The sequence below is a fragment of the Oryctolagus cuniculus genome, chromosome 5 (genome assembly GCF_051225735.1).
Source record: "Oryctolagus cuniculus isolate XC-2025 breed Fujian yellow rabbit chromosome 5, ASM5122573v1, whole genome shotgun sequence".
Classification (NCBI taxonomy): domain Eukaryota; kingdom Metazoa; phylum Chordata; class Mammalia; order Lagomorpha; family Leporidae; genus Oryctolagus; species Oryctolagus cuniculus.
In genome coordinates this window covers 34,220,276-34,292,364 of record NC_142871.1, presented here as the reverse complement: position 1 = coordinate 34,292,364, position 72,089 = coordinate 34,220,276, and the positions used below count along the sequence as shown (strand labels likewise).

The following is a 72,089-nucleotide window of genomic DNA, read 5'->3' as shown; positions in this document are numbered from 1 at the left end:
ATTGCTTGGGCCCCTGCACCTGCATGGGAGACCAGGAGAAGCACCTGGCTCCTGGCTTCAGATTGGCGTAGCTCCAGCTGTTGCGGCCATTTGGTGAGTGAACCAGTAGAAGAAGACCTTCCCCTCATTTCTCTCTCTCTCTCTTTCACTGTCTGTAACTCTACCTGTCAAATAAATAAATAAAATCTTTTAAAAAAAAAAGAAAAGAAAAAGAAATCTTGAGCTGAATCTTGGTACCTGAAGTACCATTGGTTGGATACTAAGTACCAAATGGAGCCGCACTTCACAAGCCTGCCAGGTTACTCAGCTTCCTCTTGGTCAGGAAATTACTAAGTAGCAGAGCTATCACTAGGCAGAGGTATCTGAAATCTTTAAGGCACATCAATGTTTAAATCTTCACGAAGCACATGTGCAAAGTTTGACCTTTGGTGCATGGCTGGAGTTTTTACATGCCATATTGATTTTTGCATGTGGCTTTCCCTAGCTAAGTCAGGATACAGCAAGACTAAAACCTGGAGTAAGCCCTGAAGAAGTAGTAGGTAAATGATAGGTGTACATTGAGAGTGGAGGGCAAAGCTTGGACTGATGTCAAGGTCAAGTAATAAATGCTCAGCTGTAAGGTCATACCGCTGAGGAACAAATGCAGAAAATCAGAGTTGTGAGATGGGACTCAGAATTAGGGCTAAGTAAAGATGTAGGTTAAGTGGAGTGATGAACTCAAGGAGGAAATGTGAACAGTCTCCATGAATTCTCATAGGAGTCCAGCTGGCTCACTGTCACTTTTATATCACCATAGCATGCCTTCCACATCCACATCTTTAAACATGCTACCTGAAGTCCAACTGATTCTAGAATGTTCATACTTAGCCTTGGTTTTTTCTCAAAGACTATGCCCATGCTTTAAGCAACTGCCACAGTTACGTTTAATTCAGTGTGCAGCAGTGGACCGTGAAAGTAATTCATTTGTTTTCTTGTACTTGACCTCACTCTATAACTTGCTTAGGGGTTCTGGAGGCAGCTGGCTGGTGAGCAGGAAGGGTAAGTTCAAGTGAGCCATGTTCCAGGGCATGTACATATTTTTAGGCTAAATGAGAAAAGTCTAGTAGAAGGCATTCAGGAAGCTCTGCTCTCAGTGCTGCTCCAGAGAGGCCAGTATTTTTAATTCCAAGGAGACAGGTGCAGCCTGAAATTTCTTAGACATCTGAACTATGCAACAATGACATTGGCTACCTGCACTGTTATTCAACTACTTCTGCTGTACCTTGTTCTGAATATTGGGCTCCTTAGATTTCAGTGTGGGCCTCTCTTCTCTTCCTATACACTTTTCTTCAGCACCACAGCAGGTCGTACTGTTTAAGTGCCAGTATAGAGTGGCCCACACATTATCTTTCAGTTCCATTTTCTTTCTCCAGCTAAGTTTCCTCTAGGGCCTTGTATCCTACTATTTCTATGGCTTTACATTTGTTTCATAAGCATCTAAGACATAGCAAAATAAAATAGAATTCTTCATTCCTCTTTTATTATATCCTGTCTCAAAGTCTTACTGTCTCTGGCCTCCCTTAGCACAATCAGTGCTAACGCCATGTACCTGTTACTTAGCCCCGAACTCCTGGTCTGTTTCTGCCTGTCACATTCAAACCACCTTATACCAACTGCCTTCAGACTTGGAACAAGCAACTTCAGTGTTCATTCATTTGATTCTCTCAAACCACTGGCACACAGTTAATAATGACTAAATATTTGATGAATGAATGAATAATGTAAAATGATCATCTGGAAAAAATAATAAAGACCACTATAATTTACTGAACATCCAGTATGCACTACGTTCATTAAATATTGTAGAACTATTTCTAATGACAACCCTCTAAAGTGGGTGGGTAAGCAAAAAGTCTCATAGAGCTAAGAGTTTTGTATGGTATTCTTGTGAGTTTTATTGAGCACTAACTATGGCTTTGCATGATTGGTTCATGTCACAGGTAGACATAATGTTACATACTTTTATGTATTATCTCAGTTAATGCTTACCAATAACCTTGGGATAGGTTTTATGCATCCTTTTAATGATAAGACTAGCAGAAATTAGCAAGGTAACCTGGGCCAAATAGCCTAGACATGGTGAGGCTGATCCCTTTGGCTCTTGCAGCTGAATATTTCCTTACTTTTTAGTGCAATCTAGCAGGAAGGCAATTGAAGAGATGCCAACATCTTATGCAATGCTAAAGCTTCTTCAGATTAGTGTCTTCATAATCACCTTATATAATCCACTTCTCTACTTCTTTAGATGGCACTCCATTAGCCATCTTATCACTCTAAAGATGATAACTTCCTAATTTTCATACAAAAGCTAGAAATGCTCTGAATTCACACACAAATTGCACCTGGTATGGTAAATCCCTCTCTTTTGTATATTTGGGCATATTTCAACATGGGATTCCTATCCTCCTACTACCTGGACCACATTAACCAGCCTGGAAACAATTCCCAAAGCCACCCTGGGAGACACGCAGTGCCGGATGCCCTCCCAGGTCTGACTCATCCCACAGGGCACCCTGTGACTCAAGGAGTCTTGTTCTCAAAGATCTAAATTCTACCGAGATATTCTAAGTACTGCTTGAATAAAATAGATTTAACTGACAATTAGCATATCTTTAGAAAGAGAAATGTTGGAGCTAATATTCTCTGCCAATCTGTGTATAGCTCCTTTGATTTCTTGGTTCCATGACTTATGTTCTACAATTATATGGAAATCATTCCATACCAACTATTCCTTTTCACCTTCATCTTTAAGAAGGAAGTTAATGAAGGTGCCCCACTTGACAAACTTCTGCTGAAGAGACTGCGATGTTCAGGTAAAATCACAGGGAGATTGAAGCAATGGACACGGTGTCAATTTTCGGAGCAATTCAGACTGTGAGTAATAAGCCTGCCTGTGAAGCCAGGAAATTGAGATTGAGGAAGAAGCAACAAAAAATCTTGACTCCTCTTCCTACCTAACACAAATGGCCTTGGAGCTCTTAAGCATAAATATCACTTTTCCCTCCAGTAAGCCTGTATGAAGCTCTAATCTGATCACTTCAGATTGCTCTGTAAATTCACAAGGCAGCGGCATTCTGAAACATTTTCAGAAATTATTTGCTCCCACATAATGAGAGCAGGTACTTATCTAGCGCCTACCTGATGCTGTTGTAAGTGGAGCTAGCATTTGAATTTCAGAAATCTTGCCCCATACTGTGCTCTTACTCATTACACTCGGCTGTCACTCTGACAGGCTATTTTCCCAAGTCCCCCCAGATAGAAGAACGCATCTGTTTTGCAGAAGGGGAGCAGAACATTAGATCAGGAAGTGCCATGTGCACTCCTGACGTGGGGTCCTGCTGTCACCAGCATCACTCCTGCCCGGCTGAACCCACAGCTGTACACACTTCACAGGCTTGGCTCAGAGCAAGGGCGCCAGAGGAGTGAAATCTTCCTCTGAGTGAGGGGGACCCCCTACTTCTATGTCCTGGGAAAAGCATGTAGTTGTAGAGAATGAATCTTGACTTGGGACTGAGTGATGAGAGTTTGAACATTCCCATTCCTATTTTAGGAAGTTCCTCTAAAATTGTCCCTGCAGAGTCTGGGACTGAGCTGGGCCAAAGCTGGAATCTGGGAACTCAAGCCAGGTCTCCTTTCTCTGGCTGCTTTAGGAGAAAGCTGGAATCAATCAGGGGCTGGAGCTGAGACTCGAACCCATATATTCCAATATGGGATGCAGGCATCCCAACCTGTGGTTTAACCTCTAGGCCAAATACCTGCTATTCACTTCCATCCCCTTTTGTGTTCCCTTTTGCTTGAACCTGCTCACAGGTGTTTTGGCTTTGTGCCAGCTAAGTAGACAAGATGACCAGGGGAGGGAGCTTTATTTACCCTACCCCTTTGCTTTGGTGGCTGCCATGGAGGGTCAAGTACCTACTGAGGAGATTAGAACTGCAAGCCAGGAGGTGTCTGAAGTACAAAAGAAGCAAGGCTAGAAGGGAGAGCGCTGGCAAGAGTGAGGTAACCGTCCGCCCACGTCTGCAGGTTCGAGCTGGCTTCTGGAACTTGAACGTGGGGATTGGGTGCAATGGCGTGGGAGCAGGGCCCGATGCTCTGCATTTCTCACAAGCTCCCTGGTGATGCTGAGGCTAATGGTTTAGAGACCACACTCTCAGTAGCAAGGAGCTGGAGGACATGCCTCTGGGAGGCAGAGGGACCGTTCGCACCTGAGTTACGTGTGTGTTTCCATTACCTTTCATTAAAGTCCTTTATGCTTCTGCTGCACCATGTGGGTCAAGGCAGGCAGCCCTTTTATCTGGCTCTAGGGGCACCTGGCTTAGCACTGGGACAGTTAGCTGTCCTTGTGGCCAACCCGGTGCCCTCCAGTGCTGTGAATAATAGATGATACAACCTAGGGAAGGCTCACACTGGGGTCAAACCTGAAGGACAATGCCACCACTAGTGATTTTCCCGTCTGATTGCCCCAGAAACGTCAGGATGCTGAGGCAAGCGGCCTGGTGAGCACGCTCACTGCTCCAACTTCCCAAGCTTTTCCCGGGGAAGCTTGTGGGGGTGTGCACCCTTAGCGAGCATAAACTCTGAAGAGAAGAATGGTTTAGAAATCTTTGCCTGCTCGAAACATCAGCAAAGATGATGACTCTTTGGATTGTTCAAACTAAAAGAAGTGGAATGGAATTAGGAAACCTAAATTTAGATTGGGTGCAATGGAACAGTATTCCTGAGAGAGGGTAATTATAGAAAGACTTTTCAAAGAAAAGTGGAGAAAACACTTGCTAATGTTTCCTTCAAAAGGAGACCTTCAAAGGGTCAGGTTACAGGGCTGGCCTGGGTAACCTATTAAAGTTTTTTTCCCCTAAGGCAATCCCTGACTTCAATAACTTCCATAGGGAGCCAAGACAATGAGTAGAGTCAGGCCTTGCTCAGGGCCAAGGTAAACTGGGCTAATGCCTGACTGCTGGATGGCTTGGTGCCTGGTCACCACCCCCAAGAGCATCGCTGAGAAGCACGTGTTCCCAAGACCCTGCTCACCTTCTCAGACAAGCAAGATGCCCTCACTTGCTCCCTGCACTCCACCCCATGGAACCACACCTAGCAGGACAAAAGCCTTGACTACTTTACTGAATAGCGTCTTGAACTTATTTTCCCATCACAAATATATTTTTTAACGTGATTCAAAAAATCACTACTATCTAAGGAGGTTCACTGACAAGTGTTTTTTCTTCTGTCCCATCATCCACCTTTCTCCTGAGTTTCTGTTTATCTTTACATTATTACATAATGCACATGGGAATAGATACCCTTATATCTCCTTTGTTATTTAGAAATGGGGTTTTCTGTTCTCACTTTTCCCCCTTAATATGTAAAGAGCTTTCACCAGATAAAGATGTAGACCCAAATTCCTTATTCTTTTTCATAGCTGCCAAGTACTTCAATACATGAATGTATCTTATTTCATTCTATCAGTTTTTGGACTCTTCAGTAGTCCCGTGTCTCTTCTATTATAAATGGTTCTTTGAGAAACATCTTTTCGCACACACTATTTTGTATGTGAATAGCTGTAACTGTGGTTTGACTTTGAGGCACGGTGTTATTGGTTGAAAGGAGCAACGCATCTGTAGTGTTGACGGATATTGTCAGTCTCCCTTCCTTAGGGGTTGTGACATTTTGTTCTCCTATAGTAATTGTAGGAGAGTACCTATTTCTCCACAGCCTTGGCAAGGTTGTGTGTGTCACACCTTCAGATTTTGCAAAATCTGATATGATGATAAATGTTATCATCCAGTAGTTTGAATATTTGATTTTTATCAGGAGTGTGACAAAATATTGTCATTTTTAAAAAAGAATTTATTTATTTGAAAGGCAGGTAACAGAGACAGAGGGAGAGACAGAGAGAGAAAAAGAGATCTTTCACCTGCTTGCTCACTCCCTAGATTGTCACCATTACCAGTGCTGGGCCAGGCTGAAGCCAGGTGCCTGGAACTCCATCAGGGTCTCTGACGGGGGCACACAGGCCCAAGCACCTGGGCCATCTGCTGCTGTTTTCCAGGGCATATTAACAGGGAGCTGGATTGGAGGTGGAGTTATGAAATATTTTTAACTAAATTAGAATAAAACTGCAAAAATTTGTGGAATGCAGCTAAAATATGAGGAGACATCAAAAAGTTCCTGGAAATATTCCCTCCAAAACGTGTGGGGAAATTTAATCCCCATTTTGAGGTACTAAGAAGTGGGACCAGGTGGAACCATTAAGAGGTGATTAGATCAAAAGGGCTCTAATGTCATGAATGAGTTAGTGGCTCTGACCCAGGAATGGATTAGTGGATTAATTGGTTATCACAGCTTTGTTATAAAAGCAAACTTTCTGGCTTGCTTGCTCTGTCTCAGCAGGTGACACATCTTGCCTCACTGGGATTCTTCAGAGCCCCCCCAGCAACAAGGCTCTCACCCGCTGTGGTCCCTCAACCTGGGACTTCTCAGACTCAGACTATAAGAAGTACATTTCTTCTCCATATAAATTACCCAGTGTCAAATATTCTGTTGTAACAGCAGAAAATGAACTGAGGCAGCTTTAAAATCTCTCTTGATCTAAAATCAATGATCTACATTTCAGTTTAATGAAATTAGAAAAAGAAGCAGAAATGTAAGCCTTAATAAGCAGAAGAAAGGAACTAAAAAAGATGCAAGCAGGAATCAATGAAATACAAATTGGAAAATAATAGAGGAAAAAAAGAGGCCATTCTTTGAAAACTTTAATGAAATTCATAAAACTTGGGCCAAAAGACATAATACACAAATTACTCACATCAAAAGGTCATTATTTTAAAATTTATAAACACTACAATGATTATAACAGAAAATTATGTGAAATACTTGCTATAAATTTGACAATTTGGATGAAATGGACACATTTCTTGAGTGTTGACAAAGATTACCAAATCGGACTCAAACAGAAACAGAAAACTTAAGTATCCCCGTTTTAATTACAGAAAATGAATTCATAAATAAAGCCTTTTGCACAGAGAAAATTCCAGTCCCAAAGATCTTCAGTGATGATTTTTGATCAACATTTATGGAGGAAATAAGACTGATCCTAAACAAACTTTCAGGAGACAGAGGGAGAGAGAACATTCAACTCATTTAAGGAGACTGTAATTATTCTAAAATAGCAAATATGGATATACTACATGAATTGATAAGCCACACAAATTGTACGTGATGCTTTTCCTAACAAAATTTTTGGTAAATTGAGTCTAGCAATATGTAAAAGGGGATTGACCAACTGGGGTTACAACATTTAAAAGTAAATCAATGTATTTTACCATGTTAACAAAGATGAAAAACTATGATTATTTCAATTGATTACAAAGAAGCATCTCATGAAAATTCTATATCTATTTATGATAGAAACTCTTGGCATACAATGAAGAATATGAAAAGGTAAGCTATAGACTGGGAGAAAATATTTGCAAAGCATATGTCTGTCAAAGATCTTGTGTCCAGAATCTATAAAGAATTTTTATAATCCTGTGGTAAGCAGAAAAACACAAGAAAAAATTTGGCAAAAGTATATAAGCAAAATCTTTGCACAAGGAAAAAGGGAGATGGCAAGCAAGCATATGAGTTTCCTCAACATCTCTAGTCATCAAAGGAATGCAGATGAAAACCATCAGATCCTAATGCACCCTCACTAGAATGCCTAAAACTAAAAATACTGCCAATACCAAGTGCTGGTGAGCAATGTGGATTAATTAGAATTCTTATAATGGAAATGCGAATTATTATACTTTCTTTGGAAAACGTATATTCATCACGTTGACCCAGCAATAACAGGAAATTAAACATATGCTTATATAGAGACTTATGTGAATGCTACTGCAGCATTCTTCTGAAGTCCATCCACTAGGGAGATCATACTGTGAAATGCTACTTGGCATTATAACGAAACACAATAGTAAAATGAATAACAAGAATGAATCTTAAAACATGCTAAGTGAAATAAGTCATACCAAAAAACTCTCTACTGTATTATCCTATTTACATGTATATGGAATTTTGAAAAAAACAAGATTTGTATTAGAACAGTGATTACTGGGACCAGAGGCAGGATGGGCTTTGTGGATTGATGGAAAAATATACATTTTGGACCCTGTGGCAGCTACAGGGTTCTATAGAATTGCCAAAACCTATCAAACTGTATAAGTGAATACATTTTATGTTATATAAATTTTATCTTAATAAAGATAGAGGAAAATGTTCAATGGACTAATAATGAAAATATAACATGTCAAAAATTTTGGTTGAAGAGGAGTCTGTACTTTAAAAGAAACCTATAGCTTTAAAGAATTTTATAATTAGGGGCCGGCACGGTGGTGTAGCAGTAAAGCTGTCGCCTGCAGTGCCAGCATCCCATATGGACACCAGTTCAAGACCTGGCTGCTCCACTTCTGATCCAGCTCTCTGGTATGGCCTGGGAAAGCAGTAGAAGATGGTCCAAGTCCTTGGGCGCCGGTACCTGCATGGGAGACCCAGAAGAAACTCTTGGCTCCTGGCTTCAGATCAGCACATTGTGGCCAACTGGGGAGTGAACCATCGGATGGAAGACCTCTCTCTCTCTCTCTCTCTCTCTGCCTCTCCTTCTCTGTGTAACTCTGACTTTCAAATAAATAATTTTTTATAAAAAATACTTTTATAACTAAAAAAAGCTTTAAAAGTCAATAATAAAAATTATTACTTGGAGGCCGGCGCCGCGGCTCACTAGGCTAATCCTCCGCCTAGCGGCGCCGGCACACCGGGTTCTAGTCCCAGTCGGGGCACTGGATTCTGTCCCGGTTGCCCCTCTTCCAGGCCAGCTCTCTGCTGTGGCCCGGGAGTGCAGTGGAGGATGGCCCAAGTGCTTGGGCCCTGCACCCCATGGGAGACCAGGATAAGTACCTGGCTCCTGCCTTCAGATCAGCACGGTGCGCCGGCCGCAGCAGCCACTGGAGGGTGAACCAACGGCAAAAGGAAGACCTTTCTCTCTGTCTCTCTCTCTCACTGTCCACTCTGCCTGTCCAAAAAAAAAAAAAAATTATTACTTGGAAATATTAGAAAAAATGAATGTAATCTAAAGTAAATGAAAGAAAGAAAATACTTAAAAAAAAAGAAAAAAAATAAAGAAAATTTACAAAGTCAAAAATTGATTCTTTGAGGGGCCAGCATTGTGGCACAGCTGGTAAAGCCACCACATGTGATGCCAGCATCCCATCTGCATGCCTGTTTATGTTCCAGTTGCTCCACTTCTGATACAGCTACGTACTAATGGCCTGGGAAAAGCAGTGGAAGATGGCCCAAGTGATTGGACCCCTGCACCTACCTATGTGGGAGACCTGGAAGAAGTTCCTGTCTCCTGGCTTCCAGTCTGAGCCTTTGTGGCCGTTTAGGGAGTGATTCAGCAAATGGAAGATCTCTCTCTCTCTCTAACTCTGCCTTTAAAATAAATAAATCTTTTTTTAAAAAATTGATTCTTTGAAAAGATTTTTAAAAATTAATAAAGCTCTAGCAAGACAGACCAAGAAAAACACTACTAACAAACCCTGCAAATGAAAGAGGAAAAATTGTAAGACAGTTAAAAGCTTTTAAAAGGATCTTAAGAATATTTTAAACAGCTTTATGTCAATATATTAGCAACTTGGATACAATGGGAAAATTCCTTGAAAAACATTTTTGTCAAGACAAAGAAATAGAAAGTCTGAACCATCCAAAGTCAGTCTGAAAATTGAGCGTAACTCAAACATGCACATGAAGAAAATACCAGACATAGATGCCCAAACAATTAGAAAACTGCACAGAAATAGAGAATGATGGAATAGTTCTCAATTCATTGCATGCTGATCATTTTGTAGCCTTGATATCAATACTTTTCAAGGTCATGAAAATAATAGATTGTTATTCCTGATGACCATAAGTATCAAATTGAATCAGCAGGGCCGGTGCTATGACATAGCAGGTAAAGCCACTACCTGCAGTGCCAGCATCCCATATGGGCACCAGCTCAAAACCTGGCTGCTCCACTTCTGATCCAGCTCTTTGCTATGGCCTGGGAAAACCGTAGAAGATGACCCAAGTCCTTGGGCCGCTGCACCCACGTGGGAGACCTGGAAGAAGCTCCTGGCTCCTGGCTTTGGATCGGCACAGCTTCAGCTGTTGCAGCCATTTGAGGAGTGAACCAGCAGATGGAAGACCTCTCTCTCTTTGCCTCTCCTTCTCTCTCTGTGTAACTTTGACTTTCAAATAAATAAATAAATCTTTAAAAAAATCAAATTGAATCAGCAATATATAAAAAGGAAAACATATTACAATCAAGCAGTGCTTATTCCAGAAATGTGGAGCTGATTTTACACTTAAATATCCACTATTAGAATCCTGACATATGCTACAATATGGGTGAACCTTTGGGATGTTATGTTCGATGCAACAAGGCAAAAGACAAATACTGTATGATTCCATTTGTATGAGGCACTGAGAGTACTCAAATTCATGGAAACACAGTAAAATGATGGTTCCCAGGGGCTAGGGGGAAGGGGAATAGGGAGTTATCCTTTAATGGTACAGTTTCAGCTTTGTAAGGTGAAAAATTCCGGAGCCAGATGGTGGTGATGGTTATACAATATGTAATTAATGTCATTGAATTGTACACTTAAAAATAGCTAAGATAATATATTTGATATATGTAACAGCACAAGAAAATGGAAAAAATAAGTACATTAACAGAATAAAGGAGAAAAAGAAAACCATAGTCAATACAAGGAAAGCATTTGACAAAATTCAGTTTCTTTCTGTGATTAAAAACTCACAGCAAACTAGAAATTTCCTCAATCTAAAAACAAGCATCATTGAAACACTTTTGGTTTATAGCCTGTTCAAGGCAAAATATTCAAGCTAAATGATAAAGCAGTCTTTTTGTACTGAAATTGAATTCATAATTAAAAATTTTCCTATAAAGAAATCCATAGACTCAGATGACTTAACTGGCAAACTCAATTAAATATTCAAGGGAGAAATAATAAACATCACAATGAGGCAGGGAAATGTGAGGATTTTTTTTCTTTTTTCTCATGATCCATAGAAAATGCTAAGAAATCTACCAAAAAAAACCCAAACCTATTAGAACTAACAAGTGAACTTAGCAAAATATACAAGCAGTATATTATCAATTCTATATACTAATAAAAATAATTGAAAAATTAAGGTTTAAAATCAATTCCATGTATAATAGTATCAAAGTACATAAAACACTGAGATTTGAGTTTTTCAAAATAAATGAAGATCTTTGTATTAAAAACTGTAAGAGTGCTGAGAAAAAGTACAAGCAGACTTAAATAAATTAAGACAGGGAGAGAAATACTACTTTTATAAGATATGAATTCTCCTCAAACCGATCTACAGAATCAGTACAATCCTAATCAAAATCCCAATAGACTATTTTTCCCTCCAGAAATTGATAGATTGATTCTAAAACATATACACAAATGCAAAGTACCTAGCTAGAATAGCCAAAAAAAATTTAAAAAGGAAGAAGAAAGAGGACATACATCTTATTTCATCCCTTGTTTTTGAACTATAGTAATTAGAACTGTGATGTTCTAGCGTAGGCTAGACAAATAAGACTCCAAAAAAACCATAGGATTTTAAAATTTATTCTCAACAAAAATACAATGCAATTAATGAAGAATAAATTTTCTTTTGAACAATGGTACTGGAACAATTAGATAAATATACAGAAAAAAAACCTGAATCTCAATCTCTATTCACATCATACAAAAATTAGTTTAAGGGGGGGCAGGTGCTTGCTACAGTGATTCTAATGATTCCTGTGACTCTATATTGCATATCAGAGTGCCTGTTCAAGTCCTGGGTCTTCCTCTTCCAATCCAGTTTCATGTTCATGCACACCCTGGGAGACAGCCCATGATGGCTCAAATGCTTGGATTCTGCCATGCATGTAAGAGACTTGGTCTGAGTTCTAGGCTCCTGGCTTTGGTTTAGCCCAGCCCTGGTTGCTGCAGGCATTTGGGGAATGAACCAGTGGATGGAATATCTGATTCCTTCTCTCTCTCTTCTCTCTCCCCTCTCCCCTCTTCCCTCCCCCCTCTCTCCTCTCCCCTCTCCCCTCTCCCCTCTCTCCTCTCCTCTCTCTCTGCCTTTCATGTGGAATGAAAAAAGACAAAAGATTTTTAAATTAATGTAAAATTAATTATAAGATTAAAATAATATTAATGTCAAGGCCAAAACCATTAATACTTCTAAGATTCAAGTTTGCTAACTTGGGATAGGTAAATTTTTTCAAAATTAAAAGCTCTTACTCATTAAAAAAAAACAACTTCTTAAAACAGTGGAAAAGCAAGTCTCTAACTTGCCTTGACAGAGTCATACATGACTTGCACGTGATTATCATCCATGGTAAATAAAAAACACCTACAAGGAACTTTTTTTTTTTTTTAAGAGTGGCAGGCAAATGACTTTAACAGACACTTAACAAAAGAAGACATACTAATCTACAACAATCATGAAAAGCTGTTGAACAACATTAGTCATCAGAGAAATACAAATTAAAACCACAATGAGATGCCACTTTACTCCTTCCAAAAGAGGAAAAATAAAGTCAACAACCCCAAATATTGGCAAGGATTTGTGGTAACTATAGCTCTCCTTAACTGCTGATGGGAGGGTATAATGCTACAATTACTTTGGAAGACTGTTAGTTTCTTATAAAATTACCTATGTCTCTATGCCAGGATCTAGCAGTTCTATTGTGTGTATTTAACAGGAAAAACAGAAGGTTAAGTTTGCAAAAACACAGATACAAGAATATTTATGGCAATTTTATTCATAATAGCCCCAAACTTGGAGGGGGGAGGGTCTGAATGTACATCAATAGAAGGGATAAACAACTTCTAACATATTTATTCAAAAGAACACTACTGAGCAATAGAAAACCAACGACTTCTACACACAATGGTATGGATGAATCTCACAGACTAGTAATATGGTGTGCCAAAGATACAGGATTCCATTTATGTGAAGTTCAAGAACAGGCAGAATGCATTTATTGTGACAAAAATCAGAGCAGTTGCTGCCAACAGAGGAACTCACTAAAAGGTACACAATAAAAAGTTCCTTAAAGCTATTGAACTATTCTATGTGATGATTGAACTGTTGGTTACATGGATATTTCAATTTGTCAAGACTCATCAAACTGTACACTTAAGATCTTAAAGAAAATTTAATCTCTATCAAATATAATAAAGTATTACAGGAAGAAAAGAAAAACCAAGACATAGGGCATGGGGGACATGTTCCCACTCATATGAATCTGATTTTTCCCTCCGCTTCAGAACTTGATCCTTTAGCCATGTCTTTTGTCTTTACTCCTTCCATCTTGTGCCAGGAAGTGTGCTTACTTAATTGGTAATCCCCTACGTTATTAGTCTAAAGTCCTTCTTTTAAAAAAATATTTATTTATTTCTTTGAAAGGCAGAGTTACACAGAGAGAGGAGAGATAGAGAGATAGAGGGGTCTTCCATCCGCTGGTTCACTCCCCAGATGGCTGCAGCGCCCGAAGCTGTGCCGATCCAAAGCCAGGAGCCAGGAGCTTCTTCCAGGTCTCCCACATGGGTGCAGGAACCCAAGTGTCTGGGCCATCTTCTACTGCTTTCCCAGGCCATAGCAAAGAGCTGGATTACAAGTGGAGCAGCCGAGACTCGAACTGGCGCCCCTAGGGGATGCTGGCACTGAAGGTGGTGGCTTTTCCCACTAAGCCACAGCGCTGGCTCCCTAAAATCCTTTGTTGATTTGAACTAGTTGCCTTCATTCAGGATCAAAGTAAAATTCAAGAGGCTGCAGTTCACGCTTATCAGATTCTTAATTATCAGGCTCTTAATTATTAGATTAATACACTTTAGAAAATACTGTAAGCACTCTGTGCAATATTTTAGTTAGCCTCACCAAAAAAATAAATAAAAATAAAATACCTGCATGATGTTCCTTTTATTTATAGAATAGACAACTGAGGAATGGAGAGGTTAAATGACTCACTCAAAGGCACTTCCTTGGTGTCAAAGTTAGACTAGCACTCAGTTCACTTGGATTCTTTCCATTTTGCCCAATTCAGCTAACACTACAAAGAAACAACTACACCACCATCATAAAAGCCCAACCAGATCTTCATGTTCTTGTCTATCCATCATCTCCTTTGGTTACCACATTGCTTGCTAGTTCAGTAATTCTTGAAATCATTTGACAAGGGTCAAAATCAACTCTCTGTTCTGTGCCAGGAATGTATTAGGTGCTTACTGGGAACAAATTCAAAAATCAGAGTGAGACAGGAAAATAAACTCTGACAAGATCCCACACTAAAGAAAAGTACACTGTAAGATGGGAGGAGCCTCCAGAGGTTTTTACAACAGCCAGGGGGACCGGTTGGGTTAGGTGAAAGAGGTGAACACCAAGCCAGCTGGGAAGGCTGTTTCTTGCAGAGACAACAGCCCGTGCACAAACACTACACTATGGGAGAATGCAGCGCACAAACACCGCATCATGGGAAAATGCGATCCTTTCTGGAGATGCAAGTCATTTTGTTCAACTTGCAGGTTGAGATTCAGTGGTGATGGAATGAAAAGTGCAGGCTGGAAAGTAAATAGGGGTTGACTCATTTTAAGGCTTGCAGGATTGTTTAAAGTGTTTTCATTTTATCCTGAAGCAAGGGCAGGGCATTCAAGGAATCTAAGCTCCTTAAGCAAAGGGAATTTAGCATATTTGTGATTTGGAAAGATCACGCTAGCAGGATTAGGCAGAAGGGAGGAGGTGAGCTGCTGTTGCTATAATACAGCAGCGGCAGAATATGTGAGTGCCTTAAGTAAGACCGCCACAGTGATGACAGTTGGGAAAGAGATGAGAAGGACAGGACTGTCATACCTGCCCTCCTTCTAATTACCAGAAGCAGGTTTCTTTCTCTTGCCTCCTTCTGTTGGTGTACAGAGAAGAAAGCATACAGCACTGATGGGGGCCAGGCTGGACCTAAGTAGCCGGTGCTGGTGCTAACTGAGAAGACAATGTTAGAGGAGCAGGTCTATGTAGGCCTTCCTCCTTACCTTAGATATGACTCAAAGTTTATGCACCCCAGTTACTCCTAACAACAGTATGATAACACATATCTTGGTCAAATTCTTCTCTCTCATCTGTTAATTTTGCTCTTCTCCAACATGAGTATATTACACTTTTGCTAATTCTTCAGACTGTTGTTTCCTTATTAATAACCTCTGATGCAAATGTGCAGAAATCAGGCCACTGGCCAGATGGAATTTCTAGCAAAAATGATTTTAACTGGCTGGATGAATTAAATTAGTGAAGCATTTGTCTGTAAGAGCAGGAAAGCATGCGCATACTGCCTTTCTTTTCGTTTTCCCTTTCCTTTCTGTCCCCTTTTCTCCACTTTTGCTCCTCCCCTTCCTTCCTCCTGCTTCCTTCCTTCCATCTTGCTAATCTGTGAGAACATTTTCTCCACACTCGAGCTGATTGCCATGACTGATTCTAGCACAGACATGATGAACTCTACAATCTGACAGTAGATAGACATCGGATAAAAACTTGACATTTCCATGGAGTGTTCCATCAAATTTCCCTTCTCACCACCTCCTGCTCTTCCTGTGACCATGGTTTTGCTTCTGTAGGATGGATTCCACTCTCTCACCAGCTGGTATGCAGATGCCACCTCATGGAAAGAAGTTTAAAAATAATTGTAAACTCATTAGATGTGACAGTAGCCAAGTGAGAAGGAGGATCCTGGATAAAGGGAGAGTGGGCAAAGAAGAGACAGAGCACATGTTTCCACTTAAGAGAGGGATTTCAAACCATGCCAAGCAAAGCTGCTGGTGGACCAGTGTAGAGCGACCACATGAGCCTGCATCCCCACATCTGATGCTGCTGAAATACTTTGGCTACAGCAATGGAACCATCTTAAGGTAACCTTTTGAGGACTTCAATCATTGCTCCATTGCAATCAACACTTAATATACAAAGCTGATGAAAAGAACAATATACTGGAAAGCCAGCCATGAACGTAATTATGGGTTTTCCACTGACTTGTTAAATGAGTTAAAGACTTACCAACTTCTTAGGCATCAATATTCTGATCCATCAATAAATAATACAGTAATTGCTACCACACAAGTATTTATGGGACTATGCTGAGATAGTGTTTGTGGAGAATTTCCCAATTTAAATTTAATTTATTATTTTCATTTTTATTTATTGTTTTTATAATTTTAATTATTATTTTTGAAAAACAGTCAGAAGATATTGAATTTTTTAAAAGTAACATAAACAAGAAAAGTTGACTCCTGAAAAAACTATTTTTGTATAAAATATTAATCTCTCCCCAAAGCTTTCAATAGAACAATGAACATTTTAATCCTTAGTGGAGACTATTACTGCAATGACATCTTTCTGCACAGACATATATTTGGTTTAGCTTTTGTGGAATAAACAACACTAGAATATCAGTTAATGAAAACTCCAGACTAAAAAAACAGTTAGAAATGTCACCAAAGTCACGTTTTGAAGTGGGATGAGTTTCATGGCAGATAAAGGAATTTTTATAGCATGAATTCAACTGCTGGAAGCAATGTCACTGAATTTCATTTCATTCACCTAATTTCATTTTGCTTATATCACTTAACAAGCAAAGATCATGATGTAGATGTAAATTTATGTAAAGCAAGGTCATGGAGAATCAAGACCTTTTCATACTTTTATCACCAGATTGGAGCTGCCACTATATTCTGACAGTAGATTTGGATAGTTTTCAAGTTTGGGACTTTGCTAATGAAAGTTATTAAAGCAAACCCAAAATCTCTGAATAAATTCTCTACATCCTAAACCATTGCTCCAGGCAGGCAAATCTGCTTGCTGGAAGAAGGTAACTGAGTAAGCAATAAGTGAGCCCACGCTCACAATCTAAAAACTAGACTGAGTCTAACAACATTCAAATATTAATAGAGCCAATAATGACATTTCCATTCCATGACGACTGGATCACAGAGGCATCATCAGTAATAACTAAGCAGTTTAATATTTTAAAAAACCAATATGCAGAGATTTTTTTTCCCCATAAGATATCACAACCTACTTAAGGGTTAATTCACTAGAGTCATCTACTTTGGCAATAATTTCGGACTTGACAAGCACGCAAACAGAGAAAGTCCTGCAGCTGTCACCCTCTATCATGAGCCATCTAGTGGAGCAGAAGACCGTTAGCACAGACCCCTTTACTGGGACTTAATCAGGCTTCCTCTAGGAGATCCTACACATGATCTTTACTTTGGAGAACTCAAAGGCAATTAGACCTCCAATTCAACCAGCAAGTCCCATGCACAAACAGCAGTACGTATTCTTACGTTAGAGACAAAGGAAGCAGTTTTACTCCCTCTGTTGTTATGGGTTAATATAATTTCATATCATAGAAAGAGACTGAAGTGAAAAATATGGGAAAATGAAAACAGAGATGGAATTGAGGGTGAGTTTTGTTTTTATATTTTGTTTTTAATTTTATTTGTATCTTCAAACTCCTGACAGAGTAACAAATCCTTAGGAATGGAGAATTTCTAGCTGGACCAGCCTAAACCAGCTTTGCTCATTTCTGTACCTTCTATGAAGGAGATGTGGAGTACTATTTTCACCCATTTCCATATATACCACACAGTAGGAATACACAATCTAAATGCATTGCAACCACAGACTTGTTAGAACTTAAAGTGACAGGCTGGCACCGCGGCTCACTAGGCTAATCCTGCACTTTGCGGCGCCGGCACACCGGGTTCTAGTCCCAGTCGGGGCGCCGGATTCTGTCCCAGTTGCCCCTCTTCCAGGCCAGCTCTCTGCTGTGGCCAGGGAGTGCAGTGGAGGATGGCCCAAGTCCTTGGGCCCTGCACCCCATGGGAGACCAGGAGAAGCACCTGGCTCCTGTCATCGGATCAGCGTGATGCGCTGGCCGCAGCACGCCGGCCGCGGCGGCCATTGGAGGGTGAACCAATGGCAAAGGAAGACCTTTCTCTCTGTTTCTCTCTCACTGTCCACTCTGCCTGTCAAAAAAAAAAAAAAAAAAAGAAGAAGAAGAACTTAAAGTGACAGTTTTTTTTTTAACTTTTATTTAATGAATAGAAATTTCCAAAGTACAGCCCATGGAATACAATGGCTTCCCCCCCATAACGTCCCTCCCACCCGCAACCCTCCCCTTTCCCACTCCCTCTCCCCTTCCATTCACATCAAGATTCATTTTCGTTTCTCTTTATATACAGAAGATCAGTTTAGCATACATTAAGCAAAGATTTCAACAGTTTGCTCCCACACAGAAACATAAAGTGAAAAATACTGTTTGAGTACTAGTTATAGCATTAAATCTCAATGTACAGCACACTAAGGACAAAGATCCTACTTTATTTTATTTGAAGCAGAGTTACAGAAAGAGAGAAATGTCTTCCATCTACTGGTTCACCCCCAAAATGGCCACAACAGCCAGAGCTGGGCCATTAAAGCCAGGAGCCAGGAGCTTCTTCTGGGTTTCTCACATCAGTGCAGGGGCTATGCTCTGCTACTTTTACCAAGGGCATTAGCAGAGAGCTGAATCAGAAGTAGAGCAGTTGGGAATCGAAACAGCACCACAGGGGTTGCCAATGTTGTAGGCGGTGGTTTAACCCACTATGCCACAGCACTGCCCCCCACACACCTTTTTTAGATTTACTTCATTTATTTGAAAGTCAGAGTGACAGAGGGAGAGAGAAAGAAATCTCCCACCCACTGGTTCACTCTCCAAATGACTACAAAGGCTGAGGCTGGTCTAGACCAAAGCCAAGAGCCGGGAACTCCCTCTGGGTCTCCCATATGGGTGGCAAGGTCCCAGGTACATGGGCCATCATTACTGCTTCCCAAGGTGCACACTAGTAGGAAACAGAATTGGAAGCAGAGCACCCATGACTTGAACTGGTGGTCATAAGGGATGCTGGCATCTCAGACAGCAGCTTAACCAACTGTACCACAATGCTGGTCCCTAAGTTATGTTTTCATCATGAGATCATAAATAGTTGAAAGTGATATACTTGATTTTCTTTAAGAATCTCCTATAACTGAAGATTACCTAGCATGCTAACGCTAAGCTTTCACTTTCTTTTCCCCATCCCCACACCTACCCCATCTCCCATTACTGGGTCAGGTTCCCAAGACCTGGCTTCCTCATGACACTTGCGCTAAACACTTCAGAGACTTTCCTGAACACTTGTGATTTGCTCCCACTCTCCACTCTCCAAGGCTCCCTGTACTTTGTTCCTGCACTACTAACACAGTCTTGTCTTCTCTTCTAAATCCCCAGTTTCTCTTACTTAAAGGTCCTCTCCTCTCTTCAACTTATTTAGATCCTCTCTTGCCTTCCCATTTAGGTACAGTTCAATAGTAAGAAGTCTTCCTTGAGAATTAGCCATATTTGAGAAGCCCTTATCAGAGACGCTTGGGACCAGAAGAATTTCAGATTTTGCATTTTGTCAGATGTTGGAATATTTGCAAATGCATAATGAGATATCTTGGGGATGGGACCCAGGTCTAAATACAAAATTCATTTGTTTCTTATACACCCTATATACATCATCTGAAGAGTGTTTTATATATTTCTAGTGCACCTGTGCTTTGAGGGGGACCTGTCACATTAGATCAGGTGTGGAATTTTTCACTTTGGCGTCATGTTGGTGATTAAACACTTTCAGTTTTCAGAGCATTTTGGATTTCAAATTTTTGGATTAGGGATGCTCAATCTATATGTCTTTGCTCCCATGGAAACTTATTACATAATACTTCTATTATCATGTAAGCAAAACATCCCTTGGATTATTTTAAAATACTTCTATTTGTGTGTACATAAATACATATATATTTACCAGTTTTTTCTTATAACATATTTTATTATATTCACTTCATATCTTTTCTTGCATCTACTCTATACCCAAGAACTGTTAAGTTGTTTTAACACGTTCCAGAATAGACAATGAATACTTGTTGCTTGAGTGAGGGTGGAGAATATTGTACCCAACCAGAAAGATTCTGGTTCTAATTTTGCTGCATTTTACCGAGTGCATTGGCTAGGTATGTTGATATCTTTGGTTCTCCATTTTCTTATTTCTGAAAGGAGCCAGTGAAAGAGATGATCTTCTAGTTTATGCTTGTCCAGGAAATACCTCTCTCCTACCACCAAGCTTCTATCATCCTATCACCAGGCCTTCCCATAAGAATCCTTGTCAGGGGTGATCTAAGAAAGTCAGCTCAGGGATGGGAATTCAGCATAGCAGTTAAAATGTCACGTCATTTGGTATAACCATATGCCATAGTAGAGTCCTGAGTTTATTTGAATGCTTGCTCCACTTCCAATTGACACTTCCTACTAATGTGCACCCTGGGAGACAAATGTGATCACTCAAGTAGTTGAGTCCCTGCCACCCACCTGGGAGACCAGTTTGAGTTCTGGTGTCCTGGCTTCAGCCTGGCCTGGCCTTGGCTATTGCAGACATTTGGGGAGTGAACCAGCAGATAGAAAATCTCTCTCTATGTGTATGTCTGTCTCCACTCCTCTGCCCTTCAAATAGAATGAAAATAAAAACCAAAATTGAAACTACCAGATGAATTAAATGGAGAGACACACATACATACACATAGAAATTTCTTTCTGTTGCCCCTCACAGGCTCACTCAGGGGGATTTTGTTGAGACAACTTGTTCCCTATTATTTTTCTCTTAGTTTCAACTTCTTTCCTCTATCTGGAGACTTCACGGAATCTCGAGTAGATAAATAACAGCAGCAGACTTTGGGAATAGGCATGTATAGACTGGCTCCAGGGAATCTGCCAGGCTGGCTGGGTGGCCAAGGTAACAGGCAGGCCAAGGCAGTGCTAGAGCTCAGAGCTGGAGGGTAAGTTAATAAAACAAATGTAAGAACATTAAACTTTAGAGGAAGACAAGGTTGAATTCTCAGATGCAGGCCAAAGCCCAGATTCAAGCTCGTTGGCTGCTCTGAGAGTGTCCAGAGGTCAAAGATCAGCAGGAGCGAAAGCGTAGCTATGCTCCTGGAAGTGGGATAGGGAGACACGTGTGGGAGGAGGTGCTTCAAGATCCAGAGAGCCCAGCTGCCCTGGCACACACCTGGATGAGTCAAAGTCAGGAACCTGGACAAATCAGACTGAAGTCTTAGGTGGTCCCAGCAGGGAAAGGGTGGGGCTCAGAGTGGCAGGTCGGGAAGCCAGGAGAGCAATGAAACAAGAGGTGGCCCCGACACTGCTGAGAGCTCTGTCAGACCAAGCCACGGTGCAGAGTGGAGCTGGGGGCGAAGGGGAGCATGGTTGTTCACAGCTTGCACTGAAAAGACGAGCACTGATAGGTGTTCCAAGGTAGGATTCTTCTAGGGCAGGGGCAGGCCCTGGCCTTTTAACAAAGCCCTCATGTGGCTGTTTGCTGACCGCAGTTAGTGCCAATGGAGGAATGGCAAGTGAGGTGCAGGGCATGCTGGATGCAGAGCTAATGACTGCCAGGGCTCCTCAGGGCAAGCTCTGGATCAGCTGTGTGTAGCTCTCAGCAAGGGTCTCTGGTGAAGATGGGGTCACCATCCACGCGCCGGGGGCAGCTCCCAGCTGTAGCACCAAGCACTGTTCTCAGACCACCAAGAAGGAGGCACTTGCTGTGGTCTGCTCCCTGCCCCCTGTGGGGGAGGAACTGGAGACTGTGAAGGGGTGGGGAATGCGGCAGGGCTCCTAACTTTCTTGCTTAAGGAAGTTCCTTACAAGTACCCATCTGCCTTCAGGGAATGAAGCATAATTCATTTTCTTCTTTCCCATGCAGTTCTCTTCACCAAATCCTGTCGTCAGCAATCTGTGCCCTGACGCTTTTCTCTCCTCAGCGACAGCATTTTCCCTGGGGACTGAGTTTCAACTGTTCTTTCCGAAATAATCCATTAAGATGAAAAAGAATCCAGATACCCCCCACATGTTATTTCTTACTAAGTAATTGTAACATTTCTTTGGCTATTTCTATGTGTTCTCTGAGTCAGGTGAAGGAGATCATAATAGTTAATCAACAACAAGTAATTCTTGGGTACTTAACAGTATTCTAAGTACTTAATCATACTTAAAATTGACTATTAATGAAGCTTATAAACCTTTTTGTGACTCCAACAGGGAATTTCTATGCAGGCTTAAAGAGTATTAAGCCATTTGGATTGTACCAAACAAATATTATTCAGACTTAAATTCCTGGGAAAAAAGATTTAGAAATTGAGGTTAAAGCTCCACTGTTCTTCCCTGAGCTTAACAATTCTATTTTCCATCTGGGACATGTGGCCTCAGGTTAAACATTCTTCAAGTTATCCCCAGCCTTAGAGAACATGAGTGACCTATTTCTTTATTATTATTTTTATTAGTACTAAAGAAAAGAATGAATGCAAATCAAAGACATTAAGGAATAGCTTTGCTTTCATGTAGATATTCAAGGTAAGTAGGTCACCTTTTCCTTTTTTTTTTTTTTCAAGAATTACTGACCCATAGGAAAATGAATCAAAAGCAGACTATTGCATTTCAGTGCCATTATTTTTTTTTTAGGAAAAAAAAAAGAGGATTAATGTAAATTGTTTTCTTGCTTGTTTTTAAAATAAGAGACTGATTAATAGAACTTTAACAAATCCAAGCAGTGTAACAAAAGCCTTTAATTTGATAGTTAGAAAAAGTCAACACAGCAGTTAAGAGAGGGAATCGGATAGATGAATGTAAATATTCTCCTCTCTCCTAAGACAGGACTAACTTGGTTTTTAAAAAGAACCCATTTTTTAAAAACATCTATTTTACTTATTTGATCAGGAGAGCTATAGAAAGAGGGAGAGACATAGAGAGGGAGAGTCAGAGAGAGAGAGAGAGAAGTCTTCTACCCACTGGTTCACTCCCCAAATGACCACAATGGCAGAGACTTGGCCAGGCCAAAGTCAGGAACCAGGAGCTTCTTCCAGGACTCCTACATGGGTACAGTGCCCAGGAACTTGCACCATCCTCCACTGCTTTCCCAGGCACACTAGCAGGGAGCTGGATCAGAAGTGGAGCAGCTGACTCCAACCAGCACCTATACTGGATGCTGGCTCTGCAGAGGGTGACTTAACCCACTGCCCCACAGCGCTGGCACCGAAACCCATTCTTTAGAACAGAGATCTGCAAATTTTTTCTAGAAAGGGCCAGATAGTAATTATTTTGTAATATGCAAACCACCTACATCCTCTGTTTCATTTGTTTTTGTTTTCTTCTCCTGGTTTTTTTTTTTTTTTTTTTTTTTTTTTTTTTTTTTTTTTTTTTTTTTTTTAAACAGCCCTTTAAAGATGTTGAAAACATTTACAAAAACAGGTAGTGAGCTGGTTTGACTCACAGGTGGAGCTGGCTGTTGTGTTAGGTTTTGGAATAGTGTAGATGTCGCCAATATATGCTCACTGGTAATTTCATGTAAAGTGTACAAGTAGAAATGTTCTTATTGGAATATCAGCATAGCACAGCAGGTTAGGGCACCGCCTGTGACACTGGCATCCCACGATGGAGCACCAGCTTGAACCCCAGCTTCTGTGCTTCCAACCCAGCTCCCTGCTAATACTCTCGGGATTGCAGAGGAAGATAATCTGAGTGCTTGGACCCCTGTAACCATGTGGGGGATCCAGAAGGAGTTCCTGGCTTTAGGCTGGCCTAGCCCATTTGGGGAATGAACCAGTGGATGGAAGATCCCCCTCCCCCACCCTTTCCCTCTCCCTCTCTCTCTCTCCTCCCTCCCTCTCTTTCTCTCTCTCTCTCCCTCTCTCCTTCCCCCCCCCCCTCTCTCTGTCAAATCAATCAATCTTTTCAAAAAACAGTGTTCTTATCATGGAAACTTTACTATCTTTGATGGAGATACACAGACCATTCCTTCTTGGAACATGGGAATTAACGTATGACAAGATAAAGGGCCTACTTTCAAGGAGTAGCCTGCCCATCTTGTGGCCATTTAATTTTGGGTAGCTCTGAGAGCTTTGAAAAGCTTGCACTTTCCCAACCTCAGAGATAACAGCACCTGTGAGACTCCCCCCTGCAGGCCAGAGATTTCCTGCAGCTTTCAGGTTTCTTAATCTGAAGCCTTGTTTGTTAAACTTGACACTGAGGGCGCACCTACACAGTCACTCAAGATCTTGGCACTTTTTTTTTTTTTTTAAGTTTTGTGTTTTCATTTCTAAAGTTGATAAAATTGGTCTGATCAAATTCAGGATCATTCGGGTGATCACTGTCAAAATGGATCACAACACAGGAACTTAGCACCCACTGAATTCAAGATCTCTGACCACTTGTCTTTGGGTTGCTGTAGCAAAATACCATGAACTAGATCGCTTATAAGCAGGATACACTTGTTTCTCACAAATCTAAAGGCTGGCAAACCCAAGATCAAGGCAGATCCAGTATCTGGTGATGACACACTGCCTGGTTTATAGATGGTGAATTCTCACTGGATGGGTGCAGCAGAGGGTCCCTCTCAGGACTGTTAGGCCCCTCCCCCTCATAGGACCAACTTGAAGGTGAGGGAGTCAGCATATGACTTTGGAGGAGAAAACATGCAGACAGCAGTACTGCCGACAGGTGCCTCAGTGAAGAACAATGGTTCCACAGTATCCTGTAGACAGGAAGGCTTGGGTGCAGTCTGATTAAAAGACAAAGCTGTGGGTGAACAGTCATCAGACAGTTCTCCTGGAGTGGGCACCGCAGGTTTCTACCAGTTTCTTAACTTCAAAGTCGCATTCAACTCTCCTAGTTAACTTGAATTTCAATGGACTTGCTGAAGGTAGTGAGCTTATGAATGTGTTCTATTTTTTTAACCTGTATAAACAGTCTTAATTGAAATGATAAAAATAGCAAGTCAGCACCACTGGTTGGTGAGAATCTGTGTTCTCGAGAAGACATCTGCTTCTTACTTGGTGAAAAAACATTCATCTGATTGCACCAAACAACGTAAGTCTACGGGTCAGATACCAACTAAAATGAACATACATAAATACACACAAAACCAATCTCAATAATGACGACATTTCAAGTCAGAGATGACAGCTTATTTCATATATTTTGAAAAAACAAATTCTGGGAACGTAATAATTAGAAAGATCTTATCGAAATTTAGTGTATTGTAACTAACAAAACTTGACTGAAACTTAAGCTACCAACTTCACCAAAATAAGATCTTTTTTACATGATGAAATGTTTTCAAGAAACGGTGAGCTCTTGATTGTTCTATAAATTTTAAAATTTATAGCTTCTTTTGTTGTCTGCATATTAACGAATATCAGCAGAAAAACCTGATCTATGTTAATTCTTGGTTCTTTTATAACTAAATACGGCAGCACTAAAGAGCACATACATTTTTCACAATATGAGGAGTCTCTGGATTCAGATTACATGAATTAGTTTGCATGTGGATTAATTAGGCTTATTGATGCACTGACTGTCTTAGTTTAAATATAACTTAATAGTTGACTCTGCAACTGTAGGTTCTGCTGGGTTCCTAACCAAAACGAAATCAGGATGGCAGAAAGTATTTGGCTATGTGCTCCGGTACTTTCCATGTGTGTAACTCAGAGCTGTGGTCTCAACCGTAAATCAAAATTCCCCTTGGATATTTCTGCATTTTGGGGGCTGAGAATCTGGTTGGGTTTTTTGTTTGTTTGTTATGCAATATTAACACAAATGCAGTCCCTCTTTAGAGCGATCTGTTTTAAGAAGGTCGGGGTCAGAGTGCCTGGATTCTAGTCCCGGCTCTGCTCCTGATTCCAGCAGATGAAAGTCTCAACTCTTTGGGTCCCTGCCTGCCAGGTGGGAAACCCAGACTGGATTCCCAGATCCTGACTTCAGCCTGGCCCAGCTATGGCTGTGGTGAGTAGTTAGGGAGTGAAACAGCAATTGGCAAATCTCTGGCTATGTTTATCTCTCTACCTTTCAAATCAATGGAAAACAATTTTTAATTAATAAACTAAATAAAAAGAAGGAAGAGGTTAAAGGCAGAAACTCATAGCTTGTGGTCTCAGGTTACCTTTATACTTTTAGAAATTGTTGGGACCTGTGCTGTGGTGCTCCCGCCAGCAGTGCCAGCATCTTATAAGGGCACCAATATGAGTCCCAGCTACTCCTCTTCGAATCCAGTTCCTTGCTAATGTGCCTAGGAAAGCAGTGGAGGATGGTCCAAGTCCATGGGCCCCTGCACCCAAATAGGAGACCTGGAAGAAGCTCCTGGCTCTTGGCTTCCGATTGGCTCAGCTCTAGCCGTTGCAGACATTTGGGGAGTGAACCAGTGGATGGAAGACCTCTCTCTCTATGTCTATACCTCTCTCTGTAACTCTGTCTTTCAAATAAAGAAAATAAATCTTTAAAAAAATTGTTGAGGAACTAAACAATCTTTTGTGTATGTGAATCATGTGTATTGCTATTTAATATATTTGAAACTAAAACCAAAAAATTTAAAAATATTAGTACATTTAAGGTAAAAATAATAATTATATGTTAACAAATTCTCCTAAATGTAACTATTTCCCAAAAAAAATAGAGAGAATTGTGATTTTATTTTACATTTTTTGATGTTCAGCTTAAAAGAAGATAGCTGGATTTTCATATTTGTCTCTGCATTGAATTTGTTGTATTATGTTGTTTGAGTTGAAGTCCATGAAGAAAAATGGGATTCACAAAGACATGCAGTTGGGAAAGGCTTTTCAGATAATTCTTCTCTGATACTAAACCAAAACTCAACAAGTGATAGTTTCTTAAAGGTTAGTGCAATATAAAATCTGAAAACATATCAATGAAATTTTCATACTGTGTTATGTTAAAATTCACTGCTTTAAACATTAATTTATTTATGTTGTATTTTACACTAATACATTACTCATGACTCTTGTAAAACTAGGTACTAGCCATCTAGAAAATTCGGTTCAATAAAATATGTAGATCTTTTTAACTGTTGACACATATCATTATACAGTATCAAAAAACCCACCTCTCATATTACCACCACTCTCTCAGAACAACAACAAAAATAGTGTTTCAGTTTCAGAATCAGTAAGATTTACGGTGGTAGCTACCGATTTTCTAAACTCCCATTTTTCACTTGAAAGCTCAGATTTGTATCATTCACAATAAATACTGCCACATCTTTTTTTCTAAATGACATGTTCACTTTGTTCACTTTCAGGAAAATGTTTAGCAAATACCAAAGTCTGAGGAGCCACAGTTTGTCTGTCAGTTATTCTTTCAAAGAAAAATAGCGTCCCATGAAAAGCGAGTGGCTACTTCATCGTGCAACTCAGTCATGTGAATGCTTTTCCTTGAGACAAGCAGCCACCACAATGCAGTAGGCAGCAGAAGCGCCGTCTGGTTAACTACCATGTGCCACACAGAGCATTATCCTCAAAAACTGAGATGCAGTAAAACCAGTAATATGTATTGCTTTATCTAGGACATTCTTCAGTGAAACTGGCACACACACTCACACACAACAATACATATATATGGATGGCCATGAGTAGATGGTCCAATGACCAGAACAGTCTAGTGCCATTGCTATGAGGCAGTCTAAGTCATCCCACTGACTTTTTACCAATGTCAGTTCAATTGTCAAACACTGAGAAAGGAAATCCTAAAATATGAAAAAACTTTTGACTTCACAAAACTTTTGAAAGGATCTTAGGAAGCTCTAGGGATCTGTAGACCACACTTTGAGAACTGCTATTTTTCACTAAAAGAAAATAAAATCTAAAACTTCAGAAGAAGAAATTCAAAGTTAAAATATTGAAATGTTGGGGCCGGTGCTGTGGCGCAGTGGGTTAACACCCTGGTCTGAAGCGCCAGCATCCCATATGGGTGCTGGTTCTAGCAGGAGGGGAGGTGTCAGCTGAGGAGGAAATGAAGTGAGACTGAAGTGGCAGGAACTGAAGATGGTGGGGTTCAGGAGCCATTTTCAGGAGTTGGTTTACTATTCTGTGGGTGTCCAGGAGCCACGGACACGCAGACATGCGTGGGAATAGCAAGACTACTTGGCAGTTTAGAAAGATGACTTGACATCTGGAGGATGGACAAGAGGGAGGATGCTGGAGATGATGGTCTCTTGGAGAACTATCACTGCCCTTGAGGTGGCTCAAGTACAGGCTGCCCCAAGACTGCTTTTCTTCAGCTCCTCCTCCTCAGAATTCTGTGGGCAGCAAACAGCACCTGTCTTTGTGTTAGCAGTGACCTCAGAGATAGAAGCTCCACATTGCACTCTTCCCTGTGTTGCCTCCTCCTCCTTTACAAGAGTGAGGAGAGCATCTGCAGCTCCACCAACATCAACCACATATGGAGATACTGGTCTCTGCCCAAATCTCTCTAGGCCACCACAGTTGTCAATTGCACATGTCAACTTGGAGGGTGCTTTTGGATGAAATTCCCATCTAAACTGTAGAGCTTTGAGTATATAGACTGCCTTCCATCATTTGGGTGGGTCTCACCTAATCAACTGAAAGAAAAAATTACAGCCAAACAAGCAAAAGATGATTTTCCTGGGGAGCCTTCAGACTTCGACTGCACCACTGGCTCTCCTGGATCTCAAGCTCACATTACAATTTTGGACTTGCCAGCACCTGTAATTATATGAGCTGAATCTTATAACAAATAGACATCCTATTACTTCTGTTTCTCAGGAGAACCCTGGCTAATATAGCAGTGATCTTGGTGTCCCCTGGGCTAGGGGACATAGAACCACTTGCTAAGCCAGCAACGTTACTGCATCATCAATCCATATGTGGCTGCCAGATTTGTTCATATGTCTTTTAGTATTTCTAATGTAAGTTTATCCCCTTAGAATGTGGGCTATTTATTTCCTAATTTTCTCATCACTAGAATGTAAGTCAAAATTCTAAGGCAACTAAATAGTCCCATTTAATAATATTTTATACAATAAAAAAACTTATATAGAGAAAAGCATACAGATATGATACTTTAGATAATTGTCTATGTGACCTATTCAGTTGCAAAGAAGAGAGTTGTTCATGTTATTTCAAAAGATGGGATTAGGGTGTTATGTCTTGTAGAACAACACTTGTTAAAATAAAGAAAACAGGAATTTTGACATTAGACTTAAAAAACAAAAACAAACAAAACACTTACAACCATGAATCACAAAACCTTTACTTTCTATGGAAACCAGAATACACTGTATGTTCTAGATAGCGATTCAGGAGTCCACACGGTTCTAATACTGAGTTACTCCCTCACCAATCTCTTGAATATTTGCTCTGGCTCTGGATCACTTCCACTGTAGCCTTCTGCTATCACTTAGCTGATTTTCACTAGGCAACGTGAAGTCAAGGTCTCAAGAGAGAGGGCTGGGTTGATCCAATTTATCACCACCATGCCTAGAAGGCAGAACTTTGATGTCTGACTATGTCATAGGCTGTTGGTTTGACTAGGTTAGCTGTTTGGGTCTAGGTATGCACACTAGTTCAGTTGTCTGTAGGTGGCAGACTGATTGGAGCAAAACCTGGCCACCTATGCCTAAAGAATTTTCTAAGGAACTTCCTCAGTAGGGGCCATGTATATTACAGTTTCTCTATGAAGAGGACTGTAGGCATGGTAGGCATCTTAAGGTCTGGTCTGGCTGAAAGATTGATATAACATAATGTAGACTTCAGGGGATCTTAGAAGTACAAGAAAATCCTCAATTTTCTCTTTTGAGAATCATTTCTCTTTTAATGTTTCTTATTATTTTTTGTATTGGTCAGGTCATGTTGCCACAACAAGATACTATGGACTAGGTGGTTCAAACAACAAGAATTTATTTCTACCAAATTTGGACATCAGAGAGTGCAAAGTCAAGGTGTTATTCAAGTTTCCCCAGTGAGGATTCTCTTCCTGGTTTGTAGATGGCCACTTTCTTGCCATGTCCTCACAAGGCACAGAGACAGAAAAAGAGGAAGCAAGATCTCTGATGTCTCTTCTTATAAACATTCATCTATCATGAGGGCCCCACCTTACAACTTCATCTAAACCTAATTCTTTCTCCAAAGATCTCATTTCCAAACACAATCATAAGGGGGTTAGGGCTGCAACATAATGAATTTGGGAGAAGGATATAATCTAGTCCCTAGCACTCCTCCTCCATCCTCATCCATTTCTCCTGTGTTCTGTGCTCTGATCAGAGTTCCAGTTATTAGTCACCTCACACTTAACTATCCCAAGTTCTCTCCGCCACATACCTGTCCTCTGCTGGATTTATTTGTCCAGGAGGGTGCTTCCTCTGATGGTAACTAATGATTCATTAATGAATTCGTAAGAGTGTTATCAACAAAAGTCAGTGGGAGCTAAAGGTTCCCTGCTCGACATGGTGACTATTACTGCAGCTGCTGGCAGGCCAGTGCAGAGGGCTTTGAGAACAAGGAAGTCTTGAGTGGGATTGCAGCACTGGGCAGTGAGCAGCAAAGCTTCAAATAACATCTCACAAATAGCTCCTTAGTTCACCTAAGTAAAGAGCAGGCCCAGGTTGGGCCCGGAGAAATTTAAGAATTACCAGAAAACTCATGTTGTTTGTGTTACATTTGGAAGCAACTAGAAAACTGGTATCTTTTAGTTGTCCATTATGCCTCAGATATTACTACTTTTCCAGAAACAATCTAATATACATCTCATGTTTAAATCCATTGTTTTCTCCTTTTGTTTATTTTAAATGATGGAATAAGGATAACAAACTGCTTCATTGATCTAACATTGAATATAAACATTCAGAGAGCTATTAAGATTCTACTGGCAAGAAGAACAAATATTCAGCAATAGATGTCGATTTTCCCAATGAAGTGCAATGGATAGCCTGAGTTCTGTTGAAGATTACTATGGTGGTTACTGTTAATTCAGATCTGAAATCTACACTTATTTCAAGATTTAGAGTTGTTATAAACAGAATAAGAATTTGTCCTGTGTCATTTGTAGATTTTGAGAGAGAGCCAGGGAGAACCATTATATTTGCGATAAAGGAAGCTACTGGTCTGTCACAGCATTCAGCAAGTTTTTTCAAGTTCTCATTATTCTATAATATTCATAGGAACTCAAAAGAAAAAGAACAATTTCAAATTGCTAATGGAGCCCTCAAAGCTGCCTTCTGCTTTTTATAACAAAATTACAGGTTCATTTACAAAAAAAAAAAAAAAAAACCTGTAAACTTTCATCTATTTTTAATTTTTGAAAATGGTAGCTAAATCCCCGAGTTCTGTATTAGACAAATTCTGACTTGAACTGCATAGTCACCAGCAAGCGAAGCCTACGTGTGTTCCTGGTGTCTCTCCAGGCCTTTGTTTCTTCAGATTGAGCTAACACTTGCCTGGTAAGGTTGTTAGGGAATTAGAGATAATGGCGGCGCCTGCTCCTCAAGTGCCTGGCACATGGCAAGCACCTCTTCTATTGTTATTTGGAGGAGAGCTGGGGCACGCTGTTTACATTTAAAGGACATTGACATTCTCCGAGTTTGATGTTGCTTGAATGCCTTCTTTCCTGCCTGGTGGCTGACTTTCCCTTTTCTTATTGTTCTAAGAATACTCTTCCATTTGGGCTATTGTAAATAGTAACAATTGTTTGGTTCTTCCATCAGAGGGGAGAAGGCTTCCTGGAGCCTGGCGGACAGAGCTCCCTGTCTGATCTGTCTAGCAGCTTGAGACCTGGAGACAGGGCCCAGTGCTCTCACTTCCTCCTCTTGGAAAAGAACAGCGACTTCAACTAAAATAGAACCTCATCAGCTCACAAACACTACCCAGAATAAATACAAAGGAAACCAGAGTCAAAACCCACCTCAGGGGTTCTTAAGGGAGAATTCTTCCCCAAATTTGCAGTTTTTAAAGTTTATAGGAGGCAGTAATGGTATGATGGCCCCTTGTTTCATCAACTCTAGACAATCTATTGAATAATTATGAAAAGCAGGGTGATTCTTATTGGATTAATCGAACAGATATTTCATAGAGAAACATGCCTGTGCAGCTACATTTAAAAGCAAGGAAAGCTTAGTCAAAAGGCATAAATTCTAAAATTGTCCATAGAGTTTAGTGAGAAATCAGTCAATATTTCTATTATTAATTTTGAAGCTTGAAACTAAAGCCACGCAATAATCCCTGCATCTTTAAAATGTTTGAAAATTAAAGTTGGATGCAAATTAATAATGAGGATTGGGGGTGGGAGTTATGGCCCCAAAGGAAAACACTGCACAAGAAGAGCAGCTACTTGAGCAGTAAGATTTTGACTGTGCAAACAATTTGTTACATTTGCTTCTATTTAGACAGGATAATGGTCTTTATCAGTCAAAAATTTGCTGTTTTTTTTTCCCCTTAACTGGATAATTTTTGTCTTGTCCAGACGATGTCTAAAATTGAAGAAAATGATCATTCTAATCCAAATATAGTCAACTCACTGATCGTATTATTTGGCAAATTTGAGGGGTGTCAGCTTTAATAACTTCAGATGTAAAAGGCTTCATATACTTGAAAAAGTCACAATCCTTCATTCATGAGGAAAACATCTTTTGAAAAGGCAGTCACCTGGTCTCCTAGGAAATCACTAACTATACAGAGAAGAGAGATTCCTAATGAAATTTATAATACTGTTTCAGAAATGACAAGGCTATCTCCTTTACTTAACAGATATTAAAACTTAAGCCACTGTAATCAAACTAAAATTAGTGCTGGGGACTGGGGTAAGTGCTTAGTCTACTGGGTAGCCAACAGATTAGGATATCCACACCCTACATTTGAGTACCTGGGTTCAATTTCAAGCTCTGGCTCCTGATTCTAGCTTCCTGCTAATACGGACCTTAGGAAATAGCAGTTGACAGCTCAAGTAGTTGAGTTCCTGCCACTCACTTGGGAGACCTATACTGAGTTCTTGGCTCCTGGCTTTGTCCTGTTATGAGTATTTGGGGAGCAAGCTAGCTGATGGCAGTGCACCCCCAAACCTGCATCTCTCTCATCTCTCAAATAAATAAAACTATTTTGTAAAAGCAGAATGGTGTTATAGAAACACAGATACAACAACAGAGAAACATAGGGTCCAGGAATAGATCATGGGCCAGCACCTGCTGCCTCCCAGGCACATTAACAGGAAGCTGGGTTGGAAGCAGAGCAATCAAAACTCAAGGTGGTTCTCCAATAAGGGATGCCAGGCATCTCAAGCAGCAGCTTAACCCACTGTGCCATGCCAGCCCCAAGATTTACTTATCTTTGTGGTAAGATACTAATTTGACATATTGACCATGTATTTTTTTCTGCCAGCAGTTCATTCCTTACCTCCTTTTACCATTACTCCCATTCAAGCACAAGGGCTGCTCTGGGCTTTTTTTTTTTTTTATTTCCCAATCAGGAAGGATCAACAAAGGAATCATGGCTAGCAACTATTTTCCCAAAAGCTAGACTTTCAAATATTTGAGAGTTTCAGAAGAGGGGCATTTCCCACTGTCAGACTGGAACAGATCCTTGACAGAAATACAAATATAAAACATGTGCACAGAGATATTTATTGATGGTTAGGGGGAGATGCACTCTGATTGAGGGGAGATGAGAGTTGATTAGAAGGAAAGCAATAAGAGTTGGAGGTGATACTGGGAGAAAGGGCCTATACCAAAACCACAAATTGAGCCCCAAGGAGTGACAAACACCAGCTAGGCTGGTGGGAACTAAAACCAGAAGAAAACTGGGCCTCAATTTCCCAGAAACTGGCAAGAGCCACAGAGGAAAAGGTACCCTAGTTAGCCAGGTCACGCTAAGGCAATGTGGTAGAGATGACCCTGGCTCAGACATGGCACAGGAAACACCAGACCTGGCAAGAGCTGACAAAGAGGCCAGGGCATGTGTGGGGACCAGTGGCCAAGGCCCAGATATAATGAACAATATCTCAGTACCTCCATGGTTACCAAGGAACAGATGCTTCTCATGCCATACTGTCCCTCCACCACCTCCCATCACCCATTCTCAGCACTACACAAGCCTTTCTGAAATATAAGCATAATTACAGGGAAAGGAAGGGCATTCCAAATGAACCAAGAGTGAGTCTTCCCCTAAATGATGAGATGGAGTCTCAAATAGAATTTTTTTTTAAGATTTACTTATTTATTTGAAAGGTAGAGTCACACACACACACACACACACACACACAGAGAGAGAGAGAGAGAGAGAGAGAGAGAGAGATATTCCAGCAGCTGGTTCACCCCCAAATGGCCACAACAGCCAGAGCTGGGCCAATCTGAAGATAGGAGCCAGGAGCTTCTCCAGGTCTCCCATGTGGGTGCAGGGGTTCAAGCACTTGGGCTAGCTTCTGCTGCTGTCTCAGGTGCATTAGCAGGGAGCTGGATCAGAAGTGGAGCAGCCAGGACTTGAATCGGTACCCGTATGGGATGCTGGCATTGCAGATGACTGCTTTACCTGCCATGCCATATCACTGGTCCCTCAAACTGGAAATTAACTGAAAGGAAAAGTAAATTGTGTTTCTTCCTCATCAAAATTGTGGACCCATACCAGTTACATAATGTAACCTGAATTTTTTATATTTATATATGTATGACTAAAAAACAAATTGTTGAGAGTAGTTGTCTAGTAGGGACAGGCTATATAGCTGGAGAAGGAAAAACTATTGGTTTTACTTCACACATCTCTGTCATAAAATAGACCAAATTAAAAGGTAATTGACTGAAATAGTACAAATTGCAAAAGAAGATAGGACAGTTAAATTATTTTATAGTACATAAGTCAAAACTCAAAATGCTGATTTTGGGTAATCTATTTAGTATCTTCAAACCTCAACTTGTAATTTATAAGAGGATTGGGATAAGTGATTGAGACAGTACTTTCCTTCTCTAAGACAATTCTTTCAAGGCACTGAGTCCCTTGTTCTTGAAAATGCACATCAGACATGGTAGAAAAGAGTCAAGCTTGCAAAGGAACTTGAACAAGTAAAGATCCTTCTAACTTCATGTTCTAAAAATAACGACTACAGGAACTGTAGTGGAAAAACAGAATTGTTCCAAGAAACAGTCTTGGTTATCAATCTCAGGTCTGCCAATTATTTTCTGCATGGCCTTGGGCAAGACGGTTTAAACACTTTGGGTTAGATTACATCTCTAAAGCAGAAGTTTCCAAACCTGGCTGTACATCAGAATCAGCTGAAGGATTGGAAAAACAAAACAAAACAAAAGCTATGCTATACACCCAACAGAAATGTCATCAAAAGAGATGGATAAGAATGTTTATGGCAGCAGGATTTGTAATAACTGAAAACTAGAAACAATCTTAGGTAATCAAGAGCGGAATGGATAGAGATGTTGCTGTGCTCATGTGATTGAATTTTATAAAATAGGAGTTACCAAACTCTTCTGTGAAGGGTCAGAGAGTAACTGTTTTCACCCTTGCCAGCCCTACAGTTTATGTTGCAACTGAACCATGCCATTGTAGTGTAAAGGCAGTTCTAGAAAATACTGAAACAGATTCCAATGTTTTAATAAAATGTTATGGATAAAAAAGGAGACTGACCCTTCACTATAAAGCAATGGAAATAAACTGAAATAATATGCAATAGCATGGATAAATTTTAGAAACCCACTGTTGAGTGACCAAAGTCAAATATAAAAGAACAGGCTGGGTGATTTCATTCATGTTAATTTCAGGGCGAGGCAAAACATAAGCTATGATGTTGAAAGTCAGAATGTAGTGATTATATTGGAAGACTTGGCACCTAGTAAGAGGTGCAATGGCGTGTTTTCTGGGCTGGATCACTGTAGATCTTCATTTGATACTGTGTTCACTCTGTGAAAATTAATTTTCAGGATTTGTGGTTTTTTGTGATACAACATTTATGTCAGTGAAAACTTTACCAAGAAATTCCATAGTCTCATTCTGTTGAATCTGAATTAGCTGGTCAGGAATGTGGCTTGAGGCTCTGTCCTAACACAGCCTCACAGCCTCAAGGAGGTTAAGTGACCTGCTCAAGGTCACATTACCAGCAGGGCTAACACAGAGCAGGAATGTGGGGCATGGGGCAAGTCAGCCCTGTAGGAACAGAGGACACAGCACCTGTCCTTGAAAGCCAACTGGGAATTAACTCAAGGAAGCCAAGGTCACCTTTCAGACTTCAGCCTAGAGTGAGATTTGCACTATCACCAGAGAAGTCTCATTGACTTCTACCACCTGGGTGGGCCCGGTTCAGGGCTTGGCAGATTGCTGGAAGAGCTGGGACGCTGCCAGAGGTCTTTCAGAACTCAGCCGGTGCTCAGAGTGGAAGGTCTCCACTCTCCTCCCAGCTCCTGCTACTCTTTCGGGAAACGCACTGCGGTGTAGCAGACCCAACCCCGACTTCAGGTTCAAACTGATACAACTTCACTTTCGGGTTTTGAAAATTATCTGCAAGTTACTGAATTATATCCAACCCCAATTTTTCTCATACATAGACTAGGCATGAAACATTCTCCCATCCCTTCCTTATACAATGAGGTTTTTTCTCTCTCTCTTTCTATTCAGTCTTCATTGAGAGCCAGCATTTATATGCCATGCATTATTTTGAATGGATTATCTCACTGCCTCCTTTTCATTGAGAAAGGTTCACTTATGTTATTCATTTTACAATGAAGAAACTAACATTCAAAGAACCAAGGTCACGCAGGTATTAAGAGGTGGACCCAGTTTCCCCTGAGGAAGTCTTACCAGAAGCCTGAGGTCTAAACCAGCACAATGATGATGCCTGGCAATGTTTACCATCTCCATCCCACAGATAAACTGTCTTTAACAGAAGTTAATTCTGCATTTTCTCTTTCCTTAAAGAGCTCTGGATTGGAACTGAAGCCTGGAAGTCAGAAAACCTGAATTATAGAGGCCTGAGAACCTCATCTCTTTTCTTTCTTTGTTTAAATTTTATTTATTTTAAAGGCAGAGTTACAGGGAGAGAGGGACACACACACACACACACACACAGATCTTTCCTCTACTGGTTCACTCTCCAGTGGTTGCAATAGCTGAGGCTGGCTCAGGCCAAAGTCAGGAGTCTGGAACTCCATCTGGGTCTCAACGTGGGTGGCAGGGTCCCAAGCACTTGAGCCATCTTCTGCTGCTCTCCCAGGCACATTAGCAGGGAGCTGCATCAGCAGTGGAGCAGCCAGGACTTGAACCAGTACTGACTGATATGCCAGTGCCTCAGGTGGCAGCTTAACCCACTGAGCCTCAACAGCAGCCCCAACTTCTAGTTCTTTAGCTGCACAATAAAGGCATTTGATTAGGAAATTCCTAAGTGTTTCTCTCAGGCTGAATGAATTATCCTCTGTATGGCTCTGAATGCTTCCTCCAAACAAAACAATTACAATATTTTTGTTTCAAAATTTTATGAAAAATCTGCAATTGTTTCCCTATCAGAGTTTGTTTGATAGTTAAACATAGATAATAAATTTGTTATGAGCTAAAATCTTCTCTCTATATGTACACATACAAATACTCACCTCATTTCATGCTGCACTTCTTGCCTGTGCCTTTATCCCATGCTCACCTAACCCATAGTCACACATCCCTCTGAACACCCTCAAAGGGGCGTTCTCTTGAAAAGTAGAGATTTTAGTTGATTTATTCAGGTCTCTGTACCTATACCATTATATCAGTCTATTAATCTATGTGATGTGGAAGCTGATGACAAAATTCTCCCCAGACTTGACATGAATCCCCCTTAAATTCATCAGGAAGTGAATCAGCCATCCTCATTCCAATACACAACTCACACATCTTGCCCACCTGGCAGGTAATGCTGGATTTCCTGTCAACTGTGTTGTGGAGATGGTGATGGGGTTGTTGGTGATGGTGCTGAAAAATAAAATCCTTTCTTGATAGGAAATTATTTCTTGTAAAAGGCAATGAAAATTACATATCAGATCTGGAAACCATTGGCAAACACATACATTGGAAGGGAAGAATGCTCAGCTCAGAGTAAACTAAGGGATGTTAGCATATTCCTTATTTCTTTTATCATTTGTTCACATCTAAAACCCAATTAATATTCAATTTGTTAAAGTCATTTACAGAAATAAAGATGAAAGTTAATTTTAATAAGCCAATATTTGCTTTTAATTCTGGGGAAATATTTAATAGAAGTTTTTATAGGAAGTGGGTAAATATTGGAACATTACATTTTAAAAACAATCAAAAGCCGTTCATTCTGGAAGACATATTAGCCAACTAGGTTTGAAAGATTTAGTGTTCCAGTAACAGGGGTTTAGAATTCCGAAACACAGAGAAACTGTCATTTTTATTGTTTAGCTTAGTTTGGTTTTATTCCAGGAAGTCAGGAGCCACTGGGCTAGACAGCATAGATGACAAGCATGATGACCGCTTCCTATCTATGAGACAGGAAACACTCCCAGACCCTGCACAGGACTCCGGCAAAGTGTGGTGCATCCATTTGCTTCCTTAACTCTATGTGTTACGTACAGATGAAACAGAAAACTGCAATTAGAGGACAATTGGCCAACCAAAGAAATTGCTCATATATGGAAAAAGTCTTCAAAAATTCATGGAAAATCTGTATTAAGAAAAAAGGCATGCATGGATTTCAACTTTTTTAGCACCAAAATAGGCTCATCTTCTATTTCCATTTATCCAAAAGTTTCTGGAGCACTCTCCTATTAGCAAGGAACAGGAGCTTGCCACTGATTTATGGTGAGACATTTGGTATAAAATGAAAGACATGCTATAATAGTCTTCCAAAAGTCACAAAATAAAGTGTTAGGTTATACACACATATACATACATGATTGGTTTTTCAATTGATTTCAGATTTTTTAAAAAGCAACAGCCAATAACAACAAAAAAAGCCAACGACCAAAATTCCATTTAAACAATGAAAACGTTTTGAGTTTGTATTTTCTGAGTTCTTTTCACTTGGGTCATCCATCTCTTGGGAATTAAGAAACTAGAATATTTTTCATCACCATTTTAATACCAATAAACCTGTTTCTGAATCTTCCCACCGGTAAGCATCTGGACATTTCTCCTTAAAGGCAGGAGTTGATTTAGTTCATCAAATTTCTCTGCAGTGTGACAAAGATACACTCTTAATACTGAAAAAAAAAGAAATTAAGTAAAAAGATGTCATGTATTTTAAAATTGCTGATACTAATGCTTGCAAATTTATAGTAAAAATAAGCATAAAATTATGGCACAAGTCATCCTCCTATAAGTATCTCTGATAAAGTTATAGCAATGCTATTGCAAACCAGAGAATGATGCAATTCAGCCAATTTGCTATACTACAAGTTTTATTACTGCCTTTTACTTTAGTTTCATTTTTAAGGTAATTATCTGGCCTCTGGTTGAATGGGTGGAATGTCAGCCCTTAGGATTTGGAAGTGAATTGAGTTGTGAGCAGGGCCAGGCTGTCTTGGAATTCACGGAGAGGATCCTTCCTCACTTCTACCAATTCATGGCAGCCTCAGGCCTCCCTGGTCTGCAGCAGCATAACTCTAACCTTGGCCGTGTGTCTAATCTTCCCTCTGTGTCTTTGTCTTCTCATAGTGTTATGTGTGTTTTCTCTCCTCTTCTTATAAGGACAGCAGACTTCTGGGATTAGGGATACACCTTACTCCTATGACCTCATCTTAACTAATGATATCTGAAACAATTCTCTTTCAAATAAGCTCATTCTGAGTATTGAGGGTAGGACATCAACATACCTTTTTTTTTTTTTTTTTTTTTTTTTGACAGGCAGAGTGGACAGTGAGAGAGAGAAACAGAAAGAAAGGTTTTCCTTTGCCGTTGGTTCACCCTCCAATGGCCGCCGTGGCTGGTGCACTGCGGCCGGCGCACCGCACTGATCCGATGGCAGGAGACAGGTGTTTCTCCTGGTCTTCCATGGGGTGCAGGGCCCAAGTACTTGGGCATCCTCCACTGCACTCCCTGACCACAGCAGAGAGCTGGCCTGGAAGAGGGGCAACCGGGACAGAATCTGGCGCCCCAACCGGGACTAGAACCCGGTGTGCCGGCGCCGCTAGGCGGAGGATTAGCCTAATGAGCCGCGGCGCTGGCTCAACATATCTTTTTGAAAGACACAATTCAACTCATAACACTTGCCAAGCACTGGGTGTTGGATTACAACATGAATAAGACAAGGTTCAAGTTCTGTAAGGTCAGGGAGATTAACACTAAGCAAACCAAAGGATACCAGTCAAGGTTAAGTGCTCCATGGGCAGTTATATAACAGGGAACCTACTTTGATGGAGGGTCAGAATGAACATGCAAGGGTGACCTGCAGGCTGAGCTCCTGAGACAAGACATGAGGAAGGTGGTCAGCCAGTGGTGGAGAAAAGAGGATTCCAGGACAAAAAACTGAGGCTCCGGGAGGCACAGAGCCTGCTCCTCTCCCACTGCTCCCCAAAAAAATCCATCAGCACACAGAGTGCTCTTTGCAACCTTGAATTTATGGTCAGCTTCCCAGACAGCTGTGGGCTGTTGTCTGTTGGGCTCATGGCGGGTGATTTTCTGTAAAGGTATGTACACGTGGAAGAACAACCCAAGAATATAGACTTTTCATTCTCAAAAAAAAAAAAAAAAAAAAAAGCACTCATCTCTGGTTTTAAGAGAGCATATTGCTTTATGAACCAGGGTGCAATTTTTGCAGTTTGGCAGCTGCTTTCATTTCATTGGAAAATAGAGAACTTGTTAGTGATAACTCCTACTCTTATCTCCTTAAGTGATATCAGGTCTGGCTGGCATCTATGCATTCACAAAAGACACGACTGTAATTGGCAAGGCAACCATTCTCAAGTTGTCTTTCAATTAGGCCAGAAATAATTTATAAACAGACATTTTGATGAAATACAGGTGTATTTCACAGAAACCGTCTTTTCTCCATTGATCTTTTTCCCTTGAAAATTCTATATATCTTATAGCATAAGACATAGTACTGTATGACAATGAAAACTTGCAAAGAAGATGTAAGGGCCCAAATCTTTTGCGCTTTTTCTATATCAAGTTTGAGTTTTCATTCCTAATACTCTTAGGGAGCTTTACAGTAAAAGCAGGGTAATTTTCCTCTTCTATGTTTGTAGACATAAGCATCGTTTACTCTCTTAACTTTTCCATATGCCTGTCAATTTGTAGAAACAGGCCAACACTCTGTAAAATAACATATTGGAATCTGTGATTCAGAGAGAAAACAAAGGCACCCTAGGTCCCAGAAAATCCCAGGATTGGCCCAGTGATTCTTGAATGACAAACTTTCTAAGAATACAAGAATACAGTTGCTTCACAGTAACTCTCCATGTATTCTCCCCAACAAGATTCAACAAGGGCCAAGAGCTCTCCTAAAATAGTCAAACTTGAAAACTGCTCATTTGTTCACCTATTTTGAAGAGAAAAATTTCAAGTTACAAATCCTTAAATGCTTTGTGAAACAAACATTTCAAGAAATCACAGGATAGTTACACTTACCCATTGAGTTCTATTTCTAATAATTGCTTTAGAAGACAGTAGGAGACTAGACACAAAACTAAGTCTACTCAATTGCTTTGAGTCCATCTATGGTACCCTAAACACACTACAATAGTGTTCATTCATTCGTTTGGGGGATGGTGAAAGTCAGTTCTTCCTCTTGTCCTACCTCTCCACCTCTACCTGTGGTTCCTGGAGGCATTAGCTTCAGGTGTGGAGCATCCATGGGTACAGGCACTAAAAAGCCTGCAACTACCAGGCCTGATCACCGTGGAAGCCAAGAAAGTGGATCAGTTGTTATTCAATTGGGTTTTCTGTTGCCTCTTAAATCTCCACAATGACAATTATCGGAGGACTGAGTGACAGGCTGGTCCCTGCATGAGTTAACAAGTGAGCTATGTCTACATTACTAATATGGGCCTGCCAAATAATTAACTGAGGCTGGTAGAGTTAATATTCACATATAAATGAGCCATTCAAAATGCCCTGGCTGCTTGCTGAGAATTAAGATTTCCTATACGGCTTGCTTCAGTGGCAGGGTCTCTATGTGAACACGATTTCAGATACAGGAAGCTGTGAATCCCAAACAAAGAGGTGGAACTGACCCCTTTCCTCAACCAACTATAGGAAATCTACACTTTTCTCTTATTTCCCATGCTCTGATCAAAAAGAGGCCTCATTCCTTTGGTTCTAAAATTGTGTTCTAGGAACAGGTGCCCAGAGCCTGTTGGCTTTATGCTTGGTGTGGGAATTTCTTTCATACGTCTCAATCTTCACATGAAGATTGAGACAGAAAAGACTTGCTCTTGAGGTAGCTTGCAGCTTCATGGAACAAAAAAATGTCAGCATAGGAAAGGAAATAGCAACTTGCTCACTGTCAAAGCAAACGCAATCTGCTGGTTGGGGGGAAACAACTTGTTGAAGCAGGTGGAGGAGTGCTGTCTGCAGTGAGAACACCACCACCCTGGCAAGGCGTCCGGGCAAAGCAGGCTGCGGTGGGGTGTTTTCCTCCGGAGCCCTGTCATCGAGCCTCTGATTGCTACTGAGGCTGCCTGGACACGCTGACTCCAGTGAGTCCCAGGCACCAGTATAAAAACAAGGAAAGAAACCTTCGCAAGTGTGGGTTATTGCAGAATAGTGGGGAAGAATGGTAGGGAGGTTGGAGGTCCTGGAAAGGATCAATATTTTAAGCTAGATGTCCCTCAAGTTACCAGATGTTCTGCAGATTCAATTTACGTGGTAAAGGATATTTCTTCCTTTTTAAAGTTTTGATTGAATAATTTATTTATCTGAGAGACCATTCTCATGCACAGGTCCCATGCACTCCTAAATGTCTGCAACTGCCTCAGGACCAAAACCAGGAGCCAGGAACCCAGCCCAGGTTTTCCAAGCTGGTGTCAGGGACGCAATCACTTGAGCCATTCCCACTACCTCCTGGGGTCTGCATCAGCAGAGAGCTAGAGTCAGGAGCAGAGCCAGGAGTTGAACCCAGGTCCTTTGAAGTTGGACACAGGCATCTTAACCAGCCTCTTAACTGTGAGGCCAAAACCTGCCCCCTCTTCTTCCATCTTAACCTTCTCGTTGCTCCTCTTGATGGTCTCCCTGTTTGGACATTTCTTCTGCTGGTTTCTAAAGCAGTCAGCTCTGGTTCTGGGCACAGCATGATGATTCCCTAGATATGGACTCAACAAAGTATAGCAGTAAATAAGGTGCTATATTCCTGATAGAACTAACCTTTTGGTGAAAAAGACTAATTGGGGCAAGCAGGTCCCACCTTCTTTAAACCAGAACTCTACTTGGCTCAGATTCACTAAACAGCTGTTCACCTCTTTACTGCTTTTAACCACAGAATGTGCTACATTTGTAGCTCAAACAAATGTAAAAACAGTTAAACAAAGTGGACAGGTACAATTGTCACCATAACCCAAGTAAAAAAAAAATACCTTTCTCATCGCAGTGCTAATGAGTCAGTTACAGAAAATGGGGAATGTTTTGCATGGTCATTCTAAAATTCAAATCTTGCCCTCCAGAGTAGGGGTCAGCAAACTATAGCCTGAAGGTCAAATCCAACTGCATCCTGGGAAACAAGAAAAAGCAAGGTTTTTTTTTTTACTTTTCTAAGGGAGGAGAAGAAAGAGGAGGAAGAGGAATAGGTCAGTGAAGGGGGGGAAGGAATGGAGTAGTAGTGTAGGAGGAGAAACAGTGGCAAGAACTTCACGCAGTCCACAAAGCCTAAAATATTTATTTTCTGACACTTGACAGGGAAACTTGCTGACCCATGATAGGACTCTGCAATTCCCTAGGACTCTGAAGTTCCTCCTTGGGTCTCTTGACCTTGCCAGCTGCCATGGAGGAGAGGAGAGAGAAGACCCGGAAGAATCTGTGGGCTGTGTCAGAACCAGGCTTGAAGGAGGAGTGCATCACGTGGGCAGCACTCAGTCCCATTCGCCTGTAAGGGAGAACAGGAAATCGTGTCAGGCTCACTGCCTAGGGAAGAAAGGAATCTGGTTGGTGAAAATGCTTGTCTATAGGCACACATGGTGAAGTGCCAGGAGCATTGAGCAGAAAGTTGAAAGTTCAGGATAGGACCAGAGTCCTCCAGATTGACAAGTGTGTGGCTCTGGCTTCCCCAAAGAGGTCGAACGATGATCCATCAGCAAGAGGGTAGGAAATGCAGTGAGTGGACTGAGATAATCATGGCCAGACATGGGAACCTAAGGCTTGCTCATGGCATCTGATTCCTGTTTAACAAGGAAAGCAGCCCCACAGGGAAGTTCTGAGAAAGGATTGGGTTCAGGCAGTAAGAAGTCCTGAGTGGCAGGCCACAAACACAGAGGAACATCAGAAAGTTCATGGAAAAGTGGAATTAACAGACAAATTCATCAGGGTTGGTGTTGTAGCATAGCGGGTTAAGCCATGACCTGTAGGGCCGGTGTCCCACATGGTCTGTGTTTCATGTTCTGGCTGCTCTACTTCTGATCCAGCTCCCTGCTGTGGCCTGGGAAAGCAGCGGGGGATGGCTGAAGTGCTTGGGCCCCTGCACCCATGTGGGAGACCCAGAAGAAACTCTTGGCTCTTGGCTCTGGCCTGGCCACTGCAGCCATTTGAGAGTGAACCAGCGGATGGAAGATCTCTCTCTCTCTCTCTGTCTCTTTCCCTCTCTCTCCTTCTCTATAACTCTACCTTTCAAGTAAATAAGATAATTTTTTTTTAAAAAAGGCGAATTTATTTTTGTGAAAAAAGTTTTAAAATCCATGCAGGATTTCTTCATAATACAAATTTTAAATGAACTTTTTAAAAGACTTCATGTATATATAACCTCAGTTGTATTTGAAGTATCCTCATATGGACACTGACTTAAAAAAAGTCAACCAAGAATTATTTTTCTGACATCTGTTGTATTTTTTAGCTTGTTTTTCACTCTATATCAGCATTGTCTATCAATCTGGAAACTCTGCATCTTGGGTTCTGGATAAAGGGCTATGCTCAGGAGACAGGCACCTACAGATCGCAGGAAATGAGGTGGAATGATGAAACAGACTCATTCCCTTTGGGAAAAATCAAGCATATGAAATACATGGACTACACTAGAGGGAAATACATATAAACGCACACTAAAAGGAACATAGAATAACATTTATCCTAGCTTAAAGAAGAATAACAAAAGGAACACTCAGGCACCTGTCACCAGTGTGACAGACACTGCCAGTGTCTGACCCCCTCTGTCCTCCATCTCTTTTCCATTTCTCCTACTTCCCTCTCCCAAGAAACAACTCTCTTGGGTTTTGTTTTTCCTTACTTTTTCTTTACAGCTTTGAGTGGATTCTTCAAAATATGAGTTTAATTTTACCTGCTTTTGAACATTGTATAGCTGGAACCACATTATATACATTTGTGTGTGATTGGCTTTTGTTCAGTACTGTTTTTGAGATTCCTCCAAGTTGCTACTTGTTGCTGGAAGTTAATTCATTTACATGGTATTCTATTGTGTGTTATCCCCTACTCCTGATGAACATTCCTGTTTACTTAAAGTTGGAGAAAATTTCTCTCTTCCAAGTGAGATATAAAAATGAATACTGAAAAAAAAAAAAAGCCAAACAAACCAGAAGTTAGATACCAGTTAAGGATGCACTGCCCTTTGTTTGAAGAACGTTTAGAAGTCCAGTGTATCTCTGCTTGGAACTCCTTGTTCGTATATAGGGTTTGGCTTATCATGTTCAACTGGATTTGCTGTGACATTTCTCTGCACTCATTTCTGTGGTTTGTGTTTTCAAATCTCCAGTTCCTGCAGGTGATGGAAAGGTTCTAGCTACTTAAGAGACCGCTCCGTCCCCTTGCCCTCACCCTGCCAGCTCAGGACATGTGGGGCACTTTCTCACTAACAGTTCTCAGATCATGTTTCCGGACATTTAGTCAATGATCTTCAAAAGAGAATTCCTTTGCATACCTCAGGCTATTAACGTGACTTGGCTTTTATAATCCAGTTGTTCTGGGTATAATTTAAGTTTGACAGTGATCATTTTGTTTTTCCTATTCATTGTAAGACTTTGTTTTGGGGTCTATTAATGGGTCCATTTCCACTTCACGTCTATGATATCAGAAATGACCCCCTATAATATATATGAAAATGTGGCCCCTTAAAGTTCCCCAGAAGTGCCATCTGGGATGCCACATATGTTACTGGAATTTGGGGTACCATACAATATTATCATATGCTTATTAATAAATCCCCAATATTAATAAGCCTGAGAGGGTTCTTGCCTAATATTTAGAGAAAAATTCTAAATACCGGCATAAATAAATGAGGCAGCATGGTACATTTTAGGTTTTTATTTAGTGAGAAAGATGTATAGGAGAGTAAGAGCTTTATCTAAAAGAGAGAGGGGTAAATCTGGGTTCATACCGAGCACCAGGAACCAGCCAAGAGGAGGAGAATCTAGGCCAGGAAGCCTAGGGCGGATGGCCCGAAGGCCACACGCCCTGGGGGCTCAGGGCCACAGCCAGCCCCCTCCTGGCTAGAGGCCAGGGAAAAGAAAGGAGACATGTGGACACACTGTGTCCCAGGCTTTTAACCCACTTCCAAAGGGGAGTGGTTAATTAACCTGATTGGCTGGTGGGCACCCAGGTGTGGCCAGGTAGGGGCATGAGGTCACACAGGGGTGTGGTGAAAGTGTGGTCTTCCAGCTCACCAACCAAATTGATTTTAAGTTGTATGCCTGCCAACTTCACCTTGAACTTGGCTGAGTGAGCATTTCTCAGCTCCTGTTGATACAGATTTCAAGAAATGAGGTGAAATGATAAAACAGACTCATTTCTTTTGAAAAAAAAAATCAAGTATATGAAACACCACCCAGGAAAGTGTGGAGACTATGATATATTATCACAGTTCATCAGTGCACAACCATGTGACAAAACCTCAGTTGTTCAGTTCTCATTATCTACTACAATGTTCAGGGGTGTTGACAACCATCCACTCACTTCCTACAGAGAGGGCCAGAAAACTATTCCTGAGAGTAGTGGAACATTTTGCTTCTCAAAAATTTCTCTACGTTTCTCCTTTTTGTTGGACTTGTATATTTTGCAGGAAGGTTTCAGTTCTGATTAGCGTCTATTTGCCTCTCCAGAACAACCTGAGTTGCAAAAATTCATCTTTAAGCTTCTATGCTTAAAGCAATCGCTTACATAAATTATACATCTGTTACTTGGGATGCATTTTCCAATAGGTGGTTAAAGCCATCCCACATGAATACTCATTTTCACATTAAAGGTGGAAGAAGCCTAGAAGCTTCTTCTTTTACTTTTTTTTTTTTTATTTTTTGGCCAGGAGGCAGACAGTCTTCTTTTGAAAAGTCTGCTTATTCCTGGTGGGAAGTTTTATTTCTATCTTCAGTATCATCATTTTAGATGTGTATAATCAGTGCAGCAAACTGTTTCTTAAAGTGATAAATAAATATCAAATTAAACTTGCAATTAAAGTTTACCAAAAATATAGGTTGCTATAATTTTGTTGGAAATAAAAATACAGAAGTAGAAATGATTAATGTGATTACTAGTTATGCAGCTGTTTTCAGAACACAGACGTCTATGGAGCCTTGACTTTTCAGCTAAACAAAGACTTTACCCATTGGAGGTCTCTGACTTAAAAAAAAATCGAGAAAACTTTACTCTAGGAAAAATCTTTGGGTCTAAATGTAGCTCATTTCTAATCAGTGGTTAACCTCCCCCATGACCTCTTGACACTTAGCTTGACAAAAAGAATTAGAAAAACAGAGCTAGACTGGCCATCTCATCCCTTCTTTCATCTGTTATTGTTATTTGTTGACTGTTAGATCTGAGCTATGTAAAAAATGCCATCAAGGTGAGAGATTTGAGGTATTAGTCACAGTGAAGAGAAGCACTTCTTGTGTAAAATCCTGGCTTATTTTCCTGAATTTTGAATATCTTGTCTTGGCATTTCATATTTAAAGTGGCTTATTGGTGAGGCTATGAAATCACTGAAAAATAATCACTAAATATTTGGCTTAGACAGCAGACTTGGGTCAGGCAACATTATCTATAATTTAAGGAGGTAAATCTGCAAATTAGATAGTTCTCAATTTTTTTAACTGTATACGGTTTTTGATCAGCACAAAGATTACATTTTCCCATCTCTATTCCTCACTCCTGTAGAAAATTGTTATTTTAGGAAAACAATTTTATAGATAACCCAAAAGAGACCCATAGAGGTTATGTGAAATTATAACATTTTAGACTTAGTTCTTTTTTAAAAAATTATTCATTTAAGAGGCAGAGAGAGAGAGAGAGAGAGAGCTCAGATCTGCTAGTTCACTCCTCCAAATGCCCACATGGACGCAAGGCTGAAGCCAGGAGCCAGGAACTTGATATTGCTCCCCGAAGTGGGTGGCACTGACCTGATTACTTAGTCCATCACCACTACTTCCCAGGGTCTCCATTAGCTGGAAGCAAGACTCAAGAGCAGAGCCAGGCATTGAACCCAAGCAGTCCAGTGCTGAGTTGTGGGTGAATTAACTGCTATGGAGTCAACAACAGTAACAAAAACAGAAAGAAAATTAAAAAAAAGAAATGAAACAGAGAGAAAAGTGAGAGAGAAAGAGGCATAAAGGGAGAAAAGGAGTGAGTGGGACAGATAAAGAGGGAAGAAGAGAGGAAAAATAGAGAAGTCTGTCATTGTTATGAATGCTAACTAGGGAATTCAAGGTAGGGAACAGAATAAGTTAATGGGGAAAAAGGAAAACGGATATGTGTAAAAGTTGTTATCTAACAAGCATAGCTACTGAAACCACCAAACTATGGCCATCATTTAGCAGATAGCTAACCTAAAAATTGTGGCATTAGGAAGGCGCATATGACCTTTGTCCACAGCCTTTACTTAGTACGAGGGAAAAAAACAAACGAAAACAATCCAGTCTAGAGTCTGATGCTTCTGTAGGAATCTGCTTCCAATACTGAAGTGCAGAGCAACCTTGGCCATGTTATGTAACTTATTTAATTCTCCTTTCTTCACGTGAGAACTGACAATAGAGAAAGCATTCGTCCTGCTCACCTCACAGGGTTACCCGAGGCTCTGCTGAGATCGGTTTTGTGTAGGAGTTCTTTGAAACCTGGAGAGCACGAAATACCAAAGAGTGCAGGATCACAGGTAAACTCCATGCTGTTCTTCAGCCTGGCAGTTGGAAAGTCAAATGGAAAGGAAAAGGAAGGAGATCAGTTATAGCATCTTTAAGAAAAAGGCTGCAGTTCTATTATCCACAGTCTGATTTTGGTTTGTTTTTTAAAATATTTTATTTGTTTATTTGAAAGGCAGAGCTAGCAAGAGAGAGAGAAAAAGAGAGAGAATACAGATCTTCCATCTACTGGTTCCCTCCCCAAGTGGCCACAACAGCCAGAAGTGGGCCAGGCTGAAGCTGAGATCTCCCATGTAGGTGCAGGGGCCCAAGAACTTGGGCCATGTTCCACTGCTTTGCTTTGCCAGGCACATTAGCAGGGAATTGAAGTGGAAGCAGAGGAGCCAGGGCACAAACTGGTGCCCACAGGCATTTGCAGGCAGCGGCTGAATTGGTTATGCCACAACGCTTGCCCACACAGTCTGATTTTTAAGATCACATTTCATATTGTTTGAGCGCTTAACTTTGTTTAATTTTGTCATGAGCATAAGATATAGCTTTGTCTTAAAAAAAAAAAAAAAAAACAAAACGACAGGGCTGGACAGGGTTGCATTGTGGCTCAGCAGATTAAGATACTGCCTGTGACACCAGCATCCCTATGAGCGCCAGTTCAAGTTCCAGCTGCTCTGCTTCCAATCCAGCTCCCTGCTAATATGCCTGGGAAAGCATCAGAAGATGGCCCAAGTACGTGGACCCCTGTCACCACATGGGAGACCTGAGTGGAGTTCCAAGCTCCTGGCCTCGCCCTTGCAGCCATTTGGGGAGCAAACCAGTGAATGGAAGCTCTCTCTTTCTCTTTGAATGTGTGTGTGTGTATCTCCCTCTCTCTCTCTCTCTCTCACTCACTCTTCCTTTAAAATAAATGAAATAAATCATAAGAAAAAATAAAAAATAATTCAAGGAGGTGTTGGAGAAATTAGAGGCAGTTTTATCTGAAACGTGTTCTCAGGGGAACCTCAGCATTTGGCTCCCAGCTACAAAGAAGACAGCAAGAAAAACAGCTCACAAGGGGCTTGCATGTGTCTTTGCCTGCCTGGTGCTTAGTGATGCAGACTGATCTGCAGAGCTGGAGAGACAGCGTTAGCCGAGAGATCTTGCCTGATGGCCCCTCCTGAGGCAAGGCAGCCAAGCGCCCTCCAGATGGCCGTGCTACATGGACTTGGTTAGGACAAGGGAAGAGTAGGATAAGAGCTGCTGACATCTGACCTCTTGCTTTGCAAAACATAAGCTCACATGTCTGTGGCTCCAGGAAGGAAACAGACATTTGGAAATAGATATGACAAAAGGCTTTTCCCTTTAACTGCTCAGCACATGGGTCTGAAATTGGAGAATTAAAAACAACAAAAAAGGCAATCATTGCTTAACCCCCCTCAGGACTTAGCAAGTACTTTATCAGATTTTTATAAAATATAGCCTTATCCCAGAAGCATTTTGTGCATGAGTGTATGTCCTGTTCATGAGTAGAATTAAATTTTTCCATTCGGTTCTGTTTTGCCTTCCCCTGTTAAGCTGTTCAAGGTTTTTCTCCATTGTTCTAGCACCCACTAATCCTAAGGTTCAACTTTACTTGAAATTTTCAAACTTCAAAGATCATAATGGTGGGAGAGGGGAAGCAGAATTCTTTTTGGATAGGACCAGTTACTTGCCCTGTGTCAATAGGATATTTCTTTCTGAATCAATTAAGACACTGCATTTGTTAAATTGTTATTCAGCCAATATTATGTCAAAGACACTGTATATTTTCTAATTCTTCAATTCAGCAAATCAAGTGATAAGAACAATTTTGTCATTGAAATGAAAAAACTGTTTGTCTTCCTAAGTCTCTCTCCCGCTCTCTTTGCCTTCTGGGTCTGAGCAGGTGTTGACAGTTGTTATTTTGAGATGGGAATTTTTAGAAACACCAGCAATGTTGGGAGGACAAATGTCTTCATCAGGAAATCATGAATTTGTTTGAGATAAAGAAAGGCTGATTTGAAAACTGTCTTTCCCTTAGTCTCAGTTGTACTTTCTTTTCCTGTAGCTGCTCTCTGCACTAAATTTCATCCTTCAAGGCCATGGCAAATCTTGGCATGCTGGCAGACACACACACACACATGCACACTCTTCCTCATGCAGGGTAATGATCTCAACAGTTTCTAAGAAAAACTGAAGAAAGACTGAAGTTGATGTCAGCTCTTTCCTATTCGATAGACTTCAACAACAAAAGAAAACTGGTACTGCCTAAGCAGACACAGGCTCCACACTGAGACACTCCACAAATCCAGGACAGTCAATTCTGCAACCTTAATGGTCATCGCCAGCACCATAATTATCAGTACTCCAAGATGCTTGGAGAGCAACTTGTGAGGCTCCCTTGTCATTGCAGTTCAAAAGCCTATCGCACTGCCTTTTGCTGGCAGCACATTTTTAACTTAAAAGCAAGCTCTAATTCTTTGAAGACTACCAAACATTCAAAAAAATTTTCAAACCTAAACAAATCTTAGTCTCTCTGGAAAAGCAATTGATAAATAAAATACTCAATCTGTGAACATATCTTTGCAGTGTTAAGTATTGGTTTATTAAAGAATACTGTGTATTTCTGGAAACATTTCTCTTTTGATAATTATCCTGGAGCCAGAATATTACACACGTATTCTGTGGACTCAATGCTTTGTAGTGAGAGAAGAAGTTTTTTTTTTTTTTTTTTTTTTTTTTTATTTTTGACAGGCAGAGTGGACAGTGAGAGAGAGAGACAGAGAGAGAAAGGTCTTCCTTTGCCGTTGGTTCACCCTCCAATGGCCGCCGCTGCAGCCGGCGCACCGCGCTGATCTGATGGCAGGAGCCAGGATCCAGGTGCTTTTCCTGGTCTCCCATGGGGTGCAGGGCCCAAGCACCTGGGCCATCCTCCACTGCACTCCCTGGCCATAGCAGAGAGCTGGCCTGGAAGAGGAGCAACCGGGACAGAATCCGGCGCCCCGACCGGGACTAGAACCCGGTGTGCTGGCGCCGCAAGGTGGAGGATTAGCCTATTGAGCCACGGCGCCGGCCAAGAAGAAGTTTTTGCCAAATACATTCTCCAGGAAAGATTATGCCAGGGTTGGCCTTCTACTAAAAACAACTGGATTCTCTACCCTATCATAATTTACTACGCACGGTATTTGTAGCGTGTAATGGTTAACCTGAATAGGATGAACTACACTTCCCAGAATCCCTGGTCCTCTGTGTTCCTGATAAATGGGGGAGGCAGGAGGGTGGAAGTGAAGCAGTGGCCACATGTCAGCTGTGGCTTACCTGCTGACTCATTTCATCAGGGCGAGGCGGCAGCTACAGCTGCAACTGCTGCTTCTTGCCCTGGGCCCTACTTCAGCTCCTCTGATTCCTTCTCTGTTAAGTAGAAAGCAGCACCTGCTCTAGACACAGGTGTCTGCATGTCCCACAAAGACCTAGAGGTCTAGTCCGAGACATGTGCTACCCTTTTGGAACCATTTACTGTTCGGCTCCCAAAGATACTGATTACAGCCAGGGCCCAGGACAAGAGAAGGTTCTACAAAGGCAGACTGCCCAGAAAGCAGCCTTGCCATTAGGATCGGATGATCCAGGAGATCCCATGACACTGGAAAGGTCAGTGACTGATAGGGCTGTTGTCAGAGTTTTCTTCAGGATGCTCTAAGTGGATCACAGTACAAACCTTTAGGATTTTAGAATAAAGCCCCCAATGTTCTATGAATAACAATTCTTTTTTATTAAATTAATTTTTATTTGAAAGACAGAGGGACTGAGAGAGGCATAGCAAGTGAAGAGAGAGAGAAAGAGAGTTGCAGAGACAGATGAAAGATTGTTCATTTGATGGCTCACTACGCAAATGCCTACTACATCTGGGTTCAGTGAGGCTAAAGCCAAGAGCCTGGGACTCAATCCAGGTCTCCCATTTGGTGTCAGAGACCCAAGTAATTTGGTCATCATTTACTGCCTTCCCAGGGTAGACAATGGCAGGAAAATAGAACTAGAAGTGAAGCCTGGACTTGAACCCAGGTACTCCAATATGGGATGCAGGTGTCTCAAAGTAGTATCTTAATCAATGCACCAAATGTCTGCCCTAATAATTCCTTTTTTTATGAAATAGCTTTTGTCTTGCTATTAAGCCTTGGTAGAGGCTGAATTTGTGGCCATGGGCCACCAAATTACTATGTGATCCAAGCATCTCATTGGTAGGGCTGTCTGACCCACCAGGCCAGGAGGTTGGGCGCCCCAGCAGGGCTCTGTTACCAAGTGGAAATAGTGTATGTGAAACTGAGCTTGACCAGAGCCTAAAGGTACAAACATGCTGCATGAGCATGTGACCTACATTCACATGGCCCTTATTCCTGCTACACTGCTTTCGTTCTATCAGTTTGTATTTACAATCTCCCGGGGAGCTTAGGATTAACTGATAGAGAAATAAGAAGACTAGGACCTACTTTAAAAAATGAGTCTGCTCCTCAATCAGACGCCACTCAACGGAGGGCAGTTAAAGACAAAAGGGGCAGCTCAAACACAGCAGCCCCTCTCTGGAATGGCCCCGAAGGACCATGACGGAAAAACATCTCTCCAGTGTACAGAACTTTGAGCAGTGCATCTGCTTTTTATTTTGCATGGAAGGAGAGGTGTCCAGCAGCAGACATCTGTATTAATTCATGGGCTGGGGTTCCTATTTGGCTGAATGCTTGGAGATGTGGAAGGAACATCTGATTGGAAAATTGGTGATAGGAAATCTGGTGGAGAGGTAGAGCTGATAGACTTCTCCGAATGGGCACAGTGTGTAAGGTGTGCAAAGATATTTATGCTCCAGGTGAATGCTTACCGAAGGATGAACTCAACAGAAAAGTATTTTAGCAATCAAGTGGATAAGATGAACCATTCTGTGAGCATCAGTCTACTTCCTTCCCCTACAACACATGTCATTACCCAAATGGATCATGAAAAAGTGACTATGATGGTAGGATAGAAGGTAACTGACTCACAGCGTGGACTTATACTTAGTGAGGCCTATCTAGCTGTAACTATTGCTGGGTGCCCAATCTTCTGACAGCAGAGACCAACAGAGAGCCCCTGATATGGTGCCATTCCCAGCTACTAGCCAGCCACCTGTTGGAAGATTGGTTACATTACATCACTTCCCTCATGAAAGGGACAGTGTTTTGCTCTTATTAGAAGAGGTATTTACTGTGGATATGCATTTGGCATCCCTGCCCATAATGCTTCTGCTAAAGCCATTACGAAAACCACACACAGAATGATTTGTTCACAACTGTGGTGTTTCACGGAGCATCACTTCTGACCAAAGAACTTATTCTTCAGCAAATGAGGTACAGCAGTGGGTTCATGCACTCCACTGGCCTGACAAAATGAGGGAATGGCTTTCTGAGGACTCACTTACATTCCCTTGGATGCAATGTGTGCTCTAAATCTCATCCGGTGTACATTGGCTTCTTCTGTAGCCAGGAACCATAGGCCTAGGAAAGGGGAGAGGCTGCTCCTATTATCCCTACAGATCCATTAACGAAACTTTGCTTCCTATCTCCGTGACATCAGGCTCTTCCATCAGGAAGAGTGATTCACCAGGGGACACATGATGATTCTGCTGGACTGGACTGGAGTGCCACCCGACCACTTTGATGTATGCGGTTGACTCAACAGGCAAAGAAGGATGTGATTGAACATGGGATTCTTCTATACAAAGAGAATAAGGAGGAGTGTGTTTCAAATGCCAAAGATCTTCCAGGTTCTCTGCTAGTACCCTATATCCTCTGATTAAAGTCAATAGAAAACTGCATCACCTCACTTAGAAGCAATTCTAATGGCCCAGGCCCATGGGAAATGAAGATTTGATTTATCCCACAGGCAAGGATCCACAACTAGCTAAAGTGCCTACTGAGGACAAAAGAAACATGGAATAGATAGTGTACTGAAGTAATAATAAATACCTGCAATAATCAAATGACCAGCTGCAGACACAAGTACTAGAATAATTATGAGTATTTCTTCACTTTGATATGACCATCTATACACGTAACTACAAATGTGTATATGCAATTATATGTGCACACATATATTTATTTAACCAATTATCTTTGCATTTGTTTTCATTCTCATTTTCTTATCAACCAACATAATGTATGGCAATGCTACTTAACTAAAATCTCAGTGTGTATGTTAAAGGGTCCCAAAGGGAAAGTAGGAATCAGACAGGAAAAGGATGGAAATCTCCCAGAGTCAAAGAAAGAACAGAGATCCTCTTCTAGGGAAAATGTTAGTGTGTTTTTTACTGTACTTGGCTACTTGGGATAGATGTCTCATGTGAGGTGAAGTATGACTGTGTTATTGCCTTTATTTGGAGATTAAATATGGTTTAAAGAGATGTGCAGGAATGCCAAGTTGTTAAGGGATGGCTTTGTACATGGTGAACTTGACTAGGCTGAACTCTATTTCCCAGAATCCCCTTTCCTGTATGTTTCTGATTAGGGTGGGTCACAAGAGAGATTTCTGGGCAAGATTTGGATGGGGAAATAAAGCAGTAGCCACTTGATAGCTCCTCCATATGGTCCCTCTCTGCTGCCCCGGCTCGTGCCTGAGGCAGCATCTGAGACTGAAAGGCTTCCACCATCCCCATTTGTTGATGGATCCTCCTTAAGCTTCTCCAATTCCTGGGCTAGGTGTGGGTGCTGGGCCCTGTAATGAAGGGCCTCGCTTCTGCGAAACCCACACAATCCAGGTCAGAGACACTAAGAACTGACAAGTTTCAGTCATTGGTTATGAGCGCTAGCTGTGCTTGAGGTTCCAGCTCTTCTCCACTTCATATCCATCTTCTTTTCCTGACAACTTGTCATTGGACTTCAGGCCTTAGTACTGTGTGATGTGAAGACAATAGCATTACAGAGAAGGCCTAACTATACCCCACAATTATGTAAGGTAAAATTCCTCTACTTATATGACACACACACACACACACACATATCTTAGCATTTTTGCTTCTCTTATTGAACCCTGATTAATACAGCATTTTTTGTGTACATTTAAAAGGTTTATAATCTTTATAAAAATAGATTTATAAAGGTATATTTAACACACAATAGACTACATGCATTTAAATTGTATGAATTTGATGTTTTGACATATGCATATACCTATGAAAACAACACTATAATCAAATGAGTGAACATATTCATTTCACTCAAAAGTTTATTTATTCCCTCTTTGAAAAGCAGGGAAGCAGAGAGAAAGAAGGAGAGGAAGGAGGAGGAGAGGGAAGGAGAAGGAGGGAGAGGGAGAAAGGGAGAGTGAAGGAGAAGGAGGATAGGGATAGGGAATAGGGATAGGGATAGGGATAGGGATGGGGGAGACAGATTGAGAGAGAGAGAGAGAGAGAGGGAGAGAGAGAGAGAGAGAGGGAGAGAGAGAGAGAGAGAGAACGCACATGCTTTGTTCACACCCGAAATGTTCACAATGGCTGGAGCTGAGCTGAGGTTGGAGTCCAGAACCAGGAACTCAATCCAAGCCTCTACATGTGGCAGTTACCAATTACTTAGCCCATAACTGCTGCCTCCTGGGGTCTGAAGTAGCAGCAAGCTGGAGTCAGGATCTGGAGCCCGGAATCAGGTGGGCATCTTAACTGCGAGGCTCACCAGCACTCTCTGTTCCCTTCCCTAATCCTCCTTCCGGGCCTCTCCTTCCCCACCTCTCTAGATAATCACGGATGTGCTTTCTCTTTATTTTCTAGAGCTTTATATAAGTGGAATTATACAGTATGTACTTTTTTTGGCCTGGTTTCTTTCATTTGGTGGAATTATTTTGAAAGTCTATGCTGTTCTGTGTTCAGTTTTAAGATACTCTATTCTAAGAGGTTAAATTCTTAGTGAACAACCTTCTGCTGAAGTTATAGACCAGTCACAAGCATTGTAACTGGGCTTATTTCAGAGAAACAAAAAGCCAGGCAATCAGAAGTGATAGGTTGGGAGCATTTCCTCGTAGGGGGCAGATCTAGAGATAGTGGCATTACATCAGCCTCACTGCTACGTAGAAAGAAGCTTCGTAGGAAAGGGCTTCCAAAGACTCGATTCTTATAAAGCAGAAATCTTTGCTGCTGGAGCCATGCTGGACAGCAGCCATCTCCAAAGGTTTTTGGGAAACGTGAGAAAGGGGTAGGGCATCAGCCACTGAATTTTGAGTGTGGCGTCTTCGGAGAGAAACATGGGATGACGTTACCCTGAATTAAGAGGAATCATTTTTGTTCTTACTTTTCATAAACACCATCAACGTGTGAATTAAGCAGCCCCAGAGTCTCTTTCGCTAGTTTTGCGGTGGCCCAGTTTGCTCTCATATTGCCCAGCAGAGCCAGAGTGACAGATTGCTGCACAGGGTGCCTCAAGGCCTCCGAGCATGAGTCACAGGAAGCAACATAGGGGGGTGGGCCTGGGACTGAGAATCTAGAAATCTGGATTTTAATTCAGAGCTGTCATTTATTTATTAGCTCTGTGACCACAGATAAATCCAATTTCTTTATGAGTCTCTTTACTTAACCGTAAATAGAAAGAACTAGACTACGTGATCTTGAAAATTTTTTGAAATGAATTTAAGAGTAGGATAATGAAAGCCCAGGGGATTAGTAGGCACAGCCATAACCATGAAGACAGCCTGAACAAATGAGCATTTTTAACTGTGCTGGGTACCATGGCATAGCCATCCAAATATCCACTCATCCATTCATCCATCCATCCATCCATTCACCACACATCCATCCATTCACCATGCATCCATTTAATAAATCTTTATGGTACAGTAATACTTGCAAGAAATTGTGCTGGACCCTGGGGACAGGGAGATGACTATGATCTGGCTTCTTTTCTCAAGATGCTCACAGTTCACTAAGGGAGGACAAATTGAGATATAATTATAATTTGTGATCATTTCAATAATCATATTCAGAGCAGAGATGATCATATCTTGATGTTAAGAATCCTGTTCAAGGTTAGAGGTATCATTATCTTTTGCTGAAGTAATAAATAAATATGAATACATTCAGGCCAAAGGACATTTCAGAAAGTATTACGTGGACATGGGCATGAGGGATTGAAATTGTTCCTTTAGGAAACTCATTGTTACCCTTTTTCCTTGACATACTCATAGCCAGTGGTATATTTCTTGTAGGTACTACTTGCTGCACTAGCCTTTAGGAAGAAAAAGAGGAAAGAGAAGAAAATCCAAATTCTATTCTTGTAACCGAATAGGTAACCATCAATTTCCCCTTATTGGAAAAGACCATGAACTTCCTAAGCAAAGGTGATACCATCTAGAATTCACTGAACTTGATTAATCTACTATTACTGACTTACATCAAATATAAATTTCATCATTTAAAATGTCATCCTCGTGAAACAAGTATATAATTTTAAGGTTTATGTCATAAACACCACTGTGTTTATACACGAGTATTGGCATCTAAATTTTCTAGGGATGGTGTTAAGTTATTAAATTTCTGTTTTCAAGACGTTTCTTGGTTCTTAATTTCATCTGAATCAAACAGCTATAGGTGAAAAGAGAAGGAAAAAACAGTTCTTACCAATAGAGAAACCCTGAATGTCACTCCTGTTTTTTGGTCTTGTACAATTAAAGATACTAGTCAGTAAACAGCATATGCATATTTTAGTAGTTGAACTTTAAAAGTTTAGCTATTCAACACTCAGTAAACTGGGTGAAGTTCGCTCTTCTCCCTGACTTCCGCGCAGCCAGCAAGCTGGGTCATGTGGCTGGCTGACCTCCCAGCACCACCTACCTCCAAGTCCATGAGATGCCATCAGATCCCACCCAAAGGAGCCAGTCGTCCTCATGAAACAATGAGCAATTCTTATAAGACACAACTGGAGCTCTGTTGCTGTGGCACAGGAAGGCTTGATAAGATCTCCCAGCCACAGCATTCTTTTGTGTCAGCAGACGCAAGTGGGATGTTCCCTCTGCAGCTCTTACAGCGCAAGAGGAAGCAGGCTTTGAAACACAATGTTCATTGAAATCGCCTTTCATCTGAGGAATCCCAGGGTGGCTCCTGCTCCGAGATGTGCATTCTGTCTGCAGCTGAGCTCCCCTGATGCACTTCCGTTGTTTGTTCTGGGGGGAAGGCAGCACCTTTATGAGACTCCCCCTTGTACTAGGTAAAGGGCATCACATTGTGCTGGGCAGAGCATTAAGTGTCAGGATGTCTCCAGTGAGTCTGGAGCCTAGAAGGAGCATTAAAAATAAAATTAAGACAACAATCAAGTCCTGGCTCACTGGTGGAGCAAAGTTATGTTAGGAGAGGAGCACAACCCCACTCCAGCAGCCCTGAGGAGCGTCTGCTTGCATGATGACCTTGGGCACAGGAAGTCATTTGTTGCTCCAGTTGCTACACTGGGCACGATGCCGCAGGCCACAGAAGGTGGCAATGAGCTTAGGTTTGGGTGTCAGCCAAATAGAGCTTGCCCAGAAGTAGGTTCCATGATCCAATGTGGAGCAAATTTGGCTCTGATGGGGCAAAAGTAGGGTAGAGGAAGTAATCCACATGTCAAAGCTTAAGTGAGAAGTCTCTCATCCCATTGTCCCAGTGTTATGAGTTAGTACTTCAACTTTTTTTCAGGAGAAACCCTTCTGTATCCAGAAGTTTCTCTTGGATTCAAAAAAGGTCTAAATCACTAAATGGAGAATTAAGTCAACACTGTTTAATCCATCTTTTTCTTGCTAGATACGTCCTCTTATCTATCACTGCCCTTCCTTCTCTCTTTCACCCCATCTGGGTCAAGCAGTTTATAATAAAAAGGTAGACAGCAAATTAACTTTCAATATAAATAGAAGAGCGAACACATGGGCGAAAGATGTGGCACAATGGGTTAAGCCATTGGTCAGCATATTTGAATCTCATATTGGCATTCTAGTTAGAGTCCCTGTTACTCTGCTTCTAATCCAGCTCTCTGCTGATGTGTCCGGTAAAGTAGCAGATGATGGTTCAAGTACTTGAGTCTCTGTCATCTACATGGGGGACCTGGATGGAGCTTCTGGCTCCTTGCTCCTGCCTGGTCCAGCCCCAGCTCCTGTGGCCATTTTGGGAGTGACCCAGCAGATGGAAGATCTCTCTGTGATTCTCCTTCTCTCTCCCACTCTGCCTTTCAAATAAATCCTAAAAAGAAAATGACAAAAAAAAAAAAAAAGAAAAGAAAAAGAAAACAATACTTTTTTACCTCTATGGAACTTTTGACTCTGCTTGTATTTATTGTATTTGACTTTCAAAACAGCTGCCAAAGTGAAGTAGGCTATATCTCTTTTCAGCAGTAAAAGGAGTCAGGAGAGACTGAGTCTCCTAGGAAGCTAGTAGCAGAGCATGGAGAAAAAAAATCATGTGCTAGGTTCCCAGCTCACTCTTTGCTCATCAGGTCAGAGGTCCTGAGAATTCACGACAAGTGATCGCTCTAAGTTGAGCATAAAGTTCAGATTTCATCACTACCAAAGGGCTAAAGTTCTACATATATTCATGTGTTCATGAAAAAGTAGATGTGACTGATATGCAAAAAGATACCAATACTGGAAAACTTGAAAATCCTGGGCATTGTTTCTTGGAATCCAGTGTACTTGTTCTAGTCTAAAAGAACAGACGTCAATCTTGTAACTGGCACAGGACATCGGTGAAAGTGATGATCTGTATAGTTAGCTTTCCTAAGAACGAAATGAACTGAAAATGTACCAAGAAATCAAAATTCTAGCTAAAACCTATGAAGACATCCCCAAACTGCTCTCTAGATCCCTTATCTTTAGCTGAACTAGTAACAGAACTCTTGAATTTTGCAGAATATTGTAGGGATATTCTTGGGAAATGATTGCCCGTATCTATGTATAGCAAGTTTCTGATGATGTTTGACCTACCTTTGACTTGAGTAGCTTATCCTTGATTGCAACAGATTCAGAATAAGAAAATTTACATGAGAACTTGGCTTTGAGTATAAGGATGTGTAAAGTGTCTCTTCCTCATCATCCTCTTTCCTGAACTCTGGTTAAAGGAATAAAATGAAATTAAATAAATTGGACCAACATGTCCAAAATGTTGTCAAGGATATTCCTGAATTGAGTGGAATATTCTGAAATTCTTTTTAAGATTTTATGACTTTAAAAATCCTAGGGGAATAATATGGAAGCATATAATTTTTAAATATATATTCATACACACGTGTATATATATATATATATTCATTCTCTGGCTCAGAACCATATAAATTATGTAAAAAAAATCGCATAGTATGCTAGAGTATATCTAATTCAGTTCATTTAAATTCAGACAAAAAATGTGCTAAATGCCTGTTGTGTGTCTAGGACTGTGTAACTTGGAACAAATAAAAAGATGCCTTTCATCACTCAAGGATGCCACAGGGTGGTCTGAAAGCAATGCTATAAACAGGTGGTTTCCATGCAATATGCTGAGATACAGTGACCCTAAGGCAGCAAGGCCCTGAAGTGAAGAGGATAGGGAAGGAGATTCTAGACAGAATGACTAATGTGACAAAAGACAAGGGGGGCTGAAACCCAAGGCACATTTGAAGAGCTACAAGTAGCTTTATCGTTTCCTGGAAAGTTAAGAGCAAGGTAGTGACGGGGTGAGGCAAGAACATATGAAGATTGTCCTGAAATATTAAAGCTCCTTTACATATGAAGAAATCAGGGCAAGATTTAGGTCTCAGGACTTTCTGATGCTAAGATTTAAGGAATCAGACAGTGTGAGGTAAGGGATCAAAGCAATTAAATTCAGCATGGCTGGAATTTTGCTAAAATCAAAATATGTACTTGAAGGTATTGAGGAAAACTCAGAGTTGAAGGCTGAGGTAGACCACTACTGACATCTCATTGTTAACGGCCTCTTAGGAGAACTTTAAAAAGCCCTAGCTCTCTGACTCCTCTTTTTCTCTCAGTCACCAACAGACATCAGCAAAGGCCTATCTACAATTCTGTGAACCTAGGAATAAATAGAAAAAAAACAGGTCATGAGAAAAAAGGGAGGAGAGGATCAGATATGTGTACTGACCTCAAATTAGGAGATTAAGCCGGCGCCGTGGCTCAATAGGCTAATCCTCCACCTTGCGGCGCCGGCACACCGGGTTCTAGTCCCGGTTGGGGCGCCGGATTCTGTCCCGGTTGCCCCTCTTCCAGGCCAGCTCTCTGCTATGGCCAGGGAGTGCAGTGGAGGATGGCCCAGGTGCTTGGGCCCTGCACCCCATGGGAGACCAGGAAAAAGCACCTGGCTCCTGGCTCCTGCCAGGATCAGCGCGGTGCGCCGGCTGCAGCGGCGGCCATTGGAGGGTGAACCAACGGCAAAGGAAGACCTTTCTCTCTCTGTCTCTCTCTCTCACTGTCCACTCTGCCTGTCAAAAAAAAAAAAAAAAAAAAAAAAAAAAAAAAAAAATTAGGAGATTAAACATGGAATGTAAAGGAAATCGTTTTAAAGGTAGATGGTTGAATACAGGCTCTAGAACTTGCTCTGTGCTAAGCAAGGGTAGCATAGAGGGCAAGTTTAACAAACAGCATTGTATATTTAGGAATCAGAAAGGAGAAAGAATGTTGGGACCTTAGGAAAGCATATCGAAACTACTCTTAAATTAATATAATTTCAATTAAGGCAAAAAAAGACCTTTATTAAAAAATGAAAGAATCTGCAGGGCCTCAAGAAGGGGCTGAAGCATTGCTCAGTGCTTTGCCTCACTTTCCGCTCTTCTCAAACCCAGCTCTTAACAACCAGCAAGATGAAGGAGCAGCAGCTCTCTAGGAACCAGGTCAGCCAGACTGCTGCAATTTGCAGGGCCCAGAACAAAGGAAAATGAAGAATTTCTTATTCAAAAAGCAGAAAGTAATGTGCTGTCTAAAATACAAAGCTTTTTCCTTCACCAGTCTTTCTCTTGACTTGTTATGGAATTATAATGTCATTCTAATTTAAAAATAAAATTTCAAATTGCTAGCATGAAAATTTCATTTTTATATCGTGAAGATGAAAAACTCTTACTCATGTGGACTCTTCAAAATCATGCAATTCATATTTTATGCTTACCCATGTATATGTATGACTAGAACAAAAATGGTGCAGAACACTAATACACATACATTTTACCAATATCCCCTATCTTTGACTTACTTATAGGTAAGGAAGGCAAGTTAACTATGGATTACTTGATCTTTCTCTTTCCTTTATGTTATGATTTCTAACAAACGTGATTGGCTATACAGGGAAGTGACATTAATAAGAAAAGATATGATATAGTTCCTTGCTTATTTCTACACTTGATCTTAGCCAAAAGGCCGAGAAGTGATAGTTCCTTGCTTATTTCTTAGAACTCCTTGGCCTTCTATTTGCATCCAAAGCAAGTTCTCGTTCCAAAGGAAAGTGTGGCCTCTTGGGGTTGTCAGATTATCTTCCCTCCTTACTCATAGAACTAACATACTTACATCCATTTGTTTTAAGTCAGTGAACACCATTCATCTTGGGTACACTGTTCATGTGCCATGTGGAAATGCTGTACGTGGACAGGGCAGCAAGAAATCACAACTGTGTATATCACGTATTCTCTCTGCTCCTGGGCATGCTCCTTTGTCCCTCTTGACTCAGAACAAATGAGTTCACAGAAAAAAAAATCAATATTTTTAAGACAGCAATAATAAGCCACAAAGCCAAGAACAAAGGCCTCCTGGGCATCTATAGGACTGCACAGTGTGCAGGACCGTCGGGCCAGCTCCAGGAGAAATGAACTGATAAGGCTAACACTTTGTTAACTGGTGTCTGGAGAAACTGCTTCTTCCCAATTATTATTGCTTATTTTGATCGTAGAGCTTTTTACAGAAAATCTGTTTAGATCAGCAAAGTCTCCAACAGTGCAACCTATACCCCAGCCTCATAGAAACTAGGCAGTGGTGCCTTTTTCCTTTTCTTCTCCTTCAGGAATCCCTCTATTATGAATATTTGAATATTGTTGATGGCTATTGACTGCTTCCCCGTTGAACTACTGTCTTCTGAATTTATATTTATTGAACTCTTTATTTCAAAGTCATTAAACCTTGACTATAATGTAAACTAAAAGTATGTGATCTTTAAATTATGAAATATAAAGTTAAAAATGGAAACTAGCAACAAGACTAGTCAATTACAGAGAAACACACCTGGAGGAATCATTTAACTCAGCCAAATATTTTTTATTCATTAGAGATAAGGGTTTACATGATGCGAGTAAATATCTTGATGACTGTTGCAAAGTTACCACATTCACTCAAGATCTACAGTGATCTCTTAGCTGGCCCATTGTCTATTTTTAGTCTTGGGCAAAGGAAGTTGAAGCCCAGGGAGCTCTCTTGTTTACCAGGAAGCAAGATAAAGCAGCACAGTAGGAACAAGGTTAGTGTTGCCTTTGGGTTCTTCAATATTGGGGTTAAGGCATTGGGACACAAGGGATTTTGATGGGAGAAACTCAAAGTATATAAGGATTGCTTTCCTTCCTTTTCTTCTTTTGTCTTCTTTGAGTTGCAATACTACAATTTTTGGAAATAATGCCTTGAAATATGAATCATATTAAAGAAATTTCCTAATGATAATAACTATCTTATATAGCTTTCTTACATAGTTTCACTAGCATCTATGAATTTATATATCTTGTTAGAATGACAAGAGCCTAGGGTGATTACTGATGCCATAAACAAGAGTGTCAATTTGTTAAGTCAACAACAGGAGTCACTGTGCACTTACTCCTCATGTAGGATCTTTGTCCTTAGTGTGCTGTGCATTTAGATTTAATGCTATAACGAGTACTCAGTCTATTTCACTTTGTGTTTCTATGGGGGTGCAAACTGTTGAAATCTTTACTTAATGTATACTAAACTGATCTTCTGTAAAAAAAAAAAAAAAAGAAAGAAAGAAATTATCAATTCCCAGCTTGACTCTCACTGGGATTAAACATGACAATAGGTCTGATCTGATTTCATCATCATTTAAAAAATCATCTATTATTTTTCACTTTATGTTTCTGTGTGGGAGCAAACTGTTGAAATCTTTACTTAATGTATACTAAGCTGATCTTCTGTATATTAAGAGAATCAAAAATGAATCTTGATGTGAATGGAAGGGGAGAGGGAGTGGGAAAGGGGAGGGTTGCGGGTGGGAGGGACGGTATGGGGGGGAAGCCATTGTAATCCATAAGCTGTACTTTGGAAATTTATATTCATTAAATAAAAGTTTAAAAAAAAAAAAAGAATGACATGATGAAACAGAGTTGATATTGAAGTGCCCAGCAGAAGGCAAGCTGGACACATTTCCTTACCAGAAAAAATACGGGAAGACACTCCTCCAGGAACTCATAAATGACACTGCTGGGATGGACTGGCAGTTTTGGCCTCGGCATCTGGAGAGTTATTTATAGCCAGATCTTGATAATCAGTGGTAGAGGCAAAAAATGGAAGAATAGATTATTGAAAACCATGCGTCATTCGCAAATGTGATGCTAAACAGCTGTTTTTAACTGCCACATTTCCATGAAAATTTCAACCAGATATATTAACAAAGAGTCAATTTACAACCTAGCATTTAATATGTTTTTTGTGTCATCTACTGACCCTCAGGAATAAATGTCAAAGCCTGAGTCAGAGCATTGTTGGGTAGCCACAAACAAATGATAACACAGGAAGGAACCACTGGTGTGAAAACATGAGGGATCTACTTTGATCCGACATGATCATATCATACAACTGTTGGAGCTTGCAAAGAATAAAACCTGAGCTGTACGTTTAAGAACTTATATCCTGGGGGCCCAGCACTGTGGCACAGTAGGTTAATCCTCCGCCTGCAGCACCAGCATCCCATATGGGCGCTGGTTCAAGTCCTGGCTGCTCCTCTTCCAGTCCAGCTCTCTGCTGTGGCCTGGGAAAGCAACGGAGGATGGCCCAAGTCCCTGGGCCCCTGCACCCACATGAGAGACCTGGAAGACACTCCTGGCTCCTGTTTAAAATTAAAAAAAAAAAAAAAAAAAACAAAAAAAAAAAAACCACTTATATCCTGAAAGAATATCTCCAATAATACAGAAAAAGAAACCAAAACATTGGCACATTTGTGGGGAAAGTGAAATGTAGGGAAATTGATGAAGAATAACAAAAATGAGGTGATGAGCCTCCAAAAAGAGATGGTCCTTATCACAGGCATGCTTGAGAAGACCCTGGGACGTTTTCATTGGGCTATGTGTTGGTCGTTACTGCTACTACTTACTTCCTTACAATTGCACCCGAGAGTAGATCCTTCCCACTGTAAAAAATCAACTTTATTTCTTACTTCTGTTTCCTGATTCTTATTCCCTATTCTTGTTCTCAATCAGTTCTGGTTAAAATGAACCGCTATGGGCTGGTGCTGTGGCAGGCCCCTACACCTGCATGGGAGACCTGGAAGAAGCTCCTGGCTCCTGCCTGCAGATCAGCACAGCTCTGACTGTTGTGGCCAACTGGGGAGTGAACCAGCGGATCGAAGACCTCTCTCTCTGCTTCTCCTTCTCTCCCTTGTAACTCTGACTTTCAAATAAATAAATACATCTTTAATAAAATAAAATAAAATGAATCTCTAATCTAGCCTACAGTGTCAGTGTCAACATACCAGTCCTTGGAAAGAGTTAATCTCTAGTTAATAAATTCATAAGCTCATCACAAAATGGACTAGATTCTCATCATGGAATCTCTGGTCAAAAACTCTGGGTTTGTGTCCATCCAACAGGACTGTCTGTACAGTTGACACCATTAACACTGGGATATTTATCTCATGAAAAATAAAAGCTTTCAAGTTTTTAGGATTGAGAGCTTTCTCTGGCATGCTATTTTCTATCCAAACCAAGAAAAAAAGGAAAGGATACAAATTATAGGTCTTGCAGTTTTGATGAGATAAACACATCTTGAAGCATAATATTTAGGAGAGTGAAGCTCCTTCGTGAAAATACATTTTTGACTTGATAAAATAAAATAGCATTAAGAGTAGCTCAGGATGTCTGAATGTATTAGTATTTTAACTATTGTTCCCTCTCTGCACATAGATACAATCCTAAGCTGTTTGTTTGGAAAGTGAGCTATAAAGTAGGCGATTTTGGTACATTCTCCCACTCAGAAACTCTGTGAAAAACAGAAGCAGAGAGGTTTGAGAGTGAGCCTTATGTTTGCATGTAAGTTTTTATTCATAGAATTGACTACACGAGCTTGTTTAAAAAATATAACCCATATTTCCTTCGAATCCATAGATTCTGAAGTTGTTTTTAGTAAAAGAGCATGAGTGATCAGTGTATCAAATTATTTTGAATTTATGTTGGACAATGTTTTAAACTACAAAAAAGATACACTTCTAAGATCAAAGGGATTGAACCTGAATTACTAAGAAAAAAAAAACAAACTTGAATATTGGACAATGTTTAGCACAGTTATAGCAATACTATCATTTAAATATGAAAGTATCTTCCTTTTGTTCATACCTATCCCAGCATCTGAGGTGACTTACTTCAATTTTACATCCTCTGTGTTATTAAATGATAAAATTTAGTAAAGTCAGATTTCATTGTGGCTGACAATATCTTGTGAATACAGAGCTTAACAAAACAAAGCTGCAGTAAGAGCTTTGGCTTTGCTTCATATTCCATTTCCTGTCCAGAGTTTATTGTTTACAAGTATGGGGAGCTTTTTGACATTCTTTAGAATATAGAATTCATTTACCATTCATAGACATTTATGCAAGAGTGAGTGAACAACACTGCAGTTCTTAACAAAAATGAAGTAGCCCATTTAAAAATCTTCCTTTCATTGACTTGGAATAAGTGACTTATGCTTGACTTAAATTGGCTTGATAATACCATATATTTGACTCAATTTTTATTGCATTTTGACATTGAAATATGCATCAGATTTTTTTCAATTATTCTACCTAACATCAAAGATTACCTAATTCAAGGATGAAATTTTTGATGAAGTTGAAGTGAAGGTTGAAGGGCTATGGTCAACTGAAAGAACACTGGGTTGTTAGGATTTTGCTATTTGCTTTCTTTAAAAAAGCATTGGCTGGATTTTGAAATGTATTTTCCATTTATACACACATATACATACAAAGCATTTATGGAGAAATCACATTCCCATGGGGAAAAGAAAATTAACTAACTACAATTTCATCATCGATACACAGAAAGATAGAGGGAGAAAATTCATTAATTCTCTGGCTATAATCAGGGAAGCTAAGAGAGTTAGAGTGAGCAATATTTTAGTTTTTAAAAAAGAGAAAAGGGGCAGAGTTTAAAGGATTTACTTCCCATGTAAAAGTCAGCTGCATGCCTGCAACAGCTGAACCAAGCTCCCAACTAGATTCTGATGGCAGGTCTAGAACTGCTGTGATTCCTAACTATGAAAAACTCTGCTACATTTATCGTTAATCCAGATACATGCAACCCTCCTCCAGTTTCTTAGCAAAACAATGTTCTTGGCCAGTGCCACGGCTCACTAGGCTAATCCTCCACCTGCAGCACCAGCACTTCGGGTTCTAGTCCGGTTTGGGGCGCCAGTTCTGTCCTGGTTGCTCCTCTTCCAGTCCAGCTCTCTGCTGTGGCCTGGGAGTGCAGTGGAGGATGGCCCAAGTGCTTGGGCTCTGTACCCGCATGGGAGACCAGAAGGAAGCACCTGGCTCCTGCTTCAGATTAGCGCAGTGCCAGCTGTAGCAGCCATCTGGAGAGTGAACCAATGGAAGGAAGACCTTTCTCTCTGTCGCTCTCTCTCTCACTGTCTAATTCTGCCTGTCAAAAAAAAAAAAAAAAAAAAAAACCACCAAAAAAACAATGTTCTTGCTCATTATATTTTTTACCTGAATGATAAACTTATGATACTTGTAGGTTAGAACATAACCACTCCCTCTTACCTGAATTAATATTAGTCTCTTTAGAAATCAAGAGACAACTACCACAAACATCCTGAAATTAATAAGATATGTGAATACATATAAAGGTACATTTGTGCTTCAAAATGGTATTTTTAAGACTTTGTTCAACAGCCATACACCTAGGGTTTGTTCCACAGTTTCAAGGTCAAATACAAGTATACTCAGATGTCTTGAGATATTTAAGAATAATTATGATTAGGTCATTGTATACTTTATTGATGAGAATTGCATAAATTGGTGTGCCATTTGGAGGACCATTTGGCAATATCTATCAAAATATCTCCTTTGCCAGTCTTGCAGTTTCAGCTCTGTTGTATAAAGATCTTAGAAGCTATCTGTATGATTTTTATCATACAGATAAGCAGAAAATCAATGAATCTAGGGGGACCCATCAGAGAAGGGACACCCCAAATCCTGAATCCATAGGTGAATGCAGTGAGATCTCACGGGAGCAGTTGCCTCTGGGGCCACTAACTAGCTAAGAAAGCTTAATGCAACTTTGATGAACTGTTAGAGACTGAGTGTGGACTAGTCTGAGGATGAGAAATTCCGAGGGGCCATAGCTTTCACACTGAAAGATGCAGTGCAATCTCTCTCTTAAGAAGAGTACTTGGAGACGCCCAAATTCAAGAGGCAGATATGGACAAGGCAACCAGAGCAATTCTAAGACTCTGGTACCTGTGGTTACTTCAGACATTAAACATGGTCCACTTTCTGGTAGATTAACATAAAACCTCACACAGCAAGCTGACTTACCTCAGTGCATTCTTCTTTTAAAAATAAAAGATGTATTTATGTATTAAATTTATTAGGCCATTTGCAGAGAACCAGATTAGAAGAGGAGCAGCCAGGGCACCAACTGGCACCCATGTGGGATTCAGCACCACAGGCAGAGGTTTAGCCTACTAAGTAACAGTACCGGCCTCTACCTCAGTTCTTATTACTCAATATAACAAGTCCATCATCTTGGTTTAGTCATCAAGCCTTCCAAGGCACATTAGCTGGATTGGAAATGGAGGAGTTGAAACTTGAACAAGGCACTCCAACATGAGTTGTAGGCATCCCAAGCAGAAGCTTAAGTCACTGTACCACACCAGCCCCAACTAGTATACATTTTTTCTGTTGAATATTTGGTTTCCAATTGTGTTCTGCTACCTACATCTGTAGGTTTTCTAATTTTTTTTCAATTTGTTTTTAGTGTTTTAGCCCTTTATATTTTTAATTTTTTATATATATGGGGAACTAATTTCTTATATTCTATATACACAGATTTAAGAGCAAAATGATATTTCCGACCCTATCCTCCTTGCTTCCTTTCTTATTTCTAAAAATTTTTACAATAACATACTCTCCGTTATAATCACAAGCTTAAAACTGTACTAAGTAAAGAATATAACAAGTACTAAATAGAAAAACCATAGGTCTTCAAGAATCCTTGGTTATTTTCAGACATCTGTTCTTATTTATGGAATTTATGGATATGATGCTACAAAATTAATCAGTTGACTATTGTAGGTAATCAGACTTTTATTTGGGTGCATATTGCCCAAATTCTCACTAATTTTCTCTTAAGTTAAACATTTTTTCCTGGGGGAAATTTTCCAAACTGTATTTCTGAAGCCAATGAATGAGAGATTGAGAACTCCCCAATGAAGCTATACCTATGCCTCAACCAGACCTGGTCTCCAAGCCCAGATCCTTTTGTTTTAACATTTTCCAAGAGTGAATGTCTACCCTCATGCTTGGCATGGGCAGGGATCTGGAGCACTTGCAGTATTTCTTATATAGATGTCAACTGTCTCTACAGTTCCAGCATCATTTGCTCTTTTGTTTTTAGATGTACCAAGTTCCTTCAAGTGCTAGGAATCTATGGGGTTCTATCCAGGAACTGTGCTTCTGGTTAGGCATTAACTTAAGATTCGGGCCCTTCATTGTTTTCCTGGGTGTTTCTGGTTTGCAGAGTTTATTTATCCATCAGTCTTCCAGTTTTAAACTGAATTCAGGATTTCTGTTCTCTTTTCTTTACCTGGAAATGGAACCAAATTTCAGGATAACTACAGTTTATATAATTCTGAATACAAAGTTAGATACAAAATTAAATGTTGATCTTGAATAAGAAAATAAATCTAAACTTTTTCAAATTTTACAAGAAAAATCCTAATATTTTATTAATGACCTGAAAGATCTTATGAATGATATCTTTTAAGATTTCATAAAACAATATATGTTACATATGAATTCCAATTATTCACTTACAGCTTTTTTCTTTCTTTTTTTGTTGAAATTATGTGCTTATTTTATGTGAGAGGCAGAAAGAGAAAGAGAGCTCCCATTCCCTGGTCCTCTCCTCACATGCCTGTAATGGCTAGCCAGCATCCAAGTCTCCCACAGGGGAGGCAGGGACCCAGCTGCTTGGGCCATTGCTTCTGCTTGCACAGCAGCAGGAAGCTGGAATTGGAAACAGAGCCCGGAATCAAACTCAGGAACTTTGGTATGAGATACAGGTATCTCAACCAGAATCTTACGTCAAGTGCTTACCCTATTTACAGTTTTATAAACGGCACAGAACAATCTTCCAGACATTAGTTTTTGGCTTTATACATGTCAACTCTTACTCCTCCTGCACTGGTTGCGCACTGATGCCTAGTACCACAAGAAACAATCATTTATCACAAAGAAACCCCTGAGCCCGAGTGTTTGCATTATGATGGCTCACGTGTTGGTAAAAACAGATAGCAGAAATATTCTTGGAATAATTATCACTAGTAGGATTTCTTGCAATGTACCTATACACAGAAATAATTGCACACAACATACATACATCCTTCTAGAAGACACCTTAATGTGTGCCTAAACAGAATTCCCTTAGCCAGATC

The 72,089-nt window shown here is 40.6% G+C and overlaps 1 protein-coding gene, 1 long non-coding RNA gene and 1 pseudogene across 5 annotated transcripts; 1 reads left to right on the top strand and 2 right to left on the bottom strand.

The window, feature by feature from the left end:
- Positions 1–38,205: 38,205 nt before the first annotated feature.
- LOC149126464 (uncharacterized) lies at positions 38,206–59,637 on the bottom strand. Of its 4 annotated transcripts, XR_016233720.1 has the most exons (5): positions 59,062–59,616; positions 58,079–58,153; positions 49,154–49,273; positions 43,533–43,666; positions 38,408–39,221 (listed from the first exon to the last, which is right to left on the bottom strand). XR_016233720.1 is itself a non-coding variant. In XM_089332653.1 (4 exons), exons 1-4 carry the CDS (start codon positions 59,201–59,203, stop codon positions 43,831–43,833), a joined length of 549 nt encoding a protein of 182 aa, XP_089188779.1. In that variant the 5' UTR covers positions 59,204–59,637; the 3' UTR covers positions 43,803–43,830. The 4 variants fall into 4 exon arrangements, 1 of the variants encoding a protein (XP_089188779.1); XR_016233719.1 differs by lacking the exon at positions 43,533–43,666 and having other exon boundaries at positions 38,206–39,221; XR_016233718.1 differs by lacking the exons at positions 38,408–39,221; positions 43,533–43,666 and adding an exon at positions 43,803–44,038 and having other exon boundaries at positions 59,062–59,624.
- Positions 59,638–63,514: 3,877 nt separating this feature from the next.
- On the bottom strand, positions 63,515–63,599 carry LOC127493295 (U2 spliceosomal RNA; annotated as a pseudogene).
- Positions 63,600–64,559: 960 nt separating this feature from the next.
- Positions 64,560–66,884, top strand: LOC149126463 (uncharacterized). Its single transcript, XR_016233717.1, has 2 exons — positions 64,560–64,674; positions 66,638–66,884. It is a non-coding gene; the product is annotated as an uncharacterized LOC149126463 (long non-coding RNA).
- Positions 66,885–72,089: the final 5,205 nt, after the last annotated feature.

What these genes read in the sequence shown, in the direction of transcription:
- LOC149126464 (XM_089332653.1), bottom strand. Translation starts at nt 59,203, where the DNA reads ATGCTGTGGCTGGGAGATCTTATCAAGCCTTCCTGTGCCACAGCAACA. An exon ending in TCCAGCACAATTTCTTGCAA is followed by an intron (nt 49,274 to 58,074) that starts GTATTACTGTAC and finishes TCCAACTGCCAG; the next exon opens with GCTGAAGAACAGCATGGAGT. An exon ending in GCCTCGGGTAACCCTGTGAG is followed by an intron (nt 44,039 to 49,153) that starts GTGAGCAGGACG and finishes TCTCCCTTACAG; the next exon opens with GCGAATGGGACTGAGTGCTG.